Source organism: Narcine bancroftii, chromosome 1 (assembly GCF_036971445.1).
Source record: "Narcine bancroftii isolate sNarBan1 chromosome 1, sNarBan1.hap1, whole genome shotgun sequence".
NCBI classification, from domain to species: Eukaryota; Metazoa; Chordata; class Chondrichthyes; order Torpediniformes; family Narcinidae; genus Narcine; species Narcine bancroftii.
Window position 1 is genome coordinate 183,386,277 of NC_091469.1, and position 72,089 is coordinate 183,458,365.

Consider the following 72,089-nt stretch of genomic DNA (forward strand, 5'->3'; position numbering starts at 1 on the left):
CTCTGATTCCCCGCCTCTATTTCCCCATATCTGATTCCCCGCCTCTGATTCCCCAACTCTGATTCCCCGCCTCTGATTCCCCAGCTCTGATTCCCCGCCTCTGATTCCCCGCGTCTGATTCCCAGCCTCTGATTCCCCATGTCTTATTCCCCGCCTCTGATTCGCCATCTCTGATTCATCGCCTCTGATTCCCCACCTCTGATTCCCCATATCTGATTCCCCACCTATGTTTCCCCGCCTCTGATGCCCCGCCTCTGATTCCATGCTTCTGATTCCCAACCTCTGATTCCCCACCTCTGATTCCCCATATCTGATTCCCCGCCTCTGTTTCCCCGCCTCTGATTCCCTGCCTCTGTTTCCTCATATCTGATTCCCTGCCTCTGATTCCCCAACACTGATACCCCGCCTCTGATTCCCCAGGTCTGATTCACCACCTCTGATTCCCCGCGTCTGATTCCCCGCCTCTGATTCCCCATCTCTGATTCCCTATCTCTGATTCCCCAATTCTGATTCCCCACCTTTGATTCCCTGCCTCTGATTCCTAACCTCTGATTCCCCACCTCTGATTCCCCGCCTCTGATTCCCCGCCTCTTATTCCCCGCCTCTGTTTCCCCATATCTGATTCCCGGCCTCTCATTCCCCAGCTCTGATTCCCCGCCTCTGATTCCCCATATCTGTTTCCCCGTCGCTGATTCCCCAACTCTGATAGCCCGCCTCTGATTCCCCAGCTCTGATTCCCCGCCTCTGATTCCCCGCGTATGAATCCCTGCCTCTGATTCCCCGCCTCTGATTCCCCATCTCTGATTCACCACCTCTGATCCCCCGCCTCTGATTCCCCATGTCTGATTCACCGCCTCTGTTTCCCCACCTCTGATTCCCCGCCTCTGATTCCCCATATCTGATTCCCCGCCTCTGATTCCCTGCCTCTTATTCCCCGCCTCTGATTCCCCGCATCTGATTCCCAACCTCTGATTCCCCTCCTCTGATTCCCCATATCTGATTCCCTGCCTCCATTTACCTGCCTCTGATTCCCCGCCTCTGATTCCCCAACTCTGATTCCACGCCTGTGATTCGCCAGCTATGATTCCCCGCATCTGATTCCCCACGTCTGATTCCCTGCCTGTGATTCCCTGCCTCTTATTCCCCGCCTCTGATTCCCCGCATCTGATTCCCTGCCTCTGAATCCCCACCTCTGATTCCCTGCCTCTGATTCCCAACCTCTGATTCCCCTCCTCTGATTCCCCATATCTGATTCCCCACCTCCATTTCCCTGCCTCTGATTCCCCGCCTCTGTTACCCAATATCTGATTCCCCGCCTCTGATTCCCCAACTCTGATTCTGCACATCTGATTCCCTGCCTCTTATTCACCACCTCTAATTCCCGGCCTCTGATTCCCGGTCTCTGATTCCCCACCTCTGATTCCCCATATCTGATTCCCGGACTCTGATTCCCCACCTCTGATTCCCGGCTTCTTATTCCCGGCATCTGATTCCCGGCCTCTGATTCCCAGCCTCTGATTCCCCGCTTCTGATTCTGATTCCCTGTCTCTGATTCCCCATCTCTGATTCCGCACATCTGATTCCCTGCCTCTGATTCCCCACTTCTGAGTCCCCATATCTGATTCCCCGCCTCTGTTTCCCCGCCTCTGATTCCCCGCCTCTGTTTCCCCATATCTAATTCCTCGCATCTGATTCCCCAACTCTGATTCCCCGCACTGATTCCCCAGCTCTGAATCCCCGCCTCAGATTCCCCGCATCTGATTCCCTGCCTCTGAATCCCCACCTCTGATTCCCTGCCTCTGATTCCCAACCTCTGATTCCCCTCCTCTGATTCCCCATATCTGAATCCCCGCCTCCGTTTCCCTGCCTCTGATTCCCCGCCTCTGTTTCCCCATATCTGATTCCCCACCTCTGATTCCCCAACTCTGATTCCCCGCCTCTGATTCCCCAGCTCTGATTCCCCGCCTCTGATTCCCCGCGTCTGATTCCCAGCCTCTGATTCCCCATGTCTTATTCCCCGCCTCTGATTCGCCATATCTGATTCATCGCCTCTGATTCCCCACCTCTGATTCCCCATATCTGATTCCCCACCTATGTTTCCCCGCCTCTGATGCCCCACCTCTGATTCCATGCCTCTGATTCCCAACCTCTGATTCCCCACCTCTGATTCCCCATATCTGATTCCCTGCCTCTGTTTCCCCGCCTCTGATTCCCTGCCTCTGTTTCCTCATATCTGATTCCCCGCCTCTGATTCCCCAACACTGATTCCCCGCCTCTGATTCCCCAGGTCTGATTCACCACCTCTGATTCCCCGCGTCTGATTCCCCGCCTCTGATTCCCCATCTCTGATTCCCTATCTCTGATTCCCCAATTCTGATTCCCCGCCTTTGATTCCCTGCCTCTGATTCCCAACCTCTGATTCCCCACCTCTGATATCCCATATCTGATTCCCCTCCTCTGTTTCCCCGCCTCTTATGCCCCGCCTCTGTTTCCCCATATCTGATTCCCGGCCTCTCATTCCCCAGCTCTGATTCCCCGCCTCTGATTCCCCATATCTGATTCCCCGCCGCTGATTCCCCAACTCAGATAGCCCGCCTCTGATTCCCCAGCTCTGATTCCCCGCCTCTGATTCCCCGCGTCTGAATACCTGCCTCTGATTCCCCGCCTCTGATTCCCCATCTCTGATTCACCACCTCTGATCCCCCGCCTCTGATTCCCCATGTCTGATTCACCGCCTCTGTTTCCCCACCTCTGATTCCCCGCCTCTGATTCCCCATATCTGATTCCCCGCCTCTGATTCCCCAACTCTGATTCGCCGCCTGTGATTCGCCAGCTATGATTCCCCGCATCTGATTCCCCACGTCTGATTCCCTGCCTGTGATTCCCTGCCTCTTATTCCCCGCCTCTGATTCCCCGCATCTGATTCCCTGCCTCTGAATCCCCACCTCTGATTCCCTGCCTCTGATTCCCAACCTCTTATTCCCCTCCTCTGATTCCCCATATCTGATTCCCCACCTCCATTTCCCTGCCTCTGATTCCCCGCCTCTGTTACCCAATATCTGATTCCCCGCCTCTGATTCCCCAACTCTGATTCTGCACATCTGATTCCCTGCCTCTTATTCCCCACCTCTAATTCCCGGCCTCTGATTCCCGGCCTCTGATTCCCCACCTCTGATTCTCCATATCTGATTCCCCGCCTCTGTTTCCCCACCTCTGATTCCCCACCTCTGTTTCCCCATATCTGATTCCCCGCCTTTGATTCCCCAACTCTGATTCCCCGCCTCTGATTCCCCAGGTCTGATTCCCCGCCTCTGATTCCACGTGTTTGATTACCTGCCTCTGATTCCCCGCCTCTGCTTCCCCATCTCTGATTCACCGCCTTTGATTCGCCACCTCTGATTCCCCATATGTGATTCCCCTCGTCTGTTTCCCCGCCTCTGATTCCCCGCCTCTGATTCCCCCTATCTCATTCCCCGCCTCTGATTCCCCGCATCTGATTCCCTGCCTCTGAATCCCCACCTCTGATTCCCTGCCTCTGATTCCCAACCTCTGATTCCCCTCCTCTGATTCCCCATATCTGATTCCCCGCCTCCGTTTCCCTGCCTCTGATTAACCGCCTCTGTTTCCCCATATCTGATTCCCCGCCTCTGATTACCCAACTCTGATTCCCCGCCTCTGATTCCACAGCTCTGATTCCCCGCCTCTGAGTCCCCGCGTCTGATTCCCAGCCTCTGATTCCCAATGTCTGATTTCCTGCCTCTGATTCCCCGCCTCTGATTCGCCATCTCTGATTCATCGCCTCTGATTCCCCACCTCTGATTCCACATATCTTATTCCCCACCTATGTTTCCCCGCCTCTGATTCCCCGCCTCTGATTCCCCATCTCTGATTCCCGGACTCTGATTCCCCACCTCTGATTCCCTATCTCTGATTCCGCACATCCGATTCCCTGCCTCTGATTCCCCGCCTCTGATGCCCCGCCTCTGATTCCCAACCTCTGATTCCCCTCCTCTGATTCCCCATATCTGATTCCCCGCCTCCGTTTCCCTGCCTCTGATTCCCCGCCTCTGTTTCCCCATATCTGATTCCCCGCCTCTGATTCCCCAACTCGAATTCCCCGCCTCTGATTCCCCAGCTCTGATTCCCCGCCTCTGATTCCCCGCGTCTGATTCCCAGCCTCTGATTCCCCATGTCTTATTCCCCGCCTCTGATTCCCCGCCTCTGATTCGTCATCTCTGATTCATCGCCTCTGATTCCCCACCTCTGATTCCCCATATCTGATTCCCACCTATGTTTCCCCGCCTCTGATGCCCCGCCTCTGATTCCATGCCTCTGATTCCCAACCTCTGATTCCCCACCTCTGATTCCCCATATCTGATTCCCCGCCTCTGTTTCCCCGCCTCTGATTCCCTGCCTCTGTTTCCTCATATCTGATTCCCCGCCTCTGATTCCCCAACACTGATTCCCCTCCTCTGATACCCCAGCTCTGATTCACCACCTCTGATTCCCCGCGTCTGATTCCCCGCCTCTGATTCCCCATCTCTGATTCCCTATCTCTGATTCCCCAATTCTGATTCCCCGCCTTTGATTCCCTGCCTCTGATTCCCAACCTCTGATTCCCCACCTCTGATTCCCCATATCTGATTCCCCACCTCTGATCCCCAGCTCTGATTCCCCGCCTCTGATTCCCCGTGTTTGATTCCCTGCCTCTAATTCCCTGCCTCTGATTCCCAACCTCTGATTCCGCACCTCTGATTCCCCATATCTGATTCCCCGCCTCTGTTTCCCCGCCTCTGATTCCCCTCCTCTGTTTCCCCATATCTGATTCCCCGCCTTTGATTCGCCACCTCTGATTCCCCATATGTGATTCCCCGCCTCTGTTTCCCCGCCTCTGATTCCCCGCCTCTGATACCCCATATCTCATTCCCCGCCTCTGATTCCCCATATCTGATTCCCGGACTCTGATTCCCCACCTCTGATTCCCGGCCTCTTATTCCCGGCATCTGATTCCCGGACTCTGATTCCCGGCCTCTGATTCCCCGCTTCTGATTCTGATTCCCTGCCTCTGATTCCCCATCTCTGATTCCGCACATCTGATTCCCTGCCTCTGATTCCCCACTTCTGATTCCCCATATCTGATTCCCCGCCTCTGTTTCCCCGCCTCTGATTCCCCGCCTCTGTTTCCCCATATCTAATTCCCCGCCTCTGATTCCCCAACTCTGATTCCCCGCACTGATTCCCCAGCTCTGAATCCCCACCTCAGATTCCCAGCATCTGATTCCCTGCCTCTGAATCGCCACCTCTGATTCCCTGCCTCTGATTCCCAACCTCTGATTCCCCTCCTCTGATTCCCCATATCTGATTCCCCGCCTCCGTTTCCCTGCCTCTGATTCCCCGCCTCTGTTTCCCCATATCTGATTCCCCGCCTCTGATTCCCCAACTCTGATTCCCCACCTCTGATTCCCCAGCTCTGATTCCCCGCCTCTGATTCCCCGCGTCTGATTCCCAGCCTCTGATTCCCCATGTCTTATTCCCCGCCTCTGATTCGCCATCTCTGATTCATCGCCTCTGATTCCCCACCTCTGATTCCCCATATCTGATTCCCCACCTATGTTTCCCCGCCTCTGATGCCCCGCCTCTGATTCTATGCCTCTGATTCCCAACCTCTGATTCCCCTCCTCTGTTTCCCCGCCTCTGATTCCCTGCCTCTGTTTCCTCATATCTGATTCCCCGCCTCTGATTCCCCAACACTGATTCCCCGCCTCTGATTCCCCAGGTCTGATTCACCACCTCTGATTCCCCGCGTCTGATTCCCCGCCTCTGATTCCCCATCTCTGATTCCTTATCTCTGATTCCCCAATTCTGATTCCCCGCCTTTGATTCCCTGCCTCTGATTCCCAACCTCTGATTCTCCACCTCTGATTCCTCATATCTGATTCCCCGCCTCTGTTTCCCCGCCTCTTATTCCCCGCCTCTGTTTCCCCATATCTGATTCCCGGCCTCTCATTCCCCAGCTCCGATTCCCCGCCTCTGATTCCCCATGTCTGATTCCCCGCCGCTGATTCCCCAACTCTGATAGCCCGCCTCTGATTCCCCAGCTCTGATTCCCCGCCTCTGATTCCCCGCGTCTGAATCCCTGCCTCTGATTCCCCGCCTCTGATTCACCATCTCTGATTCACCACCTCTGATCCCCCGCCTCTGATTCCCCATGTCTGATTCACCGCCTCTTTTTCCCCACCTCTGATTCCCCGACTCTGATTCCCCAGCTCTGATTCCCCGCATCTGATTCCCTGCCTCTGAATCCCCACCGCTATTCCCTGCCTCTGATTCCCAACCTCTGATTCCCCTCCTCTGATTCCCCATATCTGATTACCCGCCTCCATTTCCCTGCCTCTGATTCCCCGCCTCTGTTACCCCATATCTGATTCCCCGCCTCTGATTCCCCAACTCTGATTCTGAACATCTGATTCCCTGCCTCTTATTCCCCACCTCTAATTCCCGGCCTCTGATTCCCGGCCTCTGATTCCCCACCTCTGATTCTCCATATCTGATTCCCCGCCTCTGTTTCCCCGCCTCTGATTCCCCACCTCTGTTTCCCCATATCTGATTCCCCGCATCTGATTCCCCACGTCTGATTCCCTGCCTGTGATTCCCTGCCTCTTATTCCCCGCCTCTGATTCCCCGCATCTGATTCCCTGCCTCTGAATCCCCACCTTGATTCCCTGCCTCTGATTCCCAACCTCTGATTCCCCTCCTCTGATTCCCCATATCTGATTCCCCACCTCCATTTCCCTGCCTCTGATTCCCCGCCTCTGTTACCCAATATCTGATTCCCCGCCTCTGATTCCCCAACTCTGTTTCTGCACATCTGATTCCCTGCCTCTTATTCCCCACCTCTAATTCCCGGCCTCTGATTCCCGGCCTCTGATACCCTACCTCTGATTCTCCATATCTGATTCCCCGCCTCTGTTTCCCCGCCTCTGATTCCCCGCCTCTGTTTCCCCATATCTGATTCCCCGCCTCTGATTCCCCAACTCTGATTCCCCACCTCTGATTCCCCAGGTCTGATTCCCCGCCTCTGATTCCACGTGTTTGATTACCTGCCTCTGATTCCCCGCCTCTGCTTCCCCATCTCTGATTCACCGCCTTTGATTCGCCACCTCTGATTCCCCATATGTGATTCCCCTCCTCTGTTTCCCCGCCTCTGATTCCCCGCCTCTGATTCCCCATATCTCATTCCCCGCCTCTGATTCCCCGCATCTGATTCCCTGCCTCTGAATCCCCACCTCTGATTCCCTGCCTCTGATTCCCAACCTCTGATTCCCCTCCTCTGATTCCCCATATCTGATTCCCCGCCTCCGTTTCCCTGCCTCTGATTAACCGCCTCTGTTTCCCCATATCTGATTCCCCGCCTCTGATTCCCCAACTCTGATTCCCCGCCTCTGATTCCCCAGCTCTGATTCCCCGCCTCTGATTCCCCGCGTCTGATTCCCAGCCTCTGATTCCCCATGTCTGATTTCCTGCCTCTGATTCCCCGCCTCTGATTCGCCATCTCTGATTCATCGCCTCTGATTCCCCACCTCTGATTCCCCATATCTTATTCCCCACCTATGTTTCCCCGCCTCTGATTCCCCGCCTCTGATTCCCCATCTCTGATTCCCGGACTCTGATTCCCCACCTCTGATTCCCTATCTCTGATTCCACACATCCGATTCCCTGCCTCTGATTCCCCGCCTCTGATGCCCCGCCTCTGATTCCCAATCTCTGATTCCCCGCCTCTGATTCCACGTGTTTGATTACCTGCCTCTGATTTCCCGCCTCTGCTTCCCCATCTCTGATTCACCGCCTTTGATTCGCCACCTCTGATTCCCCATATGTGATTCCCCGCCTCTCTTTCCCCGCCTCTGATTCCCCGCCTCTGATTCCCCATATCTCATTCCCCGCCTCTGATTCCCTGCCTCTGATTCCCAACCTCTGATTCCCCTCCTCTGATTCCCCATATCTGATTCCCCGCCTCCGTTTCCCTGCCTCTGATTGCCCGCCTCTGTTTCCCCATATCTGATTCCCCACCTCTGATTCCCCAACTCTGATTCCCCGCCTCTGATTCCCCAGCTCTGATTCCCCGCCTCTGATTCCCCGCGTCTGATTCCCAGCCTCTGATTCCCCATGTCTGATTTCCTGCCTCTGATTCCCCGCCTCTGATTCGCCATCTCTGATTCATCCCCTCTGATTCCCCACCTCTGATTCCCCATATCTTATTCCCCACCTATGTTTCCCCGCCTCTGATTCCCCGCCTCTGATTCCCCATCTCTGATTCCCAGACTCTGATTCCCCACCTCTGATTCCCTATCTCTGATTCTGCTCATCCGATTCCCTGCCTCTGATTCCCCGCCTCTGATTCCCCACCTCTGATTCCCCACCTCTGATTCCCCATATCTGATTCCCCGCCTCTGTTTCCCCGCCTCTGATTCACTGCCTCTGTTTCCTCATATCTGATTCCCCGCCTCTGATTCCCCAACACTGATTCTCCGCCTCTGATTCCCCAGCTCTGATTCACCACCTCTGATTCCCCGCGTCTGATTCCCCGCTTCTGATTCCCGGCCTCTTATTTCCCCTCCTCTGATTCCCGGCCTCTGATTCCCGGCCTCTGATTCCCGAACTCTCATTCCCGGCCTCTGATTCCCGGCCTCTGATTCCACGCCTCTGATTCCCCGCCTCTGATTCCCTGCCTCTGATTCCCCATCTCTGATTCCGCACATCTGATTCCCTGCCTCTGATTCCCCGCCTCTGATTCCCTGCCTCTGATTCCCTGCCTCTGATTCCCAACCTCTGATTCCCCGCCTCTGTTTCCCCATATCTGATTCCCCGCCTCTGATTCCCCAACTCTGATTCCCCACCTCGGATCACCAGCTCTGATTCCCCGCCTCTGATTCCCCGTGTTTGATTCCCTGCCTCTGATTCCCTGCCTCTGATTCCCAACCTCTGATTCCCCACCTCTGATTCCCCATATCTGATTCCCCGCCTCTGTTTCCCCGCCTCTGATTCCCCGCCTCTGTTTCCCCACATCTGATTCCCCGCCTTTGATTGGCCACCTCTGATTCCCCATATGTGATTCCCCGCCTCTGTTTCCCCGCATCTGATTCCCCGCCTCTGATTCCCCATATCTCATTCCCCGCCTCTGATTCCCCATATCTGATTCCCTGACTCTGATTCCCCACCTCTGATTCCCGGCCTCTTTTTCCCGGCATCTGATTCCCGGCATCTGATTCCCGGCCTCTGATTCCCGGCCTCTGATTCCCCGCTCCTGATTCTGATTCCCTGCCTCTGATTCCCCATCTCTGATTCCGCACATCTGATTCCCTGCCTCTGATTCCCCACTTCTGATTCCCCATATCTGATTCCCCGCCTCTGTTTCCCCGCCTCTGATTCACCGCCTCTGTTTCCCCATATCTAATTCCCCGCCTCTGATTCCCCAACACTGATTCCCCGCACTGATTCCCCAGCTCTGAATCCCCGCCTCAGATTCCCCGCATCTGATTCCCTGCCTCTGAATCCCCACCTCTGATTCCCTGCCTCTGATTCCCAACCTCTGATTCCCCTCCTCTGATTCCCCATATCTGATTCCCCGCCTCCGTTTCCCTGCCTCTGATTCCCCGCCTCTATTTCCCCATATCTGATTCCCCGCCTCTGATTCCCCAACTCTGATTCCCCGCCTCTGATTCCCCAGCTCTGATTCCCCGCCTCTGATTCCCCGCGTCTGATTCCCAGCCTCTGATTCCCCATGTCTTATTCCCCGCCTCTGATTCGCCATCTCTGATTCATCGCCTCTGATTCCCCACCTCTGATTCCCCATATCTGATTCCCCACCTATGTTTCCCCGCCTCTGATGCCCCGCCTCTGATTCCATGCTTCTGATTCCCAACCTCTGATTCCCCACCTCTGATTCCCCATATCTGATTCCCCGCCTCTGTTTCCCCGCCTCTGATTCCCTGCCTCTGTTTCCTCATATCTGATTCCCTGCCTCTGATTCCCCAACACTGATACCCCGCCTCTGATTCCCCAGGTCTGATTCACCACCTCTGATTCCCCGCGTCTGATTCCCCGCCTCTGATTCCCCATCTCTGATTCCCTATCTCTGATTCCCCAATTCTGATTCCCCACCTTTGATTCCCTGCCTCTGATTCCTAACCTCTGATTCCCCACCTCTGATTCCCCGCCTCTGATTCCCCGCCTCTTATTCCCCGCCTCTGTTTCCCCATATCTGATTCCCGGCCTCTCATTCCCCAGCTCTGATTCCCCGCCTCTGATTCCCCATATCTGTTTCCCCGTCGCTGATTCCCCAACTCTGATAGCCCGCCTCTGATTCCCCAGCTCTGATTCCCCGCCTCTGATTCCCCGCGTATGAATCCCTGCCTCTGATTCCCCGCCTCTGATTCCCCATCTCTGATTCACCACCTCTGATCCCCCGCCTCTGATTCCCCATGTCTGATTCACCGCCTCTGTTTCCCCACCTCTGATTCCCCGCCTCTGATTCCCCATATCTGATTCCCCGCCTCTGATTCCCTGCCTCTTATTCCCCGCCTCTGATTCCCCGCATCTGATTCCCAACCTCTGATTCCCCTCCTCTGATTCCCCATATCTGATTCCCTGCCTCCATTTACCTGCCTCTGATTCCCCGCCTCTGATTCCCCAACTCTGATTCCACGCCTGTGATTCGCCAGCTATGATTCCCCGCATCTGATTCCCCACGTCTGATTCCCTGCCTGTGATTCCCTGCCTCTTATTCCCCGCCTCTGATTCCCCGCATCTGATTCCCTGCCTCTGAATCCCCACCTCTGATTCCCTGCCTCTGATTCCCAACCTCTGATTCCCCTCCTCTGATTCCCCATATCTGATTCCCCACCTCCATTTCCCTGCCTCTGATTCCCCGCCTCTGTTACCCAATATCTGATTCCCCGCCTCTGATTCCCCAACTCTGATTCTGCACATCTGATTCCCTGCCTCTTATTCACCACCTCTAATTCCCGGCCTCTGATTCCCGGTCTCTGATTCCCCACCTCTGATTCCCCATATCTGATTCCCGGACTCTGATTCCCCACCTCTGATTCCCGGCTTCTTATTCCCGGCATCTGATTCCCGGCCTCTGATTCCCAGCCTCTGATTCCCCGCTTCTGATTCTGATTCCCTGTCTCTGATTCCCCATCTCTGATTCCGCACATCTGATTCCCTGCCTCTGATTCCCCACTTCTGAGTCCCCATATCTGATTCCCCGCCTCTGTTTCCCCGCCTCTGATTCCCCGCCTCTGTTTCCCCATATCTAATTCCTCGCATCTGATTCCCCAACTCTGATTCCCCGCACTGATTCCCCAGCTCTGAATCCCCGCCTCAGATTCCCCGCATCTGATTCCCTGCCTCTGAATCCCCACCTCTGATTCCCTGCCTCTGATTCCCAACCTCTGATTCCCCTCCTCTGATTCCCCATATCTGAATCCCCGCCTCCGTTTCCCTGCCTCTGATTCCCCGCCTCTGTTTCCCCATATCTGATTCCCCACCTCTGATTCCCCAACTCTGATTCCCCGCCTCTGATTCCCCAGCTCTGATTCCCCGCCTCTGATTCCCCGCGTCTGATTCCCAGCCTCTGATTCCCCATGTCTTATTCCCCGCCTCTGATTCGCCATATCTGATTCATCGCCTCTGATTCCCCACCTCTGATTCCCCATATCTGATTCCCCACCTATGTTTCCCCGCCTCTGATGCCCCACCTCTGATTCCATGCCTCTGATTCCCAACCTCTGATTCCCCACCTCTGATTCCCCATATCTGATTCCCTGCCTCTGTTTCCCCGCCTCTGATTCCCTGCCTCTGTTTCCTCATATCTGATTCCCCGCCTCTGATTCCCCAACACTGATTCCCCGCCTCTGATTCCCCAGGTCTGATTCACCACCTCTGATTCCCCGCGTCTGATTCCCCGCCTCTGATTCCCCATCTCTGATTCCCTATCTCTGATTCCCCAATTCTGATTCCCCGCCTTTGATTCCCTGCCTCTGATTCCCAACCTCTGATTCCCCACCTCTGATATCCCATATCTGATTCCCCTCCTCTGTTTCCCCGCCTCTTATGCCCCGCCTCTGTTTCCCCATATCTGATTCCCGGCCTCTCATTCCCCAGCTCTGATTCCCCGCCTCTGATTCCCCATATCTGATTCCCCGCCGCTGATTCCCCAACTCAGATAGCCCGCCTCTGATTCCCCAGCTCTGATTCCCCGCCTCTGATTCCCCGCGTCTGAATACCTGCCTCTGATTCCCCGCCTCTGATTCCCCATCTCTGATTCACCACCTCTGATCCCCCGCCTCTGATTCCCCATGTCTGATTCACCGCCTCTGTTTCCCCACCTCTGATTCCCCGCCTCTGATTCCCCATATCTGATTCCCCGCCTCTGATTCCCCAACTCTGATTCGCCGCCTGTGATTCGCCAGCTATGATTCCCCGCATCTGATTCCCCACGTCTGATTCCCTGCCTGTGATTCCCTGCCTCTTATTCCCCGCCTCTGATTCCCCGCATCTGATTCCCTGCCTCTGAATCCCCACCTCTGATTCCCTGCCTCTGATTCCCAACCTCTTATTCCCCTCCTCTGATTCCCCATATCTGATTCCCCACCTCCATTTCCCTGCCTCTGATTCCCCGCCTCTGTTACCCAATATCTGATTCCCCGCCTCTGATTCCCCAACTCTGATTCTGCACATCTGATTCCCTGCCTCTTATTCCCCACCTCTAATTCCCGGCCTCTGATTCCCGGCCTCTGATTCCCCACCTCTGATTCTCCATATCTGATTCCCCGCCTCTGTTTCCCCACCTCTGATTCCCCACCTCTGTTTCCCCATATCTGATTCCCCGCCTTTGATTCCCCAACTCTGATTCCCCGCCTCTGATTCCCCAGGTCTGATTCCCCGCCTCTGATTCCACGTGTTTGATTACCTGCCTCTGATTCCCCGCCTCTGCTTCCCCATCTCTGATTCACCGCCTTTGATTCGCCACCTCTGATTCCCCATATGTGATTCCCCTCGTCTGTTTCCCCGCCTCTGATTCCCCGCCTCTGATTCCCCCTATCTCATTCCCCGCCTCTGATTCCCCGCATCTGATTCCCTGCCTCTGAATCCCCACCTCTGATTCCCTGCCTCTGATTCCCAACCTCTGATTCCCCTCCTCTGATTCCCCATATCTGATTCCCCGCCTCCGTTTCCCTGCCTCTGATTAACCGCCTCTGTTTCCCCATATCTGATTCCCCGCCTCTGATTACCCAACTCTGATTCCCCGCCTCTGATTCCACAGCTCTGATTCCCCGCCTCTGAGTCCCCGCGTCTGATTCCCAGCCTCTGATTCCCAATGTCTGATTTCCTGCCTCTGATTCCCCGCCTCTGATTCGCCATCTCTGATTCATCGCCTCTGATTCCCCACCTCTGATTCCACATATCTTATTCCCCACCTATGTTTCCCCGCCTCTGATTCCCCGCCTCTGATTCCCCATCTCTGATTCCCGGACTCTGATTCCCCACCTCTGATTCCCTATCTCTGATTCCGCACATCCGATTCCCTGCCTCTGATTCCCCGCCTCTGATGCCCCGCCTCTGATTCCCAACCTCTGATTCCCCTCCTCTGATTCCCCATATCTGATTCCCCGCCTCCGTTTCCCTGCCTCTGATTCCCCGCCTCTGTTTCCCCATATCTGATTCCCCGCCTCTGATTCCCCAACTCGAATTCCCCGCCTCTGATTCCCCAGCTCTGATTCCCCGCCTCTGATTCCCCGCGTCTGATTCCCAGCCTCTGATTCCCCATGTCTTATTCCCCGCCTCTGATTCCCCGCCTCTGATTCGTCATCTCTGATTCATCGCCTCTGATTCCCCACCTCTGATTCCCCATATCTGATTCCCACCTATGTTTCCCCGCCTCTGATGCCCCGCCTCTGATTCCATGCCTCTGATTCCCAACCTCTGATTCCCCACCTCTGATTCCCCATATCTGATTCCCCGCCTCTGTTTCCCCGCCTCTGATTCCCTGCCTCTGTTTCCTCATATCTGATTCCCCGCCTCTGATTCCCCAACACTGATTCCCCTCCTCTGATACCCCAGCTCTGATTCACCACCTCTGATTCCCCGCGTCTGATTCCCCGCCTCTGATTCCCCATCTCTGATTCCCTATCTCTGATTCCCCAATTCTGATTCCCCGCCTTTGATTCCCTGCCTCTGATTCCCAACCTCTGATTCCCCACCTCTGATTCCCCATATCTGATTCCCCACCTCTGATCCCCAGCTCTGATTCCCCGCCTCTGATTCCCCGTGTTTGATTCCCTGCCTCTAATTCCCTGCCTCTGATTCCCAACCTCTGATTCCGCACCTCTGATTCCCCATATCTGATTCCCCGCCTCTGTTTCCCCGCCTCTGATTCCCCTCCTCTGTTTCCCCATATCTGATTCCCCGCCTTTGATTCGCCACCTCTGATTCCCCATATGTGATTCCCCGCCTCTGTTTCCCCGCCTCTGATTCCCCGCCTCTGATACCCCATATCTCATTCCCCGCCTCTGATTCCCCATATCTGATTCCCGGACTCTGATTCCCCACCTCTGATTCCCGGCCTCTTATTCCCGGCATCTGATTCCCGGACTCTGATTCCCGGCCTCTGATTCCCCGCTTCTGATTCTGATTCCCTGCCTCTGATTCCCCATCTCTGATTCCGCACATCTGATTCCCTGCCTCTGATTCCCCACTTCTGATTCCCCATATCTGATTCCCCGCCTCTGTTTCCCCGCCTCTGATTCCCCGCCTCTGTTTCCCCATATCTAATTCCCCGCCTCTGATTCCCCAACTCTGATTCCCCGCACTGATTCCCCAGCTCTGAATCCCCACCTCAGATTCCCAGCATCTGATTCCCTGCCTCTGAATCGCCACCTCTGATTCCCTGCCTCTGATTCCCAACCTCTGATTCCCCTCCTCTGATTCCCCATATCTGATTCCCCGCCTCCGTTTCCCTGCCTCTGATTCCCCGCCTCTGTTTCCCCATATCTGATTCCCCGCCTCTGATTCCCCAACTCTGATTCCCCACCTCTGATTCCCCAGCTCTGATTCCCCGCCTCTGATTCCCCGCGTCTGATTCCCAGCCTCTGATTCCCCATGTCTTATTCCCCGCCTCTGATTCGCCATCTCTGATTCATCGCCTCTGATTCCCCACCTCTGATTCCCCATATCTGATTCCCCACCTATGTTTCCCCGCCTCTGATGCCCCGCCTCTGATTCTATGCCTCTGATTCCCAACCTCTGATTCCCCTCCTCTGTTTCCCCGCCTCTGATTCCCTGCCTCTGTTTCCTCATATCTGATTCCCCGCCTCTGATTCCCCAACACTGATTCCCCGCCTCTGATTCCCCAGGTCTGATTCACCACCTCTGATTCCCCGCGTCTGATTCCCCGCCTCTGATTCCCCATCTCTGATTCCTTATCTCTGATTCCCCAATTCTGATTCCCCGCCTTTGATTCCCTGCCTCTGATTCCCAACCTCTGATTCTCCACCTCTGATTCCTCATATCTGATTCCCCGCCTCTGTTTCCCCGCCTCTTATTCCCCGCCTCTGTTTCCCCATATCTGATTCCCGGCCTCTCATTCCCCAGCTCCGATTCCCCGCCTCTGATTCCCCATGTCTGATTCCCCGCCGCTGATTCCCCAACTCTGATAGCCCGCCTCTGATTCCCCAGCTCTGATTCCCCGCCTCTGATTCCCCGCGTCTGAATCCCTGCCTCTGATTCCCCGCCTCTGATTCACCATCTCTGATTCACCACCTCTGATCCCCCGCCTCTGATTCCCCATGTCTGATTCACCGCCTCTTTTTCCCCACCTCTGATTCCCCGCCTCTGATTCCCCAGCTCTGATTCCCCGCATCTGATTCCCTGCCTCTGAATCCCCACCGCTATTCCCTGCCTCTGATTCCCAACCTCTGATTCCCCTCCTCTGATTCCCCATATCTGATTACCCGCCTCCATTTCCCTGCCTCTGATTCCCCGCCTCTGTTACCCCATATCTGATTCCCCGCCTCTGATTCCACAACTCTGATTCTGCACATCTGATTCCCTGCCTCTTATTCCCCACCTCTAATTCCCGGCCTCTGATTCCCGGCCTCTGATTCCCCACCTCTGATTCTCCATATCTGATTCCCCGCCTCTGTTTCCCCGCCTCTGATTCCCCACCTCTGTTTCCCCATATCTGATTCCCCGCATCTGATTCCCCACGTCTGATTCCCTGCCTGTGATTCCCTGCCTCTTATTCCCCGCCTCTGATTCCCCGCATCTGATTCCCTGCCTCTGAATCCCCACCTTGATTCCCTGCCTCTGATTCCCAACCTCTGATTCCCCTCCTCTGATTCCCCATATCTGATTCCCCACCTCCATTTCCCTGCCTCTGATTCCCCGCCTCTGTTACCCAATATCTGATTCCCCGCCTCTGATTCCCCAACTCTGTTTCTGCACATCTGATTCCCTGCCTCTTATTCCCCACCTCTAATTCCCGGCCTCTGATTCCCGGCCTCTGATACCCTACCTCTGATTCTCCATATCTGATTCCCCGCCTCTGTTTCCCCGCCTCTGATTCCCCGCCTCTGTTTCCCCATATCTGATTCCCCGCCTCTGATTCCCCAACTCTGATTCCCCACCTCTGATTCCCCAGGTCTGATTCCCCGCCTCTGATTCCACGTGTTTGATTACCTGCCTCTGATTCCCCGCCTCTGCTTCCCCATCTCTGATTCACCGCCTTTGATTCGCCACCTCTGATTCCCCATATGTGATTCCCCTCCTCTGTTTCCCCGCCTCTGATTCCCCGCCTCTGATTCCCCATATCTCATTCCCCGCCTCTGATTCCCCGCATCTGATTCCCTGCCTCTGAATCCCCACCTCTGATTCCCTGCCTCTGATTCCCAACCTCTGATTCCCCTCCTCTGATTCCCCATATCTGATTCCCCGCCTCCGTTTCCCTGCCTCTGATTAACCGCCTCTGTTTCCCCATATCTGATTCCCCGCCTCTGATTCCCCAACTCTGATTCCCCGCCTCTGATTCCCCAGCTCTGATTCCCCGCCTCTGATTCCCCGCGTCTGATTCCCAGCCTCTGATTCCCCATGTCTGATTTCCTGCCTCTGATTCCCCGCCTCTGATTCGCCATCTCTGATTCATCGCCTCTGATTCCCCACCTCTGATTCCCCATATCTTATTCCCCACCTATGTTTCCCCGCCTCTGATTCCCCGCCTCTGATTCCCCATCTCTGATTCCCGGACTCTGATTCCCCATCTCTGATTCCCTATCTCTGATTCCACACATCCGATTCCCTGCCTCTGATTCCCCGCCTCTGATGCCCCGCCTCTGATTCCCAATCTCTGATTCCCCTCCTCTGATTCCCCATATCTGATTCCCCGCCTCCGTTTCCCTGCCTCTGATTCCCCGCCTCTGTTTCCCCATATCTGATTCCCCGCCTCTGATTCCCCAACTCTGATTCCCCGCCTCTGATTCCCCAGCTCTGATTCCCCGCCTCTGATTCCCCGCGTCTGATTCCCAGCCTCTGATTCCCCATGTCTTATTCCCCGCCTCTGATTCGCCATCTCTGATTCATCGCCTCTGATTCCCCACCTCTGATTCCCCATATCTGATTCCCACCTATGTTTCCCCGCCTCTGATGCCCCGCCTCTGATTCCATGCCTCTGATTCCCAACCTCTGATTCCCCACCTCTGACTCCCCATATCTGATTCCCCGCCTCTGTTTCCCCTCCTCTGATTCCCTGCCTCTGTTTCCTCATATCGGATTCCCCGCCTCTGATTCCCCAAAACTGATTCCCCTCCTCTGATTCCCCAGCTCTGATTCACCACCTCTGATTCCCCACGTCTGATTCCCCGCCTCTGATTCCCCATCTCTGATTCCCTATCTCTGATTCCCCAATTCTGATTCCCCGCCTTTGATTCCCTGCCTCTGATTCCCAACCTCTGATTCCCCACCTCTGATTCCCCATATCTGATTCCCCGCCTCTGTTTCCCCGCCTCTTATTCCCCGCCTCTGTTTCCCCATATCTGATTCCCGGCCTCTCATTCCCCAGCTCTGATTCCCCGCCTCTGATTCCCCATATCTGATTCCCCGCCGCTGATTCCCCAACTCTGATTCCCCAGCTCCGATTCCCCGCCTCTGATTCCCCACGTCTGAATCCCTGCCTCTGATTCCCCGCCTCTGATTCCCCATCTCTGATTCACCACCTCTGATCCCCCGCCTCTGATTCCCCATGTCTGATTCACCGCCTCTGTTTCCCCACCTCTGATTCCCCGCCTCTGATTCCACATATCTGATTCCCGGCCTCTCATTCCCCAGCTCTGATTCCCCGCCTCTGATTCCCCATATCTGATTCCCCGCCGCTGATTCCCCAACTCTGATTCCCCAGCTCCGATTCCCCGCCTCTGATTCCCCACGTCTGAATCCCTGCCTCTGATTCCCCGCCTCTGATTCCCCATCTCTGATTCACCACCTCTGATCCCCCGCCTCTGATTCCCCATGTCTGATTCACCGCCTCTGTTTCCCCACCTCTGATTCCCCGCCTCTGATTCCACATATCTGATTCCCCGCCTCTGATTCCCCAACTCTGATTCCCAGCCTGTGATTCGCCAGCTATGATTCCCCGCCTCTGATTCCCCACGTCTAATTCCCTGCCTGTGATTCCCTGCCTCTTATTCCCCGCCTCTGATTCCCCGCATCTGATTCCCTGCCTCTGAATCCCCACCTCTATTCCCTGCCTCTGATTCCCAACCTCTGATTCCCCTCCTCTGATTCCCCATATCTGATTCCCCGCCTCCATTTCCCTGCCTCTGATTCCCCGCCTCTGTTACCCCATATCTGATTCCCCGCCTCTGATTCCCCAACTCTGATTCTGCACATCTGATTCCCTGCCTCTTATTCCCCACCTCTAATTCCCGGCCTCTGATTCCCGGCCTCTGATTCCCCACCTCTGATTCTCCATATCTGATTCCCCGCCTCTGTTTCCCCGCCTCTGATTCCCCACCTCTGTTTCCCCATATCTGATTCCCCGCCTCTGATTCCCCAACTCTGATTCCCCGCCTCTGATTCCCCAGGTCTGATTCCCCGCCTCTGATTCCACGTGTTTGATTACCTGCCTCTGATTCCCCGCCTCTGCTTCCCCATCTCTGATTCACCGCCTTTGATTCGCCACCTCTGATTCCCCATATGTGATTCCCCGCCTCTGTTTCCCCGCCTCTGATTCCCCGCCTCTGATTCCCCATATCTCATTCCCCGCCTCTGATTCCCCGCATCTGATTCCCTGCCTCTGAATCCCCACCTCTGATTCCCTGCCTCTGATTCCCAACCTCTGATTCCCCTCCTCTGATTCCCCATATCTGATTCCCCGCCTCCGTTTCCCTGCCTCTGATTGCCCGCCTCTGTTTCCCCATATCTGATTCCCCGCCTCTGATTCCCCAACTCTGATTCCCCGCCTCTGATTCCCCAGCTCTGATTCCCCGCCTCTGATTCCCCGCGTCTGATTCCCAGCCTCTGATTCCCCATGTCTGATTTCCTGCCTCTGATTCCCCGCCTCTGATTCGCCATCTCTGATTCATCCCCTCTGATTCCCCACCTCTGATTCCCCATATCTTATTCCCCACCTATGTTTCCCCGCCTCTGATTCCCCGCCTCTGATTCCCCATCTCTGATTCCCAGACTCTGATTCCCCACCTCTGATTCCCTATCTCTGATTCTGCACATCCGATTCCCTGCCTCTGATTCCCCGCCTCTGATTCCCCACCTCTGATTCCCCACCTCTGATTCCCCATATCTGATTCCCCGCCTCTGTTTCCCCGCCTCTGATTCCCTGCCTCTGTTTCCTCATATCTGATTCCCCGCCTCTGATTCCCCAACACTGATTCCCCGCCTCTGATTCCCCAGCTCTGATTCACCACCTCTGATTCCCCGCGTCTGATTCCCCGCTTCTGATTCCCGGCCTCTTATTCCCCACCTCTGATTCCCGGCCTCTGATTCCCGGCCTCTGATTCCCGAACTCTCATTCCCGGCCTCTGATTCCCGGCCTCTGATTCCCCGCCTCTGATTCCCCGCCTCTGATTCCCTGCCTCTGATTCCCCATCTCTGATTCCGCACATCTGATTCCCTGCCTCTGATTCCCCGCCTCTGATTCCCTGCCTCTGATTCCCTGCCTCTGATTCCCAACCTCTGATTCCCCACCTCTGATTCCCCATAACTGATTCCCCGCCTCTGTTTCCCCGCCTCTGATTCCCCGCCTCTGTTTCCCCATATCTGATTCCCCGCCTGTGATTCCCCAACTCTGATTCCCCACCTCTGATCCCCAGCTCTGATTCCCCGCCTCTGATTCCCCGTGTTTGATTCCCTGCCTCTGATTCCCTGCCTCTGATTCCCAACCTCTGATTCCCCACCTCTGATTCCCCATATCTGATTCCCCGCCTCTGTTTCCCGGCCTCTGATTCCCCGCCTCTGTTTCCCCATATCTGATTCCCCGCCTTTGATTGGCCACCTCTGAATCCCCATATGTGATTCCCCGCCTCTGTTTCCCCGCATCTGATTCCCCACCTCTGATTCCCCATATCTCATTCCCCGCCTCTGATTCCCCATATCTGATTCCCTGACTCTGATTCCCCACCTCTGATTCCCGGCCTCTTTTTCTCGGCATCTGATTCCCGGCATCTGATTCCCGGCCTCTGATTCCCGGCCTCTGATTCCCCGCTTCTGATTCTGATTCCCTGCCTCTGATTCCCCATCCCTGATTCCGCACATCTGATTCCCGCCTCTGATTCCCCGCCTCTGATTCCCCATATCTCATTCCCCGCCTCTGATTCCCCGCATCTGATTCCCTACCTCTGAATCCCCACCTCTGATTCCCTGCCTCTGATTCCCAACCTCTGATTCCCCTCCTCTGATTCCCCATATCTGATTCCCCGCCTCCGTTTCCCAGCCTCTGATTGCCCGCCTCTGTTTCCCCATATCTGATTCCCCGCCTCTGATTCCCCAACTCTGATTCCCCGCCTCTGATTCCCCAGCTCTGATTCCCCGCCTCTGATTCCCCGCGTCTGATTCCCAGCCTCTGATTCCCCATGTCTGATTTCCTGCCTCTGATTCCCCGCCTCTGATTCGCCATCTCTGATTCATCGCCTCTGATTCCCCACCTCTGATTCCCCATATCTGATTCCCCACCTATGTTTCCCCGCCTCTGATGCCCCACCTCTGATTCCATGCCTCTGATTCCCAACCTCTGATTCCCCACCTCTGATTCCCCATATCTGATTCCCGCCTCTGTTTCCCCGCCTCTGATTCCCTGCCTCTGTTTCCTCATATCTGATTCCCCGCCTCTGATTCCCCAACACTGATTCCCCGCCTCTGATTCCCCAGCTCTGATTCAACACCTCTGATTCCCCGCGTCTCATTCCCCGCCTCTGATTCCCCATCTCTGATTCCCTATCTCTGATTCCCCAATTCTGATTCCCCGCCTTTGATTCCCTGCCTCTGATTCCTAACCTCTGATTCCCCACCTCTGATTCCCCGCCACTGTTTCCCCGCCTCTTATTCCCCGCCTCTGTTTCCCCATATCTGATTCCCGGCCTCTCATTCCCCAGCTCTGATTCCCCGCCTCTGATTCCCCATATCTGATTCCCCGCCGCTGATTCCCCAACTCTGATAGCCCGCCTCTGATTCCCCAGCTCTGATTCCCCGCCTCTGATTCCCCGCGTCTGAATCCCTGCCTCTGATTCCCCGCCTCTGATTCCCCATCTCTGATTCACCACCTCTGATCCCCCGCCTCTGATTCCCCATGTCTGATTCACCGCCTCTGTTTCCCCACCTCTGATTCCCCGCCTCTGATTCCCCATATCTGATTCCCCGCCTCTGATTCCCTGCCTCTTATTCCCCGCCTCTGATTCCCCGCATCTGATTCCCCACGTCTGATTCCCTGCCTGTGATTCCCTGCCTCTTATTCCCTGCCTCTGATTCCCCGCCTCTGATTCCCCTCCTCTGATTCCCCATATCTGATTCCCCACCTCCATTTCCCTGCCTCTGATTCCCCGCCTCTGTTACCCAATATCTGATTCCCCGCCTCTGATTCCCGGACTCTGATTCCCCACCTCTGATTCCCGGCCTCTTATTCCCGGCATCTGATTCCCGGCCTCTGATTCCCGGCCTCTGATTCCCCGCTTCTGATTCTGATTCCCCGCCTCTGATTCCCCATATCTGATTCCCCGCCTCTGATTCCCTGCCTCTTATTCCCCGCCTCTGATTCCCCGCATCTGATTCCCCACGTCTGATTCCCTGCCTGTGATTCCCTGCCTCTTATTCCCTGCCTCTGATTCCCCGCCTCTGATTCCCCGCATCTGATTCCCTGCCTCTGAATCCCCACCTCTGATTCCCTGCCTCTGATTCCCAACCTCTGATTCCCCTCCTCTGATTCCCCATATCTGATTCCCCACCTCCATTTCCCTGCCTCTGATTCCCCGCCTCTGTTACCCAATATCTGATTCCCCGCCTCTGATTCCCGGACTCTGATTCCCCACCTCTGATTCCCGGCCTCTTATTCCCGGCATCTGATTCCCGGCCTCTGATTCCCGGCCTCTGATTCCCCGCTTCTGATTCTGATTCCCTGCCTCTGATTCCCCATCTCTGATTCCGCACATCTGATTCCCTGCCTCTGATTCCCCACTTCTGATTCCCCATATCTGATTCCCCGCCTCTGTTTCCCGCCTCTGATTCCCCGCCTCTGTTTCCCCATATCTAATTCCTCGCATCTGATTCCCCAACTCTGATTCCCCGCACTGATTCCCCAGCTCTGAATCCCCGCCTCAGATTCCCTGCATCTGATTCCCTGCCTCTGAATCCCCACCTCTGATTCCCCGCGTCTGATTCCCCGCCTCTGATTCCCCATCTCTGATTCCCTATCTCTGATTCCCCAATTCTGATTCCCCGCCTTTGATTCCCTGCCTCTGATTCCCAACCTCTGATTCCCCACCTCTGATATCCCATATCTGATTCCCCTCCTCTGTTTCCCCGCCTCTTATGCCCCGCCTCTGTTTCCCCATATCTGATTCCCGGCCTCTCATTCCCCAGCTCTGATTCCCCGCCTCTGATTCCCCATATCTGATTCCCCGCCGCTGATTAGCCAACTCTGATTCCCCGCCTCTGATTCCACAGCTCTGATTCCCTGCCTCTGAGTCCCCGCGTCTGATTCCCAGCCTCTGATTCCCAATGTCTGATTTCCTGCCTCTGATTCGCCGCCTCTGATTCGCCATCTCTGATTCATCGCCTCTGATTCCCCACCTCTGATTCCACATATCTTATTCCCCACCTATGTTTCCCCGCCTCTGATTCCCCGCCTCTGATTCCCCATCTCTGATTCCCGGACTCTGATTCCCCACCTCTGATTCCCTATCTCTGATTCCGCACATCCGATTCCCTGCCTCTGATTCCCCGCCTCTGATGCCCCGCCTCTGATTCCCAACCTCTGATTCCCCTCCTCTGATTCCCCATATCTGATTCCCCGCCTCCATTTCCCTGCCTCTGATTCCCCGCCTCTGTTTCCCCATATCTGATTCCCCGCCTCTGATTCCCCAACTCTGATTCCCCGCCTCTGATTCCCCAGCTCTGATTCCCCGCCTCTGATTCCCCGCGTCTGATTCCCAGCCTCTGATTCCCCATGTCTTATTCCCCGCCTCTGATTCCCCGCCTCTGATTCGCCATCTCTGATTCATCGCCTCTGATTCCCCACCTCTGATTCCCCATATCTGATTCCCACCTATGTTTCCCCGCCTCTGATGCCCCGCCTCTGATTCCATGCCTCTGATTCCCAACCTCTGATTCCCCACCTCTGATTCCCAATATCTGATTCCCCGCCTCTGTTTCCCCGCCTCTGATTCCCTGCCTCTGTTTCCTCATATCTGATTCCCCGCCTCTGATTCCCCAACACTGATTCCCCTCCTCTGATACCCCAGCTCTGATTCACCACCTCTGATTCCCCGCGTCTGATTCCCCGCCTCTGATTCCCCGCCTCTGTTTCCCCATATCTAATTCCTCGCATCTGATTCCCCAACTCTGATTCCCCGCACTGATTCCCCAGCTCTGAATCCCCGCCTCAGATTCCCCGCATCTGATTCCCTGCCTCTGAATCCCCATCTCTGATTCCGCACATCTGATTCCCTGCCTCTGATTCCCCACTTCTGATTCCCCATATCTGATTCCCCGCCTCTGTTTCCCGCCTCTGATTCCCCGCCTCTGTTTCCCCATATCTAATTCCTCGCATCTGATTCCCCAACTCTGATTCCCCGCACTGATTCCCCAGCTCTGAATCCCCGCCTCAGATTCCCTGCATCTGATTCCCTGCCTCTGAATCCCCACCTCTGATTCCCCGCGTCTGATTCCCCGCCTCTGATTCCCCATCTCTGATTCCCTATCTCTGATTCCCCAATTCTGATTCCCCGCCTTTGATTCCCTGCCTCTGATTCCCAACCTCTGATTCCCCACCTCTGATATCCCATATCTGATTCCCCTCCTCTGTTTCCCCGCCTCTTATGCCCCGCCTCTGTTTCCCCATATCTGATTCCCGGCCTCTCATTCCCCAGCTCTGATTCCCCGCCTCTGATTCCCCATATCTGATTCCCCGCCGCTGATTAGCCAACTCTGATTCCCCGCCTCTGATTCCACAGCTCTGATTCCCTGCCTCTGAGTCCCCGCGTCTGATTCCCAGCCTCTGATTCCCAATGTCTGATTTCCTGCCTCTGATTCGCCGCCTCTGATTCGCCATCTCTGATTCATCGCCTCTGATTCCCCACCTCTGATTCCACATATCTTATTCCCCACCTATGTTTCCCCGCCTCTGATTCCCCGCCTCTGATTCCCCATCTCTGATTCCCGGACTCTGATTCCCCACCTCTGATTCCCTATCTCTGATTCCGCACATCCGATTCCCTGCCTCTGATTCCCCGCCTCTGATGCCCCGCCTCTGATTCCCAACCTCTGATTCCCCTCCTCTGATTCCCCATATCTGATTCCCCGCCTCCATTTCCCTGCCTCTGATTCCCCGCCTCTGTTTCCCCATATCTGATTCCCCGCCTCTGATTCCCCAACTCTGATTCCCCGCCTCTGATTCCCCAGCTCTGATTCCCCGCCTCTGATTCCCCGCGTCTGATTCCCAGCCTCTGATTCCCCATGTCTTATTCCCCGCCTCTGATTCCCCGCCTCTGATTCGCCATCTCTGATTCATCGCCTCTGATTCCCCACCTCTGATTCCCCATATCTGATTCCCACCTATGTTTCCCCGCCTCTGATGCCCCGCCTCTGATTCCATGCCTCTGATTCCCAACCTCTGATTCCCCACCTCTGATTCCCAATATCTGATTCCCCGCCTCTGTTTCCCCGCCTCTGATTCCCTGCCTCTGTTTCCTCATATCTGATTCCCCGCCTCTGATTCCCCAACACTGATTCCCCTCCTCTGATACCCCAGCTCTGATTCACCACCTCTGATTCCCCGCGTCTGATTCCCCGCCTCTGATTCCCCATCTCTGATTCCCTATCTCTGATTCCCCAATTCTGATTCCCCGCCTTTGATTCCCTGCCTCTGATTCCCAACCTCTGATTCCCCACCTCTGATTCCCCATATCTGATTCCCCGCCTCTGTTTCCCCGCCTCTTATTCCCCGCCTCTGTTTCCCCATATCTGATTCCCGGCCTCTCATTCCCCAGCTCTGATTCCCCTCCTCTGATTCCCCATATCTGATTCCCCGCCGCTGAATCCCCAACTCTGATTCCCCAGCTCTGATTCCCCGCCTCTGATTCCCCGCGTCTGAATCCCTGCCTCTGATTCCCCGCCTCTGATTCCCCATCTCTGATTCACCACCTCTGATCCCCCGCTTCTGATTCCCCATGTCTGATTCACCGCCTCTGTTTCCCCACCTCTGATTCCCCGCCTCTGATTCCCCAACTCTGATTCCCCGCCTGTGATTCGCCAGCTATGATTCCCCGCCTCTGATTCCCCACGTCTGATTCCCTGCCTGTGATTCCCTGCCTCTTATTCCCCGCCTCTGATTCCCCGCATCTGATTCCCAACCTCTGATTCCCCTCCTCTGATTCCCCATATCTGATTCCCCGCCTCCATTTCCCTGCCTCTGATTCCCCGCCTCTGTTACCCCATATCTGATTCCCCGCCTCTGATTCCCCAACTCTGATTCTGCACATCTGAATCCCTGCCTCTTATTCCCCACCTCTAATTCCCGGCCTCTGATTCCCGGCCTCTGATTCCCCACCTCTGATTCCCCATATCTGATTCGCCGCCTCTGTTTCCCCGCCTCTGATTCCCCGCCTCTGTTTCCCCATATCTGATTCCCCGCCTCTGATTCCCCAACTCTGATTCCCCGCCTCTGATTCCCCAGGTCTGATTCCCCGCCTCTGATTCCACGTGTTTGCTTACCTGCCTCTGATTCCCCGCCTCTGCTTCCCCATCTGTGATTCACCGCCTTTGATTCGCCACCACTGATTCCCCATATGTGATTCCCCGCCTCTGTTTCCCCGCCTCTGATTCCCCGCCTCTGATTCCCCATATCTCATTCCCCGCCTCTGATTCCCCGCATCTGATTCCCTGCCTCTGAATCCCCACCTCTGATTCCCTGCCTCTGATTCCTCACCTCTGATTCCAGGCCTCTGATTCCCGGCCTCTGATTCCCGACCTCTCATTCCCGGCCTCTGATTCCCGGCCTCTGATTCCCCGCCTCTGATTCCCCGACTCTGATTCCCTGCCTCTGATTCCCCATCTCTGATTCTGCACATCTGATTCCCTGCCTCTTATTCCCCACCTCTGATTCCCGGCCTCTGATTCCCGGCCTCTGATTCCCGGCCTCTCATTCCCGGCCTCTCATTCCCGGCCTCTCATTCCCGGCCTCTGATTCCCCGCCTCTGATTCCCCGCCTCTGTTTCCCTGCCTCTGATTCCCCATCTCTGATTCCGCACATCTGATTCCCTGCCTCTGATTCCCTGCCTCTGATTCCCTGCCTCTGATTCCATGCCTCTGATTCCCAACCTCTGATTCCCCACCGCTGATTCCCCATATCTGATTCCCCGCCTCTGTTTCCCCATATCTGATTCCCCGCCTCTGATTCCCCAACTTTGATTCCCCACCTCTGATCCCCAGCTCTGATTCCCCGCCTCTGATTCCCCGTGTTTGATTCCCTGCCTCTGATTCCCTGCCTCTGATTCCCAACCTCTGATTCCCCACCTCTGATTCCCCATATCTGATTCCCTGCCTCTGTTTCCCCGCCTCTGAATCCCCTCCTCTGTTTCCCCATATCTGATTCCCCACCTTTGATTCGCCACCTCTGATTCCCCATATGTGATTCCCCGCCTCTGTTTCCCCGCCTCTGATTCCCCGCCTCTGATACCCCATATCTCATTCCCCGCCTCTGATTCCCCATATCTGATTCCTGGACTCTGATTCCCCACCTCTGATTCCCGGCCTCTTATTCCCGGCATCTGATTCCCGGCCTCTGATTCCCGGCCTCTGATTCCCCGCTTCTGATTCTGATTCCCTGCCTCTGATTCCCCATCTCTGATTCCGCACATCTGATTCCCTGCCTCTGATTCCCCACTTCTGATTCCCCATATCTGATTCCCCGCCTCTGTTTCCCCGCCTCTGATTCCCCGCCTCTGTTTCCCCATATCTAATTCCCCGCCTCTGATTCCCCAACTCTGATTCCCCGCACTGATTCCCCAGCTCTGAATCCCCACCTCAGATTCCCCGCATCTGATTCCCTGCCTCTGAATCGCCACCTCTGATTCCCTGCCTCTGATTCCCAACCTCTGATTCCCCTCCTCTGATTCCCCATATCTGATTCCCCACCTCTGATCCCCAGCTCTGATTCCCCGCCTCTGATTCCCCGTGTTTGATTCCCTGCCTCTGATTCCCTGCCTCTGATTCCCAACCTCTGATTCCCCACCTCTGATTCCCCATATCTGATTCCCCGCCTCTGATTCCCCAACTCTGATTCCCCGCCTCTGATTCCCCAGCTCTGATTCCCCGCCTCTGATTCCCCGCGTCTGATTCCCAGCCTCTGATTCCCCATGTCTGATTTCCTGCCTCTGATTCCCCGCCTCTGATTCGCCATCTCTGATTCATCCCCTCTGATTCCCCACCTCTGATTCCCCATATCTTATTCCCCACCTATGTTTCCCCGCCTCTGATTCCCCGCCTCTGATTCCCCATCTCTGATTCCCAGACTCTGATTCCCCACCTCTGATTCCCTATCTCTGATTCTGCACATCCGATTCCCTGCCTCTGATTCCCCGCCTCTGATTCCCCACCTCTGATTCCCCACCTCTGATTCCCCATATCTGATTCCCCGCCTCTGTTTCCCCGCCTCTGATTCCCTGCCTCTGTTTCCTCATATCTGATTCCCCGCCTCTGATTCCCCAACACTGATTCCCCGCCTCTGATTCCCCAGCTCTGATTCACCACCTCTGATTCCCCGCGTCTGATTCCCCGCTTCTGATTCCCGGCCTCTTATTCCCCACCTCTGATTCCCGGCCTCTGATTCCCGGCCTCTGATTCCCGAACTCTCATTCCCGGCCTCTGATTCCCGGCCTCTGATTCCCCGCCTCTGATTCCCCGCCTCTGATTCCCTGCCTCTGATTCCCCATCTCTGATTCCGCACATCTGATTCCCTGCCTCTGATTCCCCGCCTCTGATTCCCTGCCTCTGATTCCCTGCCTCTGATTCCCAACCTCTGATTCCCCACCTCTGATTCCCCATAACTGATTCCCCGCCTCTGTTTCCCCGCCTCTGATTCCCCGCCTCTGTTTCCCCATATCTGATTCCCCGCCTGTGATTCCCCAACTCTGATTCCCCACCTCTGATCCCCAGCTCTGATTCCCCGCCTCTGATTCCCCGTGTTTGATTCCCTGCCTCTGATTCCCTGCCTCTGATTCCCAACCTCTGATTCCCCACCTCTGATTCCCCATATCTGATTCCCCGCCTCTGTTTCCCGGCCTCTGATTCCCCGCCTCTGTTTCCCCATATCTGATTCCCCGCCTTTGATTGGCCACCTCTGAATCCCCATATGTGATTCCCCGCCTCTGTTTCCCCGCATCTGATTCCCCACCTCTGATTCCCCATATCTCATTCCCCGCCTCTGATTCCCCATATCTGATTCCCTGACTCTGATTCCCCACCTCTGATTCCCGGCCTCTTTTTCTCGGCATCTGATTCCCGGCATCTGATTCCCGGCCTCTGATTCCCGGCCTCTGATTCCCCGCTTCTGATTCTGATTCCCTGCCTCTGATTCCCCATCCCTGATTCCGCACATCTGATTCCCGCCTCTGATTCCCCGCCTCTGATTCCCCATATCTCATTCCCCGCCTCTGATTCCCCGCATCTGATTCCCTACCTCTGAATCCCCACCTCTGATTCCCTGCCTCTGATTCCCAACCTCTGATTCCCCTCCTCTGATTCCCCATATCTGATTCCCCGCCTCCGTTTCCCAGCCTCTGATTGCCCGCCTCTGTTTCCCCATATCTGATTCCCCGCCTCTGATTCCCCAACTCTGATTCCCCGCCTCTGATTCCCCAGCTCTGATTCCCCGCCTCTGATTCCCCGCGTCTGATTCCCAGCCTCTGATTCCCCATGTCTGATTTCCTGCCTCTGATTCCCCGCCTCTGATTCGCCATCTCTGATTCATCGCCTCTGATTCCCCACCTCTGATTCCCCATATCTGATTCCCCACCTATGTTTCCCCGCCTCTGATGCCCCACCTCTGATTCCATGCCTCTGATTCCCAACCTCTGATTCCCCACCTCTGATTCCCCATATCTGATTCCCGCCTCTGTTTCCCCGCCTCTGATTCCCTGCCTCTTCCTCATATCTGATTCCCCGCCTCTGATTCCCCAACACTGATTCCCCGCCTCTGATTCCCCAGCTCTGATTCAACACCTCTGATTCCCCGCGTCTCATTCCCCGCCTCTGATTCCCCATCTCTGATTCCCTATCTCTGATTCCCCAATTCTGATTCCCCGCCTTTGATTCCCTGCCTCTGATTCCTAACCTCTGATTCCCCACCTCTGATTCCCCGCCACTGTTTCCCCGCCTCTTATTCCCCGCCTCTGTTTCCCCATATCTGATTCCCGGCCTCTCATTCCCCAGCTCTGATTCCCCGCCTCTGATTCCCCATATCTGATTCCCCGCCGCTGATTCCCCAACTCTGATAGCCCGCCTCTGATTCCCCAGCTCTGATTCCCCGCCTCTGATTCCCCGCGTCTGAATCCCTGCCTCTGATTCCCCGCCTCTGATTCCCCATCTCTGATTCACCACCTCTGATCCCCCGCCTCTGATTCCCCATGTCTGATTCACCGCCTCTGTTTCCCCACCTCTGATTCCCCGCCTCTGATTCCCCATATCTGATTCCCCGCCTCTGATTCCCTGCCTCTTATTCCCCGCCTCTGATTCCCCGCATCTGATTCCCCACGTCTGATTCCCTGCCTGTGATTCCCTGCCTCTTATTCCCTGCCTCTGATTCCCCGCCTCTGATTCCCCTCCTCTGATTCCCCATATCTGATTCCCCACCTCCATTTCCCTGCCTCTGATTCCCCGCCTCTGTTACCCAATATCTGATTCCCCGCCTCTGATTCCCGGACTCTGATTCCCCACCTCTGATTCCCGGCCTCTTATTCCCGGCATCTGATTCCCGGCCTCTGATTCCCGGCCTCTGATTCCCCGCTTCTGATTCTGATTCCCCGCCTCTGATTCCCCATATCTGATTCCCCGCCTCTGATTCCCTGCCTCTTATTCCCCGCCTCTGATTCCCCGCATCTGATTCCCCACGTCTGATTCCCTGCCTGTGATTCCCTGCCTCTTATTCCCTGCCTCTGATTCCCCGCCTCTGATTCCCCGCATCTGATTCCCTGCCTCTGAATCCCCACCTCTGATTCCCTGCCTCTGATTCCCAACCTCTGATTCCCCTCCTCTGATTCCCCATATCTGATTCCCCACCTCCATTTCCCTGCCTCTGATTCCCCGCCTCTGTTACCCAATATCTGATTCCCCGCCTCTGATTCCCGGACTCTGATTCCCCACCTCTGATTCCCGGCCTCTTATTCCCGGCATCTGATTCCCGGCCTCTGATTCCCGGCCTCTGATTCCCCGCTTCTGATTCTGATTCCCTGCCTCTGATTCCCCATCTCTGATTCCGCACATCTGATTCCCTGCCTCTGATTCCCCACTTCTGATTCCCCATATCTGATTCCCCGCCTCTGTTTCCCCGCCTCTGATTCCCCGCCTCTGTTTCCCCATATCTAATTCCTCGCATCTGATTCCCCAACTCTGATTCCCCGCACTGATTCCCCAGCTCTGAATCCCCGCCTCAGATTCCCCGCATCTGATTCCCTGCCTCTGAATCCCCATCTCTGATTCCGCACATCTGATTCCCTGCCTCTGATTCCCCACTTCTGATTCCCCATATCTGATTCCCCGCCTCTGTTTCCCGCCTCTGATTCCCCGCCTCTGTTTCCCCATATCTAATTCCTCGCATCTGATTCCCCAACTCTGATTCCCCGCACTGATTCCCCAGCTCTGAATCCCCGCCTCAGATTCCCTGCATCTGATTCCCTGCCTCTGAATCCCCACCTCTGATTCCCCGCGTCTGATTCCCCGCCTCTGATTCCCCATCTCTGATTCCCTATCTCTGATTCCCCAATTCTGATTCCCCGCCTTTGATTCCCTGCCTCTGATTCCCAACCTCTGATTCCCCACCTCTGATATCCCATATCTGATTCCCCTCCTCTGTTTCCCCGCCTCTTATGCCCCGCCTCTGTTTCCCCATATCTGATTCCCGGCCTCTCATTCCCCAGCTCTGATTCCCCGCCTCTGATTCCCCATATCTGATTCCCCGCCGCTGATTAGCCAACTCTGATTCCCCGCCTCTGATTCCACAGCTCTGATTCCCTGCCTCTGAGTCCCCGCGTCTGATTCCCAGCCTCTGATTCCCAATGTCTGATTTCCTGCCTCTGATTCGCCGCCTCTGATTCGCCATCTCTGATTCATCGCCTCTGATTCCCCACCTCTGATTCCACATATCTTATTCCCCACCTATGTTTCCCCGCCTCTGATTCCCCGCCTCTGATTCCCCATCTCTGATTCCCGGACTCTGATTCCCCACCTCTGATTCCCTATCTCTGATTCCGCACATCCGATTCCCTGCCTCTGATTCCCCGCCTCTGATGCCCCGCCTCTGATTCCCAACCTCTGATTCCCCTCCTCTGATTCCCCATATCTGATTCCCCGCCTCCATTTCCCTGCCTCTGATTCCCCGCCTCTGTTTCCCCATATCTGATTCCCCGCCTCTGATTCCCCAACTCTGATTCCCCGCCTCTGATTCCCCAGCTCTGATTCCCCGCCTCTGATTCCCCGCGTCTGATTCCCAGCCTCTGATTCCCCATGTCTTATTCCCCGCCTCTGATTCCCCGCCTCTGATTCGCCATCTCTGATTCATCGCCTCTGATTCCCCACCTCTGATTCCCCATATCTGATTCCCACCTATGTTTCCCCGCCTCTGATGCCCCGCCTCTAATTCCATGCCTCTGATTCCCAACCTCTGATTCCCCACCTCTGATTCCCAATATCTGATTCCCCGCCTCTGTTTCCCCGCCTCTGATTCCCTGCCTCTGTTTCCTCATATCTGATTCCCCGCCTCTGATTCCCCAACACTGATTCCCCTCCTCTGATACCCCAGCTCTGATTCACCACCTCTGATTCCCCGCGTCTGATTCCCCGCCTCTGATTCCCCATCTCTGATTCCCTATCTCTGATTCCCCAATTCTGATTCCCCGCCTTTGATTCCCTGCCTCTGATTCCCAACCTCTGATTCCCCACCTCTGATTCCCCATATCTGATTCCCCGCCTCTGTTTCCCCGCCTCTTATTCCCCGCCTCTGTTTCCCCATATCTGATTCCCGGCCTCTCATTCCCCAGCTCTGATTCCCCTCCTCTGATTCCCCATATCTGATTCCCCGCCGCTGAATCCCCAACTCTGATTCCCCAGCTCTGATTCCCCGCCTCTGATTCCCCGCGTCTGAATCCCTGCCTCTGATTCCCCGCCTCTGATTCCCCATCTCTGATTCACCACCTCTGATCCCCCGCTTCTGATTCCCCATGTCTGATTCACCGCCTCTGTTTCCCCACCTCTGATTCCCCGCCTCTGATTCCCCAACTCTGATTCCCCGCCTGTGATTCGCCAGCTATGATTCCCCGCCTCTGATTCCCCACGTCTGATTCCCTGCCTGTGATTCCCTGCCTCTTATTCCCCGCCTCTGATTCCCCGCATCTGATTCCCAACCTCTGATTCCCCTCCTCTGATTCCCCATATCTGATTCCCCGCCTCCATTTCCCTGCCTCTGATTCCCCGCCTCTGTTACCCCATATCTGATTCCCCGCCTCTGATTCCCCAACTCTGATTCTGCACATCTGAATCCCTGCCTCTTATTCCCCACCTCTAATTCCCGGCCTCTGATTCCCGGCCTCTGATTCCCCACCTCTGATTCCCCATATCTGATTCGCCGCCTCTGTTTCCCCGCCTCTGATTCCCCGCCTCTGTTTCCCCATATCTGATTCCCCGCCTCTGATTCCCCAACTCTGATTCCCCGCCTCTGATTCCCCAGGTCTGATTCCCCGCCTCTGATTCCACGTGTTTGCTTACCTGCCTCTGATTCCCCGCCTCTGCTTCCCCATCTGTGATTCACCGCCTTTGATTCGCCACCACTGATTCCCCATATGTGATTCCCCGCCTCTGTTTCCCCGCCTCTGATTCCCCGCCTCTGATTCCCCATATCTCATTCCCCGCCTCTGATTCCCCGCATCTGATTCCCTGCCTCTGAATCCCCACCTCTGATTCCCTGCCTCTGATTCCTCACCTCTGATTCCAGGCCTCTGATTCCCGGCCTCTGATTCCCGACCTCTCATTCCCGGCCTCTGATTCCCGGCCTCTGATTCCCCGCCTCTGATTCCCCGACTCTGATTCCCTGCCTCTGATTCCCCATCTCTGATTCTGCACATCTGATTCCCTGCCTCTTATTCCCCACCTCTGATTCCCGGCCTCTGATTCCCGGCCTCTGATTCCCGGCCTCTCATTCCCGGCCTCTCATTCCCGGCCTCTCATTCCCGGCCTCTGATTCCCCGCCTCTGATTCCCCGCCTCTGTTTCCCTGCCTCTGATTCCCCATCTCTGATTCCGCACATCTGATTCCCTGCCTCTGATTCCCTGCCTCTGATTCCCTGCCTCTGATTCCATGCCTCTGATTCCCAACCTCTGATTCCCCACCGCTGATTCCCCATATCTGATTCCCCGCCTCTGTTTCCCCATATCTGATTCCCCGCCTCTGATTCCCCAACTTTGATTCCCCACCTCTGATCCCCAGCTCTGATTCCCCGCCTCTGATTCCCCGTGTTTGATTCCCTGCCTCTGATTCCCTGCCTCTGATTCCCAACCTCTGATTCCCCACCTCTGATTCCCCATATCTGATTCCCCGCCTCTGTTTCCCCGCCTCTGATTCCCCTCCTCTGTTTCCCCATATCTGATTCCCCACCTTTGATTCGCCACCTCTGATTCCCCATATGTGATTCCCCGCCTCTGTTTCCCCGCCTCTGATTCCCCGCCTCTGATACCCCATATCTCATTCCCCGCCTCTGATTCCCCATATCTGATTCCTGGACTCTGATTCCCCACCTCTGATTCCCGGCCTCTTATTCCCGGCATCTGATTCCCGGCCTCTGATTCCCGGCCTCTGATTCCCCGCTTCTGATTCTGATTCCCTGCCTCTGATTCCCCATCTCTGATTCCGCACATCTGATTCCCTGCCTCTGATTCCCCACTTCTGATTCCCCATATCTGATTCCCCGCCTCTGTTTCCCCGCCTCTGATTCCCCGCCTCTGTTTCCCCATATCTAATTCCCCGCCTCTGATTCCCCAACTCTGATTCCCCGCACTGATTCCCCAGCTCTGAATCCCCACCTCAGATTCCCCGCATCTGATTCCCTGCCTCTGAATCGCCACCTCTGATTCCCTGCCTCTGATTCCCAACCTCTGATTCCCCTCCTCTGATTCCCCATATCTGATTCCCCACCTCTGATCCCCAGCTCTGATTCCCCGCCTCTGATTCCCCGTGTTTGATTCCCTGCCTCTGATTCCCTGCCTCTGATTCCCAACCTCTGATTCCCCACCTCTGATTCCCCATATCTGATTCCCCGCCTCTGTTTCCCCGCCTCTGATTCCCCTCCTCTGTTTCCCCATATCTGATTCCCCGCCTTTGATTCGCCACCTCTGATTCCCCATATGTGATTCCCCGCCTCTGTTTCCCCGCCTCTGATTCCCCGCCTCTGATACCCCATATCTCATTCCCCGCCTCTGATTCCCCATATCTGATTCCCGGACTCTGATTCCCCACCTCTGATTCCCGGCCTCTTATTCCCGGCATCTGATTCCCGGCCTCTGATTCCCGGCCTCTGATTCCCCGCTTCTGATTCTGATTCCCTGCCTCTGATTCCCCATCTCTGATTCCGCACATCTGATTCCCTGCCTCTGATTCCCCACTTCTGATTCCCCATATCTGATTCCCCGCCTCTGTTTCCCCGCCTCTGATTCCCCGCCTCTGTTTCCCCATATCTAATTCCCCGCCTCTGATTCCCCAACTCTGATTCCCCGCACTGATTCCCCAGCTCTGAATCCCCACCTCAGATTCCCCGCATCTGATTCCCTGCCTCTGAATCGCCACCTCTGATTCCCTGCCTCTGATTCCCAACCTCTGATTCCCCTCCTCTGATTCCCCATATCTGATTCCCCGCCTCCGTTTCCCTGCCTCTGATTCCCCGCCTCTGTTTCCCCATATCTGATTCCCCGCCTCTGATTCCCCAACTCTGATTCCTCGCCTCTGATTCCCCAGCTCTGATTCCCCGCCTCTGATTCCCCGCGTCTGATTCCCAGCCTCTGATTCCCCATGTCTTATTCCCCGCCTCTGATTCGCCATCTCTGATTCATCGCCTCTGATTCCCCGCCTCTGATTCCCCATATCTGATTCCCCGCCTCTGATTCCCTGCCTCTTATTCCCCGCCTCTGATTCCCCGCATCTGATTCCCCACGTCTGATTCCCTGCCTGTGATTCCCTGCCTCTTATTCCCTGCCTCTGATTCCCCGCCTCTGATTCCCCGCATCTGATTCCCTGCCTCTGAATCCCCACCTCTGATTCCCTGCCTCTGATTCCCAACCTCTGATTCCCCTCCTCTGATTCCCCATATCTGATTCCCCACCTCCATTTCCCTGCCTCTGATTCCCCGCCTCTGTTACCCAATATCTGATTCCCCGCCTCTGATTCCCGGACTCTGATTCCCCACCTCTGATTCCCGGCCTCTTATTCCCGGCATCTGATTCCCGGCCTCTGATTCCCGGCCTCTGATTCCCCGCTTCTGATTCTGATTCCCCGCCTCTGATTCCCCATATCTGATTCCCCGCCTCTGATTCCCTGCCTCTTATTCCCCGCCTCTGATTCCCCGCATCTGATTCCCCACGTCTGATTCCCTGCCTGTGATTCCCTGCCTCTTATTCCCTGCCTCTGATTCCCCGCCTCTGATTCCCCGCATCTGATTCCCTGCCTCTGAATCCCCACCTCTGATTCCCTGCCTCTGATTCCCAACCTCTGATTCCCCTCCTCTGATTCCCCATATCTGATTCCCCACCTCCATTTCCCTGCCTCTGATTCCCCGCCTCTGTTACCCAATATCTGATTCCCCGCCTCTGATTCCCGGACTCTGATTCCCCACCTCTGATTCCCGGCCTCTTATTCCCGGCATCTGATTCCCGGCCTCTGATTCCCGGCCTCTGATTCCCCGCTTCTGATTCTGATTCCCTGCCTCTGATTCCCCATCTCTGATTCCGCACATCTGATTCCCTGCCTCTGATTCCCCACTTCTGATTCCCCATATCTGATTCCCCGCCTCTGTTTCCCCGCCTCTGATTCCCCGCCTCTGTTTCCCCATATCTAATTCCTCGCATCTGATTCCCCAACTCTGATTCCCCGCACTGATTCCCCAGCTCTGAATCCCCGCCTCAGATTCCCCGCATCTGATTCCCTGCCTCTGAATCCCCATCTCTGATTCCGCACATCTGATTCCCTGCCTCTGATTCCCCACTTCTGATTCCCCATATCTGATTCCCCGCCTCTGTTTCCCGCCTCTGATTCCCCGCCTCTGTTTCCCCATATCTAATTCCTCGCATCTGATTCCCCAACTCTGATTCCCCGCACTGATTCCCCAGCTCTGAATCCCCGCCTCAGATTCCCTGCATCTGATTCCCTGCCTCTGAATCCCCACCTCTGATTCCCCGCGTCTGATTCCCCGCCTCTGATTCCCCATCTCTGATTCCCTATCTCTGATTCCCCAATTCTGATTCCCCGCCTTTGATTCCCTGCCTCTGATTCCCAACCTCTGATTCCCCACCTCTGATATCCCATATCTGATTCCCCTCCTCTGTTTCCCCGCCTCTTATGCCCCGCCTCTGTTTCCCCATATCTGATTCCCGGCCTCTCATTCCCCAGCTCTGATTCCCCGCCTCTGATTCCCCATATCTGATTCCCCGCCGCTGATTAGCCAACTCTGATTCCCCGCCTCTGATTCCACAGCTCTGATTCCCTGCCTCTGAGTCCCCGCGTCTGATTCCCAGCCTCTGATTCCCAATGTCTGATTTCCTGCCTCTGATTCGCCGCCTCTGATTCGCCATCTCTGATTCATCGCCTCTGATTCCCCACCTCTGATTCCACATATCTTATTCCCCACCTATGTTTCCCCGCCTCTGATTCCCCGCCTCTGATTCCCCATCTCTGATTCCCGGACTCTGATTCCCCACCTCTGATTCCCTATCTCTGATTCCGCACATCCGATTCCCTGCCTCTGATTCCCCGCCTCTGATGCCCCGCCTCTGATTCCCAACCTCTGATTCCCCTCCTCTGATTCCCCATATCTGATTCCCCGCCTCCATTTCCCTGCCTCTGATTCCCCGCCTCTGTTTCCCCATATCTGATTCCCCGCCTCTGATTCCCCAACTCTGATTCCCCGCCTCTGATTCCCCAGCTCTGATTCCCCGCCTCTGATTCCCCGCGTCTGATTCCCAGCCTCTGATTCCCCATGTCTTATTCCCCGCCTCTGATTCCCCGCCTCTGATTCGCCATCTCTGATTCATCGCCTCTGATTCCCCACCTCTGATTCCCCATATCTGATTCCCACCTATGTTTCCCCGCCTCTGATGCCCCGCCTCTGATTCCATGCCTCTGATTCCCAACCTCTGATTCCCCACCTCTGATTCCCCATATCTGATTCCCCGCCTCTGTTTCCCCGCCTCTGATTCCCTGCCTCTGTTTCCTCATATCTGATTCCCCGCCTCTGATTCCCCAACACTGATTCCCCTCCTCTGATACCCCAGCTCTGATTCACCACCTCTGATTCCCCGCGTCTGATTCCCCGCCTCTGATTCCCCATCTCTGATTCCCTATCTCTGATTCCCCAATTCTGATTCCCCGCCTTTGATTCCCTGCCTCTGATTCCCAACCTCTGATTCCCCACCTCTGATTCCCCATATCTGATTCCCCGCCTCTGTTTCCCCGCCTCTTATTCCCCGCCTCTGTTTCCCCATATCTGATTCCCGGCCTCTCATTCCCCAGCTCTGATTCCCCTCCTCTGATTCCCCATATCTGATTCCCCGCCGCTGAATCCCCAACTCTGATTCCCCAGCTCTGATTCCCCGCCTCTGATTCCCCGCGTCTGAATCCCTGCCTCTGATTCCCCGCCTCTGATTCCCCATCTCTGATTCACCACCTCTGATCCCCCGCTTCTGATTCCCCATGTCAGATTCACCGCCTCTGTTTCCCCACCTCTGATTCCCCGCCTCTGATTCCCCAACTCTGATTCCCCGCCTGTGATTCGCCAGCTATGATTCCCCGCCTCTGATTCCCCACGTCTGATTCCCTGCCTGTGATTCCCTGCCTCTTATTCCCCGCCTCTGATTCCCCGCATCTGATTCCCAACCTCTGATTCCCCTCCTCTGATTCCCCATATCTGATTCCCCGCCTCCATTTCCCTGCCTCTGATTCCCCGCCTCTGTTACCCCATATCTGATTCCCCGCCTCTGATTCCCCAACTCTGATTCTGCACATCTGAATCCCTGCCTCTTATTCCCCACCTCTAATTCCCGGCCTCTGATTCCCGGCCTCTGATTCCCCACCTCTGATTCCCCATATCTGATTCGCCGCCTCTGTTTCCCCGCCTCTGATTCCCCGCCTCTGTTTCCCCATATCTGATTCCCCGCCTCTGATTCCCCAACTCTGATTCCCCGCCTCTGATTCCCCAGGTCTGATTCCCCGCCTCTGATTCCACGTGTTTGCTTACCTGCCTCTGATTCCCCGCCTCTGCTTCCCCATCTGTGATTCACCGCCTTTGATTCGCCACCACTGATTCCCCATATGTGATTCCCCGCCTCTGTTTCCCCGCCTCTGATTCCCCGCCTCTGATTCCCCATATCTCATTCCCCGCCTCTGATTCCCCGCATCTGATTCCCTGCCTCTGAATCCCCACCTCTGATTCCCTGCCTCTGATTCCCCACCTCTGATTCCAGGCCTCTGATTCCCGGCCTCTGATTCCCGACCTCTCATTCCCGGCCTCTGATTCCCGGCCTCTGATTCCCCGCCTCTGATTCCCCGACTCTGATTCCCTGCCTCTGATTCCCCATCTCTGATTCTGCACATCTGATTCCCTGCCTCTTATTCCCCACCTCTGATTCCCGGCCTCTGATTCCCGGCCTCTGATTCCCGGCCTCTCATTCCCGGCCTCTCATTCCCGGCCTCTCATTCCCGGCCTCTGATTCCCCGCCTCTGATTCCCCGCCTCTGTTTCCCTGCCTCTGATTCCCCATCTCTGATTCCGCACATCTGATTCCCTGCCTCTGATTCCCTGCCTCTGATTCCCTGCCTCTGATTCCCTGCCTCTGATTCCCAACCTCTGATTCCCCACCGCTGATTCCCCATATCTGATTCCCCGCCTCTGTTTCCCCATATCTGATTCCCCGCCTCTGATTCCCCAACTTTGATTCCCCACCTCTGATCCCCAGCTCTGATTCCCCGCCTCTGATTCCCCGTGTTTGATTCCCTGCCTCTGATTCCCTGCCTCTGATTCCCAACCTCTGATTCCCCACCTCTGATTCCCCATATCTGATTCCCCGCCTCTGTTTCCCCGCCTCTGATTCCCCTCCTCTGTTTCCCCATATCTGATTCCCCGCCTTTGATTCGCCACCTCTGATTCCCCATATGTGATTCCCCGCCTCTGTTTCCCCGCCTCTGATTCCCCGCCTCTGATACCCCATATCTCATTCCCCGCCTCTGATTCCCCATATCTGATTCCTGGACTCTGATTCCCCACCTCTGATTCCCGGCCTCTTATTCCCGGCATCTGATTCCCGGCCTCTGATTCCCGGCCTCTGATTCCCCGCTTCTGATTCTGATTCCCTGCCTCTGATTCCCCATCTCTGATTCCGCACATCTGATTCCCTGCCTCTGATTCCCCACTTCTGATTCCCCATATCTGATTCCCCGCCTCTGTTTCCCCGCCTCTGATTCCCCGCCTCTGTTTCCCCATATCTAATTCCCCGCCTCTGATTCCCCAACTCTGATTCCCCGCACTGATTCCCCAGCTCTGAATCCCCACCTCAGATTCCCCGCATCTGATTCCCTGCCTCTGAATCGCCACCTCTGATTCCCTGCCTCTGATTCCCAACCTCTGATTCCCCTCCTCTGATTCCCCATATCTGATTCCCCACCTCTGATCCCCAGCTCTGATTCCCCGCCTCTGATTCCCCGTGTTTGATTCCCTGCCTCTGATTCCCTGCCTCTGATTCCCAACCTCTGATTCCCCACCTCTGATTCCCCATATCTGATTCCCCGCCTCTGTTTCCCCGCCTCTGATTCCCCTCCTCTGTTTCCCCATATCTGATTCCCCGCCTTTGATTCGCCACCTCTGATTCCCCATATGTGATTCCCCGCCTCTGTTTCCCCGCCTCTGATTCCCCGCCTCTGATACCCCATATCTCATTCCCCGCCTCTGATTCCCCATATCTGATTCCCGGACTCTGATTCCCCACCTCTGATTCCCGGCCTCTTATTCCCGGCATCTGATTCCCGGCCTCTGATTCCCGGCCTCTGATTCCCCGCTTCTGATTCTGATTCCCTGCCTCTGATTCCCCATCTCTGATTCCGCACATCTGATTCCCTGCCTCTGATTCCCCACTTCTGATTCCCCATATCTGATTCCCCGCCTCTGTTTCCCCGCCTCTGATTCCCCGCCTCTGTTTCCCCATATCTAATTCCCCGCCTCTGATTCCCCAACTCTGATTCCCCGCACTGATTCCCCAGCTCTGAATCCCCACCTCAGATTCCCCGCATCTGATTCCCTGCCTCTGAATCGCCACCTCTGATTCCCTGCCTCTGATTCCCAACCTCTGATTCCCCTCCTCTGATTCCCCATATCTGATTCCCCGCCTCCGTTTCCCTGCCTCTGATTCCCCGCCTCTGTTTCCCCATATCTGATTCCCCGCCTCTGATTCCCCAACTCTGATTCCTCGCCTCTGATTCCCCAGCTCTGATTCCCCGCCTCTGATTCCCCGCGTCTGATTCCCAGCCTCTGATTCCCCATGTCTTATTCCCCGCCTCTGATTCGCCATCTCTGATTCATCGCCTCTGATTCCCCACCTCTGATTCCCCATATCTGATTCCCCACCTATGTTTCCCCGCCTCTGATGCCCCGCCTCTGATTCTATGCCTCTGATTCCCAACCTCTGATTCCCCTCCTCTGTTTCCCCGACTCTGATTCCCTGCCTCTGTTTCCTCATATCTGATTCCCCGCCTCTGATTCCCCAACACTGATTCCCCGCCTCTGATTCCCCAGGTCTGATTCACCACCTCTGATTCCCCGCGTCTGATTCCCCGCCTCTGATTCCCCATCTCTGATTCCCTATCTCTGATTCCCCAATTCTGATTCCCCGCCTTTGATTCCCTGCCTCTGATTCCCAACCTCTGATTCTCCACCTCTGATTCCCCATATCTGATTCCCCGCCTCTGTTTCCCCGCCTCTTATTCCCCGCCTCTGTTTCCCCATATCTGATTCCCGGCCTCTCATTCCCCAGCTCCGATTCCCCGCCTCTGATTCCCCATGTCTGATTCCCCGCCGCTGATTCCCCAACTCTGATAGCCCGCCTCTGATTCCCCAGCTCTGATTCCCCGCCTCTGATTCCCCGCGTCTGAATCCCTGCCTCTGATTCCCCGCCTCTGATTCACCATCTCTGATTCACCACCTCTGATCCCCCGCCTCTGATTCCCCATGTCTGATTCACCGCCTCTGTTTCCCCACCTCTGATTCCCCGCCTCTGATTCCCCAGCTCTGATTCCCCGCACCTGATTCCCTGCCTCTGAATCCCCACCGCTATTCCCTGCCTCTGATTCCCAACCTCTGATTCCCCTCCTCTGATTCCCCATATCTGATTACCCGCCTCCATTTCCCTGCCTCTGATTCCCCGCCTCTGTTACCCCATATCTGATTCCCCGCCTCTGATTCCCCAACTCTGATTCTGCACATCTGATTCCCTGCCTCTTATTCCCCACCTCTAATTCCCGGCCTCTGATTCCCGGCCTCTGATTCCCCACCTCTGATTCTCCATATCTGATTCCCCGCCTCTGTTTCCCCGCCTCTGATTCCCCACCTCTGTTTCCCCATATCTGATTCCCCGCATCTGATTCCCCACGTCTGATTCCCTGCCTGTGATTCCCTGCCTCTTATTCCCCGCCTCTGATTCCCCGCATCTGATTCCCTGCCTCTGAATCCCCACCTTGATTCCCTGCCTCTGATTCCCAACCTCTGATTCCCCTCCTCTGATTCCCCATATCTGATTCCCCACCTCCATTTCCCTGCCTCTGATTCCCCGCCTCTGTTACCCAATATCTGATTCCCCGCCTCTGATTCCCCAACTCTGTTTCTGCACATCTGATTCCCTGCCTCTTATTCCCCACCTCTAATTCCCGGCCTCTGATTCCCGGCCTCTGATACCCTACCTCTGATTCTCCATATCTGATTCCCTGCCTCTGTTTCCCCGCCTCTGATTCCCCGCCTCTGTTTCCCCATATCTGATTCCCCGCCTCTGATTCCCCAACTCTGATTCCCCACCTCTGAATCCCCAGGTCTGATTCCCCGCCTCTGATTCCACGTGTTTGATTACCTGCCTCTGATTCCCCGCCTCTGCTTCCCCATCTCTGATTCACCACCTTTGATTCGCCACCTCTGATTCCCCATATGTGATTCCCCTCCTCTGTTTCCCCGCCTCTGATTCCCCGCCTCTGATTCCCCATATCTCATTCCCCGCCTCTGATTCCCCGCATCTGATTCCCTGCCTCTGAATCCCCACCTCTGATTCCCTGCCTCTGATTCCCAACCTCTGATTCCCCTCCTCTGATTCCCCATATCTGATTCCCCGCCTCCGTTTCCCTGCCTCTGATTAACCGCCTCTGTTTCCCCATATCTGATTCCCCGCCTCTGATTCCCCAACTCTGATTCCCCGCCTCTGATTCCCCAGCTCTGATTCCCCGCCTCTGATTCCCCGCGTCTGATTCCCAGCCTCTGATTCCCCATGTCTGATTTCCTGCCTCTGATTCCCCGCCTCTGATTCGCCATCTCTGATTCATCGCCTCTGATTCCCCACCTCTGATTCCCCATATCTTATTCCCCACCTATGTTTCCCCGCCTCTGATTCCCCGCCTCTGATTCCCCATCTCTGATTCCCGGACTCTGATTCCCCACCTCTGATTCCCTATCTCTGATTCCACACATCCGATTCCCTGCCTCTGATTCCCCGCCTCTGATGCCCCGCCTCTGATTCCCAATCTCTGATTCCCCTCCTCTGATTCCCCATATCTGATTCCCCGCCTCCGTTTCCCTGCCTCTGATTCCCCGCCTCTGTTTCCCCATATCTGATTCCCCGCCTCTGATTCCCCAACTCTGATTCCCCGCCTCTGATTCCCCAGCTCTGATTCCCCGCCTCTGATTCCCCGCGTCTGATTCCCAGCCTCTGATTCCCCATGTCTTATTCCCCGCCTCTGATTCGCCATCTCTGATTCATCGCCTCTGATTCCCCACCTCTGATTCCCCATATCTGATTCCCACCTATGTTTCCCCGCCTCTGATGCCCCGCCTCTGATTCCATGCCTCTGATTCCCAACCTCTGATTCCCCACCTCTGATTCCCCATATCTGATTCCCCGCCTCTGTTTCCCCTCCTCTGATTCCCTGCCTCTGTTTCCTCATATCGGATTCCCCGCCTCTGATTCCCCAAAACTGATTTCCCCTCCTCTGATTCCCCAGCTCTGATTCACCACCTCTGATTCCCCACGTCTGATTCCCCGCCTCTGATTCCCCATCTCTGATTCCCTATCTCTGATTCCCCAATTCTGATTCCCCGCCTTTGATTCCCTGCCTCTGATTCCCAACCTCTGATTCCCCACCTCTGATTCCCCATATCTGATTCCCCGCCTCTGTTTCCCCGCCTCTTATTCCCCGCCTCTGTTTCCCCATATCTGATTCCCGGCCTCTCATTCCCCAGCTCTGATTCCCCGCCTCTGATTCCCCATATCTGATTCCCCGCCGCTGATTCCCCAACTCTGATTCCCCAGCTCCGATTCCCCGCCTCTGATTCCCCACGTCTGAATCCCTGCCTCTGATTCCCCGCCTCTGATTCCCCATCTCTGATTCACCACCTCTGATCCCCCGCCTCTGATTCCCCATGTCTGATTCACCGCCTCTGTTTCCCCACCTCTGATTCCCCGCCTCTGATTCCACATATCTGATTCCCCGCCTCTGATTCCCCAACTCTGATTCCCAGCCTGTGATTCGCCAGCTATGATTCCCCGCCTCTGATTCCCCACGTCTAATTCCCTGCCTGTGATTCCCTGCCTCTTATTCCCCGCCTCTGATTCCCCGCATCTGATTCCCTGCCTCTGAATCCCCACCTCTATTCCCTGCCTCTGATTCCCAACCTCTGATTCCCCTCCTCTGATTCCCCATATCTGATTCCCCGCCTCCATTTCCCTGCCTCTGATTCCCCGCCTCTGTTACCCCATATCTGATTCCCCGCCTCTGATTCCCCAACTCTGATTCTGCACATCTGATTCCCTGCCTCTTATTCCCCACCTCTAATTCCCGGCCTCTGATTCCCGGCCTCTGATTCCCCACCTCTGATTCTCCATATCTGATTCCCCGCCTCTGTTTCCCCGCCTCTGATTCCCCACCTCTGTTTCCCCAGGTCTGATTCCCCGCCTCTGATTCCACGTGTTTGATTACCTGCCTCTGATTCCCCGCCTCTGCTTCCCCATCTCTGATTCACCGCCTTTGATTCGCCACCTCTGATTCCCCATATGTGATTCCCCGCCTCTGTTTCCCCGCCTCTGATTCCCCGCCTCTGATTCCCCATATCTGATTCCCCGCCTCTGATTCCCCGCATCTGATTCCCTGCCTCTGAATCCCCACCTCTGATTCCCTGCCTCTGATTCCCAACCTCTGATTCCCTTCCTCTGATTCCCCATATCTGATTCCCCGCCTCCGTTTCCCTGCCTCTGATTGCCCGCCTCTGTTTCCCCATATCTGATTCCCCGCCTCTGATTCCCCAACTCTGATTCCCCGCCTCTGATTCCCCAGCTCTGATTCCCCGCCTCTGATTCCCCGCGTCTGATTCCCAGCCTCTGATTCCCCATGTCTGATTTCCTGCCTCTGATTCCCCGCCTCTGATTCGCCATCTCTGATTCATCCCCTCTGATTCCCCACCTCTGATTCCCCATATCTTATTCCCCACCTATGTTTCGCCGCCTCTGATTCCCCGCCTCTGATTCCCCATCTCTGATTCCCAGACTCTGATTCCCCACCTCTGATTCCCTATCTCTGATTCTGCACATCCGATTCCCTGCCTCTGATTCCCCGCCTCTGATTCCCCACCTCTGATTCCCCACCTCTGATTCCCCACCTCTGATTCGCCATCTCTGATTCATCGCCTCTGATTCCCCACCTCTGATTCCCCATATTTGATTCCCCACCTATGTTTCCCCGCCTCTGATGCCCCACCTCTGATTCCATGCCTCTGATTCCCAACCTCTGATTCCCCACCTCTGATTCCCCATATCTGATTCCCGCCTCTGTTTCCCCGCCTCTGATTCCCTGCCTCTGTTTCCTCATATCTGATTCCCCGCCTCTGATTCCCCAACACTGATTCCCCGCCTCTGATTCCCCAGCTCTGATTCAACACCTCTGATTCCCCGCGTCTGATTCCCCGCCTCTGATTCCCCATCTCTGATTCCCTATCTCTGATTCCCCAATTCTGATTCCCCGCCTTTGATTCCCTGCCTCTGATTCCTAACCTCTGATTCCCCACCTCTGATTCCCCGCCACTGTTTCCCCGCCTCTTATTCCCCGCCTCTGTTTCCCCATATCTGATTCCCGGCCTCTCATTCCCCAGCTCTGATTCCCCGCCTCTGATTCCCCATATCTGATTCCCCGCCGCTGATTCCCCAACTCTGATAGCCCGCCTCTGATTCCCCAGCTCTGATTCCCCGCCTCTGATTCCCCGCGTCTGAATCCCTGCCTCTGATTCCCCGCCTCTGATTCCCCATCTCTGATTCACCACCTCTGATCCCCCGCCTCTGATTCCCCATGTCTGATTCACCGCCTCTGTTTCCCCACCTCTGATTCCCCGCCTCTGATTCCCCATATCTGATTCCCCGCCTCTGATTCCCTGCCTCTTATTCCCCGCCTCTGATTCCCCGCATCTGATTCCCCACGTCTGATTCCCTGCCTGTGATTCCCTGCCTCTTATTCCCTGCCTCTGATTCCCCGCCTCTGATTCCCCGCATCTGATTCCCTGCCTCTGAATCCCCACCTCTGATTCCCTGCCTCTGATTCCCAACCTCTGATTCCCCTCCTCTGATTCCCCATATCTGATTCCCCACCTCCATTTCCCTGCCTCTGATTCCCCGCCTCTGTTACCCAATATCTGATTCCCCGCCTCTGATTCCCCAACTCTGATTCTGCACATCTGATTCCCTGCCTCTTATTCCCCACCTCTAATTCCCGGCCTCTGATTCCCGGCCTCTGATTCCCCACCTCTGATTCCCCATATCTGATTCCCGGACTCTGATTCCCCACCTCTGATTCCCGGCCTCTTATTCCCGGCATCTGATTCCCGGCCTCTGATTCCCGGCCTCTGATTCCCCGCTTCTGATTCTGATTCCCTGCCTCTGATTCCCCATCTCTGATTCCGCACATCTGATTCCCTGCCTCTGATTCCCCACTTCTGATTCCCCATATCTAATTCCTCGCATCTGATTCCCCAACTCTGATTCCCCGCACTGATTCCCCAGCTCTGAATCCCCGCCTCAGATTCCCCGCATCTGATTCCCTGCCTCTGAATCCCCATCTCTGATTCCGCACATCTGATTCCCTGCCTCTGATTCCCCACTTCTGATTCCCCATATCTGATTCCCCGCCTCTGTTTCCCCGCCTCTGATTCCCCGCCTCTGTTTCCCCATATCTAATTCCTCGCATCTGATTCCCCAACTCTGATTCCCCGCACTGATTCCCCAGCTCTGAATCCCCGCCTCAGATTCCCCACATCTGATTCCCTGCCTCTGAATCCCCACCTCTGATTCCCCGCGTCTGATTCCCCGCCTCTGATTCCCCATCTCTGATTCCCTATCTCTGATTCCCCAATTCTGATTCCCCGCCTTTGATTCCCTGCCTCTGATTCCCAACCTCTGATTCCCCACCTCTGATATCCCATATCTGATTCCCCTCCTCTGTTTCCCCGCCTCTTATGCCCCGCCTATGTTTCCCCATATCTGATTCCCGGCCTCTCATTCCCCAGCTCTGATTCCCCGCCTCTGATTCCCCATATCTGATTCCCCGCCGCTGATTCCCCAACTCAGATAGCCCGCCTCTGATTCCCCAGCTCTGATTCCCCGCCTCTGATTCCCCGCGTCTGAATACCTGCCTCTGATTCCCCGCCTCTGATTCCCCATCTCTGATTCACCACCTCTGATCCCCCGCCTCTGATTCCCCATGTCTGATTCACCGCCTCTGTTTCCCCACCTCTGATTCCCCGCCTCTGATTCCCCATATCTGATTCCCCGCCTCTGATTCCCCAACTCTGATTCGCCGCCTGTGATTCGCCAGCTATGATTCCCCGCATCTGATTCCCCACGTCTGATTCCCTGCCTGTGATTCCCTGCCTCTTATTCCCCGCCTCTGATTCCCCGCATCTGATTCCCTTCCTCTGAATCCCCACCTCTGATTCCCTGCCTCTGATTCCCAACCTCTTATTCCCCTCCTCTGATTCCCCATATCTGATTCCCCACCTCCATTTCCCTGCCTCTGATTCCCCGCCTCTGTTACCCAATATCTGATTCCCCGCCTCTGATTCCCCAACTCTGATTCTGCACATCTGATTCCCTGCCTCTTATTCCCCACCTCTAATTCCCGGCCTCTGTTTCCCCACCTCTGATTCCCCGCCTCTGTTTCCCCATATCTGATTCCCCGCCTTTGATTCCCCAACTCTGATTCGCCGCCTCTGATTCCCCAGGTCTGATTCCCCGCCTCTGATTCCACGTGTTTGATTACCTGCCTCTGATTCCCCGCCTCTGCTTCCCCATCTCTGATTCACCGCCTTTGATTCGCCACCTCTGATTCCCCATATGTGATTCCCCTCCTCTGTTTCCCCGCCTCTGATTCCCCGCCTCTGATTCCCCCTATCTCATTCCCCGCCTCTGATTCCCCGCATCTGATTCCCTGCCTCTGAATCCCCACCTCTGATTCCCTGCCTCTGATTCCCAACCTCTGATTCCCCTCCTCTGATTCCCCATATCTGATTCCCCGCCTCCGTTTCCCTGCCTCTGATTAACCGCCTCTGTTTCCCCATATCTGATTCCCCGCCTCTGATTACCCAACTCTGATTCCCCGCCTCTGATTCCACAGCTCTGATTCCCTGCCTCTGAGTCCCCGCATCTGATTCCCAGCCTCTGATTCCCAATGTCTGATTTCCTGCCTCTGATTCGCCGCCTCTGATTCGCCATCTCTGATTCATCGCCTCTGATTCCCCACCTCTGATTCCACATATCTTATTCCCCACCTATGTTTCCCCGCCACTGATTCCCCGCCTCTGATTCCCCATCTCTGATTCCCGGACTCTGATTCCCCACCTCTGATTCCCTATCTCTGATTCCGCACATCCGATTCCCTGCCTCTGATTCCCCGCCTCTGATGCCCCGCCTCTGATTCCCAACCTCTGATTCCCCTCCTCTGATTCCCCATATCTGATTCCCCACCTCCGTTTCCCTGCCTCTGATTCCCCGCCTCTGTTTCCCCATATCTGATTCCCCGCCTCTGATTCCCCAACTCTGATTCCCCGCCTCTGATTCCCCAGCTCTGATTCCCCGCCTCTGATTCCCCGCGTCTGATTCCCAGCCTCTGATTCCCCATGTCTTATTCCCCGCCTCTGATTCCCCGCCTCTGATTCGCCATCTCTGATTCATCGCCTCTGATTCCCCACCTCTGATTCCCCATATCTGATTCCCACCTATGTTTCCCCGCCTCTGATGCCCCGCCTCTGATTCCATGCCTCTGATTCCCAACCTCTGATTCCCCACCTCTGATTCCCCATATCTGATTCCCCGCCTCTGTTTCCCCGCCTCTGATTCCCTGCCTCTGTTTCCTCATATCTGATTCCCCGCCTCTGATTCCCCAACACTGATTCCCCTCCTCTGATACCCCAGCTCTGATTCACCACCTCTGATTCCCCGCGTCTGATTCCCCGCCTCTGATTCCCCATCTCTGATTCCCTATCTCTGATTCCCCAATTCTGATTCCCCGCCTTTGATTCCCTGCCTCTGATTCCCAACCTCTGATTCCCCACCTCTGATTCCCCATATCTGATTCCCCGCCTCTGTTTCCCCGCCTCTTATTCCCCGCCTCTGTTTCCCCATATCTGATTCCCGGCCTCTCATTCCCCAGCTCTGATTCCCCTCCTCTGATTCCCCATATCTGATTCCCCGCCGCTGATTCCCCAACTCTGATTCCCCAGCTCTGATTCCCCGCCTCTGATTCCCCGCGTCTGAATCCCTGCCTCTGATTCCCCGCCTCTGATTCCCCATCTCTGATTCACCACCTCTGATCCCCCGCCTCTGATTCCCCATGTCTGATTCACCGCCTCTGTTTCCCCACCTCTGATTCCCCGCCTCTGATTCCCCATATCTGATTCCCCGCCTCTGATTCCCCAACTCTGATTCCCCGCCTGTGATTCGCCAGCTATGATTCCCCGCCTCTGATTCCCCACGTCTGATTCCCTGCCTGTGATTCCCTGCCTCTTATTCCCCGCCTCTGATTCCCCGCATCTGATTCCCAACCTCTGATTCCCCTCCTCTGATTCCCCATATCTGATTCCCCGCCTCCATTTCCCTGCCTCTGATTCCCCGCCTCTGTTACCCCATATCTGATTCCCCGCCTCTGATTCCCCAACTCTGATTCTGCACATCTGATTCCCTGCCTCTTATTCCCCACCTCTAATTCCAGGCCTCTGATTCCCGGCCTCTGATTCCCCACCTCTGATTCTCCATATCTGATTCGCCGCCTCTGTTTCCCCGCCTCTGATTTCCCGCCTCTGTTTCCCCATATCTGATTCCCCGCCTCTGATTCCCCAACTCTGATTCCCCGCCTCTGATTCCCCAGGTCTGATTCCCCGCCTCTGATTCCACGTGTTTGATTACCTGCCTCTGATTCCCCGCCTCTGCTTCCCCATCTCTGATTCACCGCCTTTGATTCGCCACCACTGATTCCCCATATGTGATTCCCCGCCTCTGTTTCCCCGCCTCTGATTCCCCGCCTCTGATTCCCCATATCTCATTCCCCGCCTCTGATTCCCCGCATCTGATTCCCTGCCTCTGAATCCCCACCTCTGATTCCCTGCCTCTGATTCCCCACCTCTGATTCCCGGCCTCTGATTCCCGGCCTCTGATTCCCGACCTCTCATTCCCGGCCTCTGATTCCCGGCCTCTGATTCCCCGCCTCTGATTCCCCGACTCTGATTCCCTGCCTCTGATTCCCCATCTCTGATTCTGCACATCTGATTCCCTGCCTCTTATTCCCCACCTCTGATTCCCGGCCTCTGATTCCCGGCCTCTGATTCCCGGCCTCTCATTCCCGGCCTCTCATTCCCGGCCTCTCATTCCCGGCCTCTGATTCCCCGCCTCTGATTCCCCGCCTCTGTTTCCCTGCCTCTGATTCCCCATCTCTGATTCCGCACATCTGATTCCCTGCCTCTGATTCCCTGCCTCTGATTCCCTGCCTCTGATTCCCTGCCTCTGATTCCCAACCTCTGATTCCCCACCTCTGATTCCCCATATCTGATTCCCCGCCTCTGTTTCCCCATATCTGATTCCCCGCCTCTGATTCCCCAACTTTGATTCCCCACCTCTGATCCCCAGCTCTGATTCCCCGCCTCTGATTCCCCGTGTTTGATTCCCTGCCTCTGATTCCCTGCCTCTGATTCCCAACCACTGATTCCCCACCTCTGATTCCCCATATCTGATTCCCCGCCTCTGTTTCCCCGCCTCTGATTCCCCTCCTCTGTTTCCCCATATCTGATTCCCCGTCTTTGATTCGCCACCTCTGATTCCCCATATGTGATTCCCCGCCTCTGTTTCCCCGCCTCTGATTCCCCGCCTCTGATACCCCATATCTCATTCCCCGCCTCTGATTCCCCATATCTGATTCCCGGACTCTGATTCCCCACCTCTGATTCCCGGCCTCTTATTCCCGGCATCTGATTCCGGGCCTCTGATTCCCGGCCTCTGATTCCCCGCTTCTGATTCTGATTCCCTGCCTCTGATTCCCCATCTCTGATTCCGCACATCTGATTCCCTGCCTCTGATTCCCCACTTCTGATTCCCCATATCTGATTCCCCGCCTCTGTTTCCCCGCCTCTGATTCCCCGCCTCTGTTTCCCCATATCTAATTCCCCGCCTCTGATTACCCAACTCTGATTCCCCGCACTGATTCCCCAGCTCTGAATCCCCACCTCAGATTCCCCGCATCTGATTCCCTGCCTCTGAATCGCCACCTCTGATTCCCTGCCTCTGATTCCCAACCTCTGATTCCCCTCCTCTGATTCCCCATATCTGATTCCCCGCCTCCGTTTCCCTGCCTCTGATTCCCCGCCTCTGTTTCCCCATATCTGATTCCCCGCCTCTGATTCCCCATCTCTGATTCCCCTCCTCTGATTCCCCAGCTCTGATTCCCCGCCTCTGATTCCCCGCGTCTGATTCCCAGCCTCTGATTCCCCATGTCTTATTCCCCGCCTCTGATTCGCCATCTCTGATTCATCGCCTCTGATTCCCCACCTCTGATTCCCCATATCTGATTCCCCACCTATGTTTCCCCGCCTCTGATGCCCCGCCTCTGATTCCATGCCTCTGATTCCCAACCTCTGATTCCCCTCCTCTGTTTCCCCGCCTCTGATTCCCTGCCTCTGTTTCCTCATATCTGATTCCCCGCCTCTGATTCCCCAACACTGATTCCCCACCTCTGATTCCCCAGGTCTGATTCACCACCTCTGATTCCCCGCGTCTGATTCCCCGCCTCTGATTCCCCATCTCTGATTCCCTATCTCTGATTCCCCAATTCTGATTCCCCGCCTTTGATTCCCTGCCTCTGATTCCCAACCTCTGATTCTCCACCTCTGATTCCCTATATCTGATTCCCCGCCTCTGTTTCCCCGCCTCTTATTCCCCGCCTCTGTTTCCCCATATCTGATTCCCGGCCTCTCATTCCCCAGCTCCGATTCCCCGCCTCTGATTCCCCATGTCTGATTCCCCGCCGCTGATTCCCCAACTCTGATAGCCCGCCTCTGATTCCCCAGCTCTGATTCCCCGCCTCTGATTCCCCGCGTCTGAATCCCTGCCTCTGATTCCCCGCCTCTGATTCACCATCTCTGATTCACCACCTCTGATCCCCCGCCTCTGATTCCCCATGTCTGATTCACCGCCTCTGTTTCCCCACCTCTGATTCCCCGCCTCTGATTCCCCAGCTCTGATTCCCCGCATCTGATTCCCTGCCTCTGAATCCCCACCGCTATTCCCTGCCTCTGATTCCCAACCTCTGATTCCCCTCCTCTGATTCCCCATATCTGATTACCCGCCTCCATTTCCCTGCCTCTGATTCCCCGCCTCTGTTACCCCATATCTGATTCCCCGCCTCTGATTCCCCATATCTGATTCCCGGCCTCTCATTCCCCAGCTCTGATTCCCCGCCTCTGATTCCCCATATCTGATTCCCCGCCGCTGATTCCCCAACTCTGATTCCCCAGCTCCGATTCCCCGCCTCTGATTCCCCACGTCTGAATCCCTGCCTCTGATTCCCCGCCTCTGATTCCCCATCTCTGATTCACCACCTCTGATCCCCCGCCTCTGATTCCCCATGTCTGATTCACCGCCTCTGTTTCCCCACCTCTGATTCCCCGCCTCTGATTCCACATATCTGATTCCCCGCCTCTGATTCCCCAACTCTGATTCCCAGCCTGTGATTCGCCAGCTATGATTCCCCGCCTCTGATTCCCCACGTCTAATTCCCTGCCGGTGATTCCCTGCCTCTTATTCCCCGCCTCTGATTCCCCGCATCTGATTCCCTGCCTCTGAATCCCCACCTCTATTCCCTGCCTCTGATTCCCAACCTCTGATTCCCCTCCTCTGATTCCCCATATCTGATTCCCCGCCTCCATTTCCCTGCCTCTGATTCCCCGCCTCTGTTACCCCATATCTGATTCCCCGCCTCTGATTCCCCAACTCTGATTCTGCACATCTGATTCCCTGCCTCTTATTCCCCACCTCTAATTCCCGGCCTCTGATTCCCGGCCTCTGATTCCCCACCTCTGATTCTCCATATCTGATTCCCCGCCTCTGTTTCCCCGCCTCTGATTCCCCACCTCTGTTTCCCCATATCTGATTCCCCGCCTCTGATTCCCCAACTCTGATTCCCCGCCTCTGATTCCCCAGGTCTGATTCCCCGCCTCTGATTCCACGTGTTTGATTACCTGCCTCTGATTCCCCGCCTCTGCTTCCCCATCTCTGATTCACCGCCTTTGATTCGCCACCTCTGATTCCCCATATGTGATTCCCCGCCTCTGTTTCCCCGCCTCTGATTCCCCGCCTCTGATTCCCCATATCTCATTCCCCGCCTCTGATTCCCCGCATCTGATTCCCTGCCTCTGAATCCCCACCTCTGATTCCCTGCCTCTGATTCCCAACCTCTGATTCCCCTCCTCTGATTCCCCATATCTGATTCCCCGCCTCCGTTTCCCTGCCTCTGATTGCCCGCCTCTGTTTCCCCATATCTGATTCCCCGCCTCTGATTCCCCAACTCTGATTCCCCGCCTCTGATTCCCCAGCTCTGATTCCCCGCCTCTGATTCCCCGCGTCTGATTCCCAGCCTCTGATTCCCCATGTCTGATTTCCTGCCTCTGATTCCCCGCCTCTGATTCGCCATCTCTGATTCATCCCCTCTGATTCCCCACCTCTGATTCCCCATATCTTATTCCCCACCTATGTTTCGCCGCCTCTGATTCCCCGCCTCTGATTCCCCATCTCTGATTCCCAGACTCTGATTCCCCACCTCTGATTCCCTATCTCTGATTCTGCACATCCGATTCCCTGCCTCTGATTCCCCGCCTCTGATTCCCCACCTCTGATTCCCCACCTCTGATTCCCCATATCTGATTCCCCGCCTCTGTTTCCCCGCCTCTGATTCCCTGCCTCTGTTTCCTCATATCTGATTCCCCGCCTCTGATTCCCCAACACTGATTCCCCGCCTCTGATTCCCCAGCTCTGATTCACCACCTCTGATTCCCCGCATCTGATTCCCCGCTTCTGATTCCCGGCCTCTTATTCCCCACCTCTGATTCCCGGCCTCTGATTCCCGGCCTCTGATTCCCGAACTCTCATTCCCGGCCTCTGATTCCCGGCCTCTGATTCCCCGCCTCTGATTCTCCGCCTCTGATTCCCTGCCTCTGATTCCCCATCTCTGATTCCGCACATCTGATTCCCTGCCTCTGATTCCCCGCCTCTGATTCCCTGCCTCTGATTCCCTGCCTCTGATTCCCAACCCCTGATTCCCCACCTCTGATTCCCCATAACTGATTCCCCGCCTCTGTTTCCCCGCCTCTGATTCCCCGCCTCTGTTTCCCCATATCTGATTCCCCGCCTGTGATTCCCCAACTCTGATTCCCCACCTCTGATCCCCAGCTCTGATTCCCCGCCTCTGATTCCCCGTGTTTGATTCCCTGCCTCTGATTCCCTGCCTCTGATTCCCAACCTCTGATTCCCCACCTCTGATTCCCCATATCTGATTCCCCGCCTCTGTTTCCCCGCCTCTGATTCCCCGCCTCTGTTTCCCCATATCTGATTCCCCACCTTTGATTGGCCACCTCTGAATCCCCATATGTGATTCCCCGCCTCTGTTTCCCCGCATCTGATTCCCCACCTCTGATTCCCCATATCTCATTCCCCGCCTCTGATTCCCCATATCTGATTCCCTGACTCTGATTCCCCACCTCTGATTCCCGGCCTCTTTTTCCCGGCATCTGATTCCCGGCATCTGATTCCCGGCCTCTGATTCCCGGCCTCTGATTCCCCGCTTCTGATTCTGATTCCCTGCCTCTGATTCCCCATCCCTGATTCCGCACATCTGATTCCCGCCTCTGATTCCCCGCCTCTGATTCCCCATATCTCATTCCCCGCCTCTGATTCCCCGCATCTGATTCCCTACCTCTGAATCCCCACCTCTGATTCCCTGCCTCTGATTCCCAACCTCTGATTCCCCTCCTCTGATTCCCCATATCTGATTCCCCGCCTCCGTTTCCCTGCCTCTGATTGCCCGCCTCTGTTTCCCCATATCTGATTCCCCGCCTCTGATTCCCCAACTCTGATTCCCCGCCTCTGATTCCCCAGCTCTGATTCCCCGCCTCTGATTCCCCGCGTCTGATTCCAAGCCTCTGATTCCCCATGTCTGATTTCCTGCCTCTGATTCCCCGCCTCTGATTCGCCATCTCTGATTCATCGCCTCTGATTCCCCACCTCTGATTCCCCATATCTGATTCCCCACCTATGTTTCCCCGCCTCTGATGCCCCACCTCTGATTCCATGCCTCTGATTCCCAACCTCTGATTCCCCACCTCTGATTCCCCATATCTGATTCCCGCCTCTGTTTCCCCGCCTCTGATTCCCTGCCTCTGTTTCCTCATATCTGATTCCCCGCCTCTGATTCCCCAACACTGATTCCCCGCCTCTGATTCCCCAGCTCTGATTCAACACCTCTGATTCCCCGCGTCTGATTCCCCGCCTCTGATTCCCCATCTCTGATTTCCTATCTCTGATTCCCCAATTCTGATTCCCGGCCTCTCATTCCCCAGCTCTGATTCCCCGCCTCTGATTCCCCATATCTGATTCCCCGCCGCTGATTCCCCAACTCTGATAGCCCGCCTCTGATTCCCCAGCTCTGATTCCCCGCCTCTGATTCCCCGCGTCTGAATCCCTGCCTCTGATTCCCCGCCTCTGATTCCCCATCTCTGATTCACCACCTCTGATCCCCCGCCTCTGATTCCACATGTCTGATTCACCGCCTCTGTTTCCCCACCTCTGATTCCCCGCCTCTGATTCCCCATATCTGATTCCCCGCCTCTGATTCCCTGCCTCTTATTCCCCGCCTCTGATTCCCCGCATCTGATTCCCCACGTCTGATTCCCTGCCTGTGATTCCCTGCCTCTTATTCCCTGCCTCTGATTCCCCGCCTCTGATTCCCCGCATCTGATTCCCTGCCTCTGAATCCCCACCTCTGATTCCCTGCCTCTGATTCCCAACCTCTGATTCCCCTCCTCTGATTCCCCATATCTGATTCCCCACCTCCATTTCCCTGCCTCTGATTCCCCGCCTCTGTTACCCAATATCTGATTCCCCGCCTCTGATTCCCCAACTCTGATTCTGCACATCTGATTCCCTGCCTCTTATTCCCCACCTCTAATTCCCGGCCTCTGATTCCCGGCCTCTGATTCCCCACCTCTGATTCCCCATATCTGATTCCCGGACTCTGATTCCCCACCTCTGATTCCCGGCCTCTTATTCCCGGCATCTGATTCCCGGCCTCTGATTCCCGGCCTCTGATTCCCCGCTTCTGATTCTGATTCCCTGCCTCTGATTCCCCATCTCTGATTCCGCACATCTGATTCCCTGCCTCTGATTCCCCACTTCTGATTCCCCATATCTAAATCCTCGCATCTGATTCCCCAACTCTGATTCCCCGCACTGATTCCCCAGCTCTGAATCCCCGCCTCAGATTCCCTGCATCTGATTCCCTGCCTCTGAATCCCCATCTCTGATTCCGCACATCTGATTCTCTGCCTCTGATTCCCCACTTCTGATTCCCCATATCTGATTCCCCGCCTCTGATTACCCAACTCTGATTCCCCGCCTCTGATTCCACAGCTCTGATTCCCTGCCTCTGAGTCCCCGCGTCTGATTCCCAGCCTCTGAATCCCAATGTCTGATTTCCTGCCTCTGATTCGCCGCCTCTGATTCGCCATCTCTGATTCATCGCCTCTGATTCCCCGCATCTGATTCCCTGCCTCTGAATCCCCACCTCTGATTCCCTGCCTCTGATTCCCAACCTCTGATTCCCCTCCTCTGATTCCCCATATCTGATTCCCCGCCTCCGTTTCCCTGCCTCTGATTGCCCGCCTCTGTTTCCCCATATCTGATTCCCCGCCTCTGATTCCCCAACTCTGATTCCCCGCCTCTGATTCCCCAGCTCTGATTCCCCGCCTCTGATTCCCCGCGTCTGATTCCCAGCCTCTGATTCCCCATGTCTGATTTCCTGCCTCTGATTCCCCGCCTCTGATTCGCCATCTCTGATTCATCCCCTCTGATTCCCCACCTCTGATTCCCCATATCTTATTCCCCACCTATGTTTCGCCGCCTCTGATTCCCCGCCTCTGATTCCCCATCTCTGATTCCCAGACTCTGATTCCCCACCTCTGATTCCCTATCTCTGATTCTGCACATCCGATTCCCTGCCTCTGATTCCCCGCCTCTGATTCCCCACCTCTGATTCCCCACCTCTGATTCCCCATATCTGATTCCCCGCCTCTGTTTCCCCGCCTCTGATTCCCTGCCTCTGTTTCCTCATATCTGATTCCCCGCCTCTGATTCCCCAACACTGATTCCCCGCCTCTGATTCCCCAGCTCTGATTCACCACCTCTGATTCCCCGCGTCTGATTCCCCGCTTCTGATTCCCGGCCTCTTATTCCCCACCTCTGATTCCCGGCCTCTGATTCCCGGCCTCTGATTCCCGAACTCTCATTCCCGGCCTCTGATTCCCGGCCTCTGATTCCCCGCCTCTGATTCCCCGCCTCTGATTCCCTGCCTCTGATTCCCCATCTCTGATTCCGCACATCTGATTCCCTGCCTCTGATTCCCCGCCTCTGATTCCCTGCCTCTGATTCCCTGCCTCTGATTCCCAACCCCTGATTCCCCACCTCTGATTCCCCATAACTGATTCCCCGCCTCTGTTTCCCCGCCTCTGATTCCCCGCCTCTGTTTCCCCATATCTGATTCCCCGCCTGTGATTCCCCAACTCTGATTCCCCACCTCTGATCCCCAGCTCTGATTCCCCGCCTCTGATTCCCCGTGTTTGATTCCCTGCCTCTGATTCCCTGCCTCTGATTCCCAACCTCTGATTCCCCACCTCTGATTCCCCATATCTGATTCCCCGCCTCTGTTTCCCCGCCTCTGATTCCCCGCCTCTGTTTCCCCATATCTGATTCCCCGCCTTTGATTGGCCACCTCTGAATCCCCATATGTGATTCCCCGCCTCTGTTTCCCCGCATCTGATTCCCCACCTCTGATTCCCCATATCTCATTCCCCGCCTCTGATTCCCCATATCTGATTCCCTGACTCTGATTCCCCACCTCTGATTCCCGGCCTCTTTTTCCCGGCATCTGATTCCCGGCATCTGATTCCCGGCCTCTGATTCCCGGCCTCTGATTCCCCGCTTCTGATTCTGATTCCCTGCCTCTGATTCCCCATCCCTGATTCCGCACATCTGATTCCCGCCTCTGATTCCCCGCCTCTGATTCCCCATATCTCATTCCCCGCCTCTGATTCCCCGCATCTGATTCCCTACCTCTGAATCCCCACCTCTGATTCCCTGCCTCTGATTCCCAACCTCTGATTCCCCTCCTCTGATTCCCCATATCTGATTCCCCGCCTCCGTTTCCCTGCCTCTGATTGCCCGCCTCTGTTTCCCCATATCTGATTCCCCGCTTCTGATTCCCCAACTCTGATTCCCCGCCTCTGATTCCCCAGCTCTGATTCCCCGCCTCTGATTCCCCGCGTCTGATTCCAAGCCTCTGATTCCCCATGTCTGATTTCCTGCCTCTGATTCCCCGCCTCTGATTCGCCATCTCTGATTCATCGCCTCTGATTCCCCACCTCTGATTCCCCATATCTGATTCCCCACCTATGTTTCCCCGCCTCTGATACCCCACCTCTGATTCCATGCCTCTGATTCCCAACCTCTGATTCCCCACCTCTGATTCCCCATATCTGATTCCCGCCTCTGTTTCCCCGCCTCTGATTCCCTGCCTCTGTTTCCTCATATCTGATTCCCCGCCTCTGATTCCCCAACACTGATTCCCCGCCTCTGATTCCCCAGCTCTGATTCAACACCTCTGATTCCCCGCGTCTGATTCCCCGCCTCTGATTCCCCATCTCTGATTCCCTATCTCTGATTCCCCAATTCTGATTCCCCGCCTTTGATTCCCTGCCTCTGATTCCTAACCTCTGATTCCCCACCTCTGATTCCCCGCCACTGTTTCCCCGCCTCTTATTCCCCGCCTCTGTTTCCCCATATCTGATTCCCGGCCTCTCATTCCCCAGCTCTGATTCCCCGCCTCTGATTCCCCATATCTGATTCCCCGCCGCTGATTCCCCAACTCTGATAGCCCGCCTCTGATTCCCCAGCTCTGATTCCCCGCCTCTGATTCCCCGCGTCTGAATCCCTGCCTCTGATTCCCCGCCTCTGATTCCCCATCTCTGATTCACCACCTCTGATCCCCCGCCTCTGATTCCCCATGTCTGATTCACCGCCTCTGTTTCCCCACCTCTGATTCCCCGCCTCTGATTCCCCATATCTGATTCCCCGCCTCTGATTCCCTGCCTCTTATTCCCCGCCTCTGATTCCCCGCATCTGATTCCCCACGTCTGATTCCCTGCCTGTGATTCCCTGCCTCTTATTCCCTGCCTCTGATTCCCCGCCTCTGATTCCCCGCATCTGATTCCCTGCCTCTGAATCCCCACCTCTGATTCCCTGCCTCTGATTCCCAACCTCTGATTCCCCACCTCTGATTCCCCATATCTGATTCCCCGCCTCTGTTTCCCCGCCTCTGATTCCCCGCCTCTGTTTCCCCATATCTGATTCCCCGCCTTTGATTGGCCACCTCTGAATCCCCATATGTGATTCCCCGCCTCTGTTTCCCCGCATCTGATTCCCCACCTCTGATTCCCCATATCTCATTCCCCGCCTCTGATTCCCCATATCTGATTCCCTGACTCTGATTCCCCACCTCTGATTCCCGGCCTCTTTTTCCCGGCATCTGATTCCCGGCATCTGATTCCCGGCCTCTGATTCCCGGCCTCTGATTCCCCGCTTCTGATTCTGATTCCCTGCCTCTGATTCCCCATCCCTGATTCCGCACATCTGATTCCCGCCTCTGATTCCCCGCCTCTGATTCCCCATATCTCATTCCCCGCCTCTGATTCCCCGCATCTGATTCCCTACCTCTGAATCCCCACCTCTGATTCCCTGCCTCTGATTCCCAACCTCTGATTCCCCTCCTCTGATTCCCCATATCTGATTCCCCGCCTCCGTTTCCCTGCCTCTGATTGCCCGCCTCTGTTTCCCCATATCTGATTCCCCGCCTCTGATTCCCCAACTCTGATTTCCCGCCTCTGATTCCCCAGCTCTGATTCCCCGCCTCTGATTTCCCGCGTCTGATTCCAAGCCTCTGATTCCCCATGTCTGATTTCCTGCCTCTGATTCCCCGCCTCTGATTCGCCATCTCTGATTCATCGCCTCTGATTCCCCACCTCTGATTCCCCATATCTGATTCCCCACCTATGTTTCCCCGCCTCTGATGCCCCACCTCTGATTCCATGCCTCTGATTCCCAACCTCTGATTCCCCACCTCTGATTCCCCATATCTGATTCCCGCCTCTGTTTCCCCGCCTCTGATTCCCTGCCTCTGTTTCCTCATATCTGATTCCCCGCCTCTGATTCCCCAACACTGATTCCCCGCCTCTGATTCCCCAGCTCTGATTCAACACCTCTGATTCCCCGCGTCTGATTCCCCGCCTCTGATTCCCCATCTCTGATTCCCTATCTCTGATTCCCCAATTCTGATTCCCCGCCTTTGATTCCCTGCCTCTGATTCCTAACCTCTGATTCCCCACCTCTGATTCCCCGCCACTGTTTCCCCGCCTCTTATTCCCCGCCTCTGTTTCCCCATATCTGATTCCCGGCCTCTCATTCCCCAGCTCTGATTCCCCGCCTCTGATTCCCCATATCTGATTCCCCGCCGCTGATTCCCCAACTCTGATAGCCCGCCTCTGATTCCCCAGCTCTGATTCCCCGCCTCTGATTCCCCGCGTCTGAATCCCTGCCTCTGATTCCCCGCCTCTGATTCCCCATCTCTGATTCACCACCTCTGATCCCCCGCCTCTGATTCCACATGTCTGATTCACCACCTCTGTTTCCCCACCTCTGATTCCCCGCCTCTGATTCCCCATATCTGATTCCCCGCCTCTGATTCCCTGCCTCTTATTCCCCGCCTCTGATTCCCCGCATCTGATTCCCCACGTCTGATTCCCTGCCTGTGATTCCCTGCCTCTTATTCCCTGCCTCTGATTCCCCGCCTCTGATTCCCCGCATCTGATTCCCTGCCTCTGAATCCCCACCTCTGATTCCCTGCCTCTGATTCCCAACCTCTGATTCCCCTCCTCTGATTCCCCATATCTGATTCCCCACCTCCATTTCCCTGCCTCTGATTCCCCGCCTCTGTTACCCAATATCTGATTCCCCGCCTCTGATTCCCCAACTCTGATTCTGCACATCTGATTCCCTGCCTCTTATTCCCCACCTCTAATTCCCGGCCTCTGATTCCCGGCCTCTGATTCCCCACCTCTGATTCCCCATATCTGATTCCCGGACTCTGATTCCCCACCTCTGATTCCCGGCCTCTTATTCCCGGCATCTGATTCCCGGCCTCTGATTCCCGGCCTCTGATTCCCCGCTTCTGATTCTGATTCCCTGCCTCTGATTCCCCATCTCTGATTCCGCACATCTGATTCCCTGCCTCTGATTCCCCACTTCTGATTCCCCATATCTAAATCCTCGCATCTGATTCCCCAACTCTGATTCCCCGCACTGATTCCCCAGCTCTGAATCCCCGCCTCAGATTCCCTGCATCTGATTCCCTGCCTCTGAATCCCCATCTCTGATTCCGCACATCTGATTCTCTGCCTCTGATTCCCCACTTCTGATTCCCCATATCTGATTCCCCGCCTCTGATTACCCAACTCTGATTCCCCGCCTCTGATTCCACAGCTCTGATTCCCTGCCTCTGAGTCCCCGCGTCTGATTCCCAGCCTCTGAATCCCAATGTCTGATTTCCTGCCTCTGATTCGCCGCCTCTGATTCGCCATCTCTGATTCATCGCCTCTGATTCCCCGCATCTGATTCCCTGCCTCTGAATCCCCACCTCTGATTCCCTGCCTCTGATTCCCAACCTCTGATTCCCCTCCTCTGATTCCCCATATCTGATTCCCCGCCTCCGTTTCCCTGCCTCTGATTGCCCGCCTCTGTTTCCCCATATCTGATTCCCCGCCTCTGATTCCCCAACTCTGATTCCCCGCCTCTGATTCCCCAGCTCTGATTCCCCGCCTCTGATTCCCCGCGTCTGATTCCCAGCCTCTGATTCCCCATGTCTGATTTCCTGCCTCTGATTCCCCGCCTCTGATTCGCCATCTCTGATTCATCCCCTCTGATTCCCCACCTCTTATTCCCCATATCTTATTCCCCACCTATGTTTCGCCGCCTCTGATTCCCCGCCTCTGATTCCCCATCTCTGATTCCCAGACTCTGATTCCCCACCTCTGATTCCCTATCTCTGATTCTGCACATCCGATTCCCTGCCTCTGATTCCCCGCCTCTGATTCCCCACCTCTGATTCCCCACCTCTGATTCCCCATATCTGATTCCCCGCCTCTGTTTCCCCGCCTCTGATTCCCTGCCTCTGTTTCCTCATATCTGATTCCCCGCCTCTGATTCCCCAACACTGATTCCCCGCCTCTGATTCCCCAGCTCTGATTCACCACCTCTGATTCCCCGCGTCTGATTCCCCGCTTCTGATTCCCGGCCTCTTATTCCCCACCTCTGATTCCCGGCCTCTGATTCCCGGCCTCTGATTCCCGAACTCTCATTCCCGGCCTCTGATTCCCGGCCTCTGATTCCCCGCGTCTGATTCCCCGCTTCTGATTCCCGGCCTCTTATTCCCCACCTCTGATTCCCGGCCTCTGATTCCCGGCCTCTGATTCCCGAACTCTCATTCCCGGCCTCTGATTCCCGGCCTCTGATTCCCCGCCTCTGATTCCCCGCCTCTGATTCCCTGCCTCTGATTCCCCATCTCTGATTCCGCACATCTGATTCCCTGCCTCTGATTCCCCGCCTCTGATTCCCTGCCTCTGATTCCCTGCCTCTGATTCCCAACCCCTGATTCCCCACCTCTGATTCCCCATAACTGATTCCCCGCCTCTGTTTCCCCGCCTCTGATTCCCCGCCTCTGTTTCCCCATATCTGATTCCCCGCCTGTGATTCCCCAACTCTGATTCCCCACCTCTGATCCCCAGCTCTGATTCCCCGCCTCTGATTCCCCGTGTTTGATTCCCTGCCTCTGATTCCCTGCCTCTGATTCCCAACCTCTGATTCCCCACCTCTGATTCCCCATATCTGATTCCCCGCCTCTGTTTCCCCGCCTCTGATTCCCCGCCTCTGTTTCCCCATATCTGATTCCCCGCCTTTGATTGGCCACCTCTGAATCCCCATATGTGATTCCCCGCCTCTGTTTCCCCGCATCTGATTCCCCACCTCTGATTCCCCATATCTCATTCCCCGCCTCTGATTCCCCATATCTGATTCCCTGACTCTGATTCCCCACCTCTGATTCCCGGCCTCTTTTTCCCGGCATCTGATTCCCGGCATCTGATTCCCGGCCTCTGATTCCCGGCCTCTGATTCCCCGCTTCTGATTCTGATTCCCTGCCTCTGATTCCCCATCCCTGATTCCGCACATCTGATTCCCGCCTCTGATTCCCCGCCTCTGATTCCCCATATCTCATTCCCCGCCTCTGATTCCCCGCATCTGATTCCCTACCTCTGAATCCCCACCTCTGATTCCCTGCCTCTGATTCCCAACCTCTGATTCCCCTCCTCTGATTCCCCATATCTGATTCCCCGCCTCCGTTTCCCTGCCTCTGATTGCCCGCCTCTGTTTCCCCATATCTGATTCCCCGCTTCTGATTCCCCAACTCTGATTCCCCGCCTCTGATTCCCCAGCTCTGATTCCCCGCCTCTGATTCCCCGCGTCTGATTCCAAGCCTCTGATTCCCCATGTCTGATTTCCTGCCTCTGATTCCCCGCCTCTGATTCGCCATCTCTGATTCATCGCCTCTGATTCCCCACCTCTGATTCCCCATATCTGATTCCCCACCTATGTTTCCCCGCCTCTGATACCCCACCTCTGATTCCATGCCTCTGATTCCCAACCTCTGATTCCCCACCTCTGATTCCCCATATCTGATTCCCGCCTCTGTTTCCCCGCCTCTGATTCCCTGCCTCTGTTTCCTCATATCTGATTCCCCGCCTCTGATTCCCCAACACTGATTCCCCGCCTCTGATTCCCCAGCTCTGATTCAACACCTCTGATTCCCCGCGTCTGATTCCCCGCCTCTGATTCCCCATCTCTGATTCCCTATCTCTGATTCCCCAATTCTGATTCCCCGCCTTTGATTCCCTGCCTCTGATTCCTAACCTCTGATTCCCCACCTCTGATTCCCCGCCACTGTTTCCCCGCCTCTTATTCCCCGCCTCTGTTTCCCCATATCTGATTCCCGGCCTCTCATTCCCCAGCTCTGATTCCCCGCCTCTGATTCCCCATATCTGATTCCCCGCCGCTGATTCCCCAACTCTGATAGCCCGCCTCTGATTCCCCAGCTCTGATTCCCCGCCTCTGATTCCCCGCGTCTGAATCCCTGCCTCTGATTCCCCGCCTCTGATTCCCCATCTCTGATTCACCACCTCTGATCCCCCGCCTCTGATTCCCCATGTCTGATTCACCGCCTCTGTTTCCCCACCTCTGATTCCCCGCCTCTGATTCCCCATATCTGATTCCCCGCCTCTGATTCCCTGCCTCTTATTCCCCGCCTCTGATTCCCCGCATCTGATTCCCCACGTCTGATTCCCTGCCTGTGATTCCCTGCCTCTTATTCCCTGCCTCTGATTCCCCGCCTCTGATTCCCCGCATCTGATTCCCTGCCTCTGAATCCCCACCTCTGATTCCCTGCCTCTGATTCCCAACCTCTGATTCCCCACCTCTGATTCCCCATATCTGATTCCCCGCCTCTGTTTCCCCGCCTCTGATTCCCCGCCTCTGTTTCCCCATATCTGATTCCCCGCCTTTGATTGGCCACCTCTGAATCCCCATATGTGATTCCCCGCCTCTGTTTCCCCGCATCTGATTCCCCACCTCTGATTCCCCATATCTCATTCCCCGCCTCTGATTCCCCATATCTGATTCCCTGACTCTGATTCCCCACCTCTGATTCCCGGCCTCTTTTTCCCGGCATCTGATTCCCGGCATCTGATTCCCGGCCTCTGATTCCCGGCCTCTGATTCCCCGCTTCTGATTCTGATTCCCTGCCTCTGATTCCCCATCCCTGATTCCGCACATCTGATTCCCGCCTCTGATTCCCCGCCTCTGATTCCCCATATCTCATTCCCCGCCTCTGATTCCCCGCATCTGATTCCCTACCTCTGAATCCCCACCTCTGATTCCCTGCCTCTGATTCCCAACCTCTGATTCCCCTCCTCTGATTCCCCATATCTGATTCCCCGCCTCCGTTTCCCTGCCTCTGATTGCCCGCCTCTGTTTCCCCATATCTGATTCCCCGCCTCTGATTCCCCAACTCTGATTCCCCGCCTCTGATTCCCCAGCTCTGATTCCCCGCCTCTGATTCCCCGCGTCTGATTCCAAGCCTCTGATTCCACATGTCTGATTTCCTGCCTCTGATTCCCCGCCTCTGATTCGCCATCTCTGATTCATCGCCTCTGATTCCCCACCTCTGATTCCCCATATCTGATTCCCCACCTATGTTTCCCCGCCTCTGATGCCCCACCTCTGATTCCATGCCTCTGATTCCCAACCTCTGATTCTCCACCTCTGATTCCCCATATCTGATTCCCGCCTCTGTTTCCCCGCCTCTGATTCCCTGCCTCTGTTTCCTCATATCTGATTCCCCGCCTCTGATTCCCCAACACTGATTCCCCGCCTCTGATTCCCCAGCTCTGATTCAACACCTCTGATTCCCCGCGTCTGATTCCCCGCCTCTGATTCCCCATCTCTGATTCCCTATCTCTGATTCCCCAATTCTGATTCCCCGCCTTTGATTCCCTGCCTCTGATTCCTAACCTCTGATTCCCCACCTCTGATTCCCCGCCACTGTTTCCCCGCCTCTTATTCCCCGCCTCTGTTTCCCCATATCTGATTCCCGGCCTCTCATTCCCCAGCTCTGATTCCCCGCCTCTGATTCCCCATATCTGATTCCCCGCCGCTGATTCCCCAACTCTGATAGCCCGCCTCTGATTCCCCAGCTCTGATTCCCCGCCTCTGATTCCCCGCGTCTGAATCCCTGCCTCTGATTCCCCGCCTCTGATTCCCCATCTCTGATTCACCACCTCTGATCCCCCGCCTCTGATTCCACATGTCTGATTCACCGCCTCTGTTTCCCCACCTCTGATTCCCCGCCTCTGATTCCCCATATCTGATTCCCCGCCTCTGATTCCCTGCCTCTTATTCCCCGCCTCTGATTCCCCGCATCTGATTCCCCACGTCTGATTCCCTGCCTGTGATTCCCTGCCTCTTATTCCCTGCCTCTGATTCCCCGCCTCTGATTCCCCGCATCTGATTCCCTGCCTCTGAATCCCCACCTCTGATTCCCTGCCTCTGATTCCCAACCTCTGATTCCCCTCCTCTGATTCCCCATATCTGATTCCCCACCTCCATTTCCCTGCCTCTGATTCCCCGCCTCTGTTACCCAATATCTGATTCCCCGCCTCTGATTCCCCAACTCTGATTCTGCACATCTGATTCCCTGCCTCTTATTCCCCACCTCTAATTCCCGGCCTCTGATTCCCGGCCTCTGATTCCCCACCTCTGATTCCCCATATCTGATTCCCGGACTCTGATTCCCCACCTCTGATTCCCGGCCTCTTATTCCCGGCATCTGATTCCCGGCCTCTGATTCCCGGCCTCTGATTCCCCGCTTCTGATTCTGATTCCCTGCCTCTGATTCCCCATCTCTGATTCCGCACATCTGATTCCCTGCCTCTGATTCCCCACTTCTGATTCCCCATATCTAAATCCTCGCATCTGATTCCCCAACTCTGATTCCCCGCACTGATTCCCCAGCTCTGAATCCCCGCCTCAGATTCCCTGCATCTGATTCCCTGCCTCTGAATCCCATCTCTGATTCCGCACATCTGATTCTCTGCCTCTGATTCCCCACTTCTGATTCCCCATATCTGATTCCCCGCCTCTGATTACCCAACTCTGATTCCCCGCCTCTGATTCCACAGCTCTGATTCCCTGCCTCTGAGTCCCCGCGTCTGATTCCCAGCCTCTGAATCCCAATGTCTGATTTCCTGCCTCTGATTCGCCGCCTCTGATTCGCCATCTCTGATTCATCGCCTCTGATTCCCCGCATCTGATTCCCTGCCTCTGAATCCCCACCTCTGATTCCCTGCCTCTGATTCCCAACCTCTGATTCCCCTCCTCTGATTCCCCATATCTGATTCCCCGCCTCCGTTTCCCTGCCTCTGATTGCCCGCCTCTGTTTCCCCATATCTGATTCCCCGCCTCTGATTCCCCAACTCTGATTCCCCGCCTCTGATTCCCCAGCTCTGATTCCCCGCCTCTGATTCCCCGCGTCTGATTCCCAGCCTCTGATTCCCCATGTCTGATTTCCTGCCTCTGATTCCCCGCCTCTGATTCGCCATCTCTGATTCATCCCCTCTGATTCCCCACCTCTGATTCCCCATATCTTATTCCCCACCTATGTTTCGCCGCCTCTGATTCCCCGCCTCTGATTCCCCATCTCTGATTCCCAGACTCTGATTCCCCACCTCTGATTCCCTATCTCTGATTCTGCACATCCGATTCCCTGCCTCTGATTCCCCGCCTCTGATTCCCCACCTCTGATTCCCCACCTCTGATTCCCCATATCTGATTCCCCGCCTCTGTTTCCCCGCCTCTGATTCCCTGCCTCTGTTTCCTCATATCTGATTCCCCGCCTCTGATTCCCCAACACTGATTCCCCGCCTCTGATTCCCCAGCTCTGATTCACCACCTCTGATTCCCCGCGTCTGATTCCCCGCTTCTGATTCCCGGCCTCTTATTCCCCACCTCTGATTCCCGGCCTCTGATTCCCGGCCTCTGATTCCCGAACTCTCATTCCCGGCCTCTGATTCCCGGCCTCTGATTCCCCGCCTCTGATTCCCCGCCTCTGATTCCCTGCCTCTGATTCCCCATCTCTGATTCCGCACATCTGATTCCCTGCCTCTGATTCCCCGCCTCTGATTCCCTGCCTCTGATTCCCTGCCTCTGATTCCCAACCCCTGATTCCCCACCTCTGATTCCCCATAACTGATTCCCCGCCTCTGTTTCCCCGCCTCTGATTCCCCGCCTCTGTTTCCCCATATCTGATTCCCCGCCTGTGATTCCCCAACTCTGATTCCCCACCTCTGATCCCCAGCTCTGATTCCCCGCCTCTGATTCCCCGTGTTTGATTCCCTGCCTCTGATTCCCTGCCTCTGATTCCCAACCTCTGATTCCCCACCTCTGATTCCCCATATCTGATTCCCCGCCTCTGTTTCCCCGCCTCTGATTCCCCGCCTCTGTTTCCCCATATCTGATTCCCCGCCTTTGATTGGCCACCTCTGAATCCCCATATGTGATTCCCCGCCTCTGTTTCCCCGCATCTGATTCCCCACCTCTGATTCCCCATATCTCATTCCCCGCCTCTGATTCCCCATATCTGATTCCCTGACTCTGATTCCCCACCTCTGATTCCCGGCCTCTTTTTCCCGGCATCTGATTCCCGGCATCTGATTCCCGGCCTCTGATTCCCGGCCTCTGATTCCCCGCTTCTGATTCTGATTCCCTGCCTCTGATTCCCCATCCCTGATTCCGCACATCTGATTCCCGCCTCTGATTCCCCGCCTCTGATTCCCCATATCTCATTCCCCGCCTCTGATTCCCCGCATCTGATTCCCTACCTCTGAATCCCCACCTCTGATTCCCTGCCTCTGATTCCCAACCTCTCATTCCCCTCCTCTGATTCCCCATATCTGATTCCCCGCCTCCGTTTCCCTGCCTCTGATTGCCCGCCTCTGTTTCCCCATATCTGATTCCCCGCTTCTGATTCCCCAACTCTGATTCCCCGCCTCTGATTCCCCAGCTCTGATTCCCCGCCTCTGATTCCCCGCGTCTGATTCCAAGCCTCTGATTCCCCATGTCTGATTTCCTGCCTCTGATTCCCCGCCTCTGATTCGCCATCTCTGATTCATCGCCTCTGATTCCCCACCTCTGATTCCCCATATCTGATTCCCCACCTATGTTTCCCCGCCTCTGATGCCCCACCTCTGATTCCATGCCTCTGATTCCCAACCTCTGATTCCCCACCTCTGATTCCCCATATCTGATTCCCGCCTCTGTTTCCCCGCCTCTGATTCCCTGCCTCTGTTTCCTCATATCTGATTCCCCGCCTCTGATTCCCCAACACTGATTCCCCGCCTCTGATTCCCCAGCTCTGATTCAACACCTCTGATTCCCCGCGTCTGATTCCCCGCCTCTGATTCCCCATCTCTGATTCCCTATCTCTGATTCCCCAATTCTGATTCCCCGCCTTTGATTCCCTGCCTCTGATTCCTAACCTCTGATTCCCCACCTCTGATTCCCCGCCACTGTTTCCCCGCCTCTTATTCCCCGCCTCTGTTTCCCCATATCTGATTCCCGGACTCTCATTCCCCAGCTCTGATTCCCCGCCTCTGATTCCCCATATCTGATTCCCCGCCGCTGATTCCCCAACTCTGATAGCCCGCCTCTGATTCCCCAGCTCTGATTCCCCGCCTCTGATTCCCCGCGTCTGAATCCCTGCCTCTGATTCCCCGCCTCTGATTCCCCATCTCTGATTCACCACCTCTGATCCCCCGCCTCTGATTCCCCATGTCTGATTCACCGCCTCTGTTTCCCCACCTCTGATTCCCCGCCTCTGATTCCCCATATCTGATTCCCCGCCTCTGATTCCCTGCCTCTTATTCCCCGCCTCTGATTCCCCGCATCTGATTCCCCACGTCTGATTCCCTGCCTGTGATTCCCTGCCTCTTATTCCCTGCCTCTGATTCCCCGCCTCTGATTCCCCGCATCTGATTCCCTGCCTCTGAATCCCCACCTCTGATTCCCTGCCTCTGATTCCCAACCTCTGATTCCCCTCCTCTGATTCCCCATATCTGATTCCCCACCTCCATTTCCCTGCCTCTGATTCCCCGCCTCTGTTACCCAATATCTGATTCCCCGCCTCTGATTCCCCAACTCTGATTCTGCACATCTGATTCCCTGCCTCTTATTCCCCACCTCTAATTCCCGGCCTCTGATTCCCGGCCTCTGATTCCCCACCTCTGATTCCCCATATCTGATTCCCGGACTCTGATTCCCCACCTCTGATTCCCGGCCTCTTATTCCCGGCATCTGATTCCCGGCCTCTGATTCCCGGCCTCTGATTCCCCGCTTCTGATTCTGATTCCCTGCCTCTGATTCCCCATCTCTGATTCCGCACATCTGATTCCCTGCCTCTGATTCCCCACTTCTGATTCCCCATATCTAAATCCTCGCATCTGATTCCCCAACTCTGATTCCCCGCACTGATTCCCCAGCTCTGAATCCCCGCCTCAGATTCCCCGCATCTGATTCCCTGCCTCTGAATCCCCATCTCTGATTCCGCACATCTGATTCTCTGCCTCTGATTCCCCACTTCTGATTCCCCATATCTGATTCCCCGCCTCTGATTACCCAACTCTGATTCCCCGCCTCTGATTCCACAGCTCTGATTCCCTGCCTCTGAGTCCCCGCGTCTGATTCCCAGCCTCTGAATCCCAATGTCTGATTTCCTGCCTCTGATTCGCCGCCTCTGATTCGCCATCTCTGATTCATCGCCTCTGATTCCCCACCTCTGATTCCACATATCTTATTCCCCACCTATGTTTCCCCGCCACTGATTCCCCGCCTCTGATTCCCCATCTCTGATTCCCGGACTCTGATTCCCCACCTCTGATTCCCTATCTCTGATTCCGCACATCCGATTCCCTGCCTCTGATTCCCCGCCTCTGATGCCCCGCCTCTGATTCCCAACCTCTGATTCCCCTCCTCTGATTCCCCATATCTGATTCCCCACCTCCGTTTCCCTGCCTCTGATTCCCCGCCTCTGTTTCCCCATATC